General features: G+C 36.3%; 3 protein-coding genes across 3 annotated transcripts; 2 read left to right on the forward strand and 1 right to left on the reverse strand.

Annotated features, from left to right (window-relative positions):
- The first annotated feature begins 2,549 nt into the window (after positions 1–2,549).
- Positions 2,550–17,385, forward strand: LOC143599452 (putative RING-H2 finger protein ATL21B). The gene is made up of 3 exons (XM_077077406.1): positions 2,550–2,807; positions 3,383–3,785; positions 16,991–17,385. The coding sequence occupies exons 1-3, from the start codon at positions 2,550–2,552 to the stop codon at positions 17,383–17,385; spliced, it is 1,056 nt and encodes a 351-aa protein (XP_076933521.1).
- A 3,212-nt stretch (positions 17,386–20,597) lies between these two features.
- LOC143599453 (mitochondrial inner membrane protein OXA1-like) lies at positions 20,598–25,121 on the forward strand. Its single transcript, XM_077077407.1, has 9 exons — positions 20,598–21,055; positions 22,674–22,764; positions 22,838–22,885; positions 22,998–23,056; positions 23,142–23,217; positions 23,299–23,430; positions 23,515–23,622; positions 24,457–24,511; positions 24,646–25,121. The coding sequence occupies exons 1-9, from the start codon at positions 20,601–20,603 to the stop codon at positions 24,960–24,962; spliced, it is 1,341 nt and encodes a 446-aa protein (XP_076933522.1). The 5' UTR covers positions 20,598–20,600; the 3' UTR covers positions 24,963–25,121.
- A 926-nt stretch (positions 25,122–26,047) lies between these two features.
- On the reverse strand, positions 26,048–32,519 carry LOC143599454 (endoglucanase 6-like). The gene is made up of 9 exons (XM_077077408.1): positions 32,319–32,519; positions 31,434–31,646; positions 31,141–31,341; positions 29,012–29,101; positions 27,906–28,070; positions 27,545–27,829; positions 26,734–27,082; positions 26,576–26,638; positions 26,048–26,505 (listed from the first exon to the last, which is right to left on the reverse strand). The coding sequence occupies exons 1-9, from the start codon at positions 32,517–32,519 to the stop codon at positions 26,216–26,218; spliced, it is 1,857 nt and encodes a 618-aa protein (XP_076933523.1). The 3' UTR covers positions 26,048–26,215.
- Between the last annotated feature and the right edge of the window lie 35,681 nt (positions 32,520–68,200).

Genomic DNA, 68,200 nt, shown 5'->3' on the forward strand with positions numbered 1-68,200 from the left:
AGATTTATATTATACTAATAGTAATTAAAGTTTGCTTTACATTTTTCTTTTCATAAATTAGCTTATTTGTTTTGTAACACTTTCAGACACACCCTTGTAAACTAGCTTCCTACTCTGTCATCATGATTTCTTTTTTTTTTATATATGTATCGTTTACGCTTTCACGTGGCGGAGCGCGGATGAAATCATGAAATCTTACTAGTTAAAAGCTAAAAAATGTGTTAGTATTCATTATGAAAATTAAATAGACCAAGATTAATTTAAATACAAGTTTTATCAACGAGTACCACACTGACAGACTGCCACCCAAACATTATCTAATAGAGGGAATCTTTTAGTATCTTCTAAATGGATTTACATAAATCATCCCTAATCTATTAGTTAAGATACATTTTCCTCTTCCAAAATAAATGAACATCCATTTAAACTCTTGACCTTTTATTCTTTACCAATCGAGTCCACCTTTTTTTTTCCTTGCCAATTATCTGGTCACGCTGAGCATATCATTTTGCTTCAACGTCACTTGTGTTAAATATCCATTTTCTAAACATATTAACCCCTCCACTGTCCAACCCAACACCTACCGATAATACTCATTTACTCACGGTTCTTCCTTCTTTGGTCTTTTCATGTTCATAGGTATTGATATTTGAAAAATTGGAAATAAATAATCCTAAATTTTGTGTATTGGCTGATAATAATCCAAACTTTAAAAATCACTATCAGTGATCCTAACTTTCAACTATTTTTGTCTCAACGGTCCTCCGTTAAAAAACACTTAAAGCCGTTAACTTTTTTCCCGAGTTTCAAACCGGTGTTTTAGGGCTTTTGATCGGGAGAACGATACGATTCGAGGATGTAAAACTTATCTCGAAACTGTGATTCAAATGACTTGATTTTTGTTAATTGGAAATTCAAACACTCGAATTGAAACATTGTTTGCATGAATCACCGTTTTGAGATAACTTTTATATTGGTCGACTCGTATCATGCTTTCGATCAAAAGCCTTAAACATCGGTTTGAAACTCGAGAAAAAACTTAACGACGTTAAATGTTTTTTAACAGAGGTCCATTGGAACAAAAATAGTTGAAAGTTGGGACCACTAATTGTGATTTTTAAAGTTAGGATTATTATCGTCAAATACACAAAAGTTGGAATTATTTATTTTCAATTTTCCTTGATATTATTAGAACAAAGTATTGAAAAAACAACCATAAATAAACTGAAAATTAAGCTTTAAGTTAATATCAGTGTCCGAAAATCAAAATAGTAATGTTATGACTTTAGGATTAGCTAATAGCCAATGCAATTTTTAAAAGATTGGGATTTTACAATTCAAAATGGGGTAGCGACACAACTTATTATCTGCTTGCCTTCTGTTTTGATGTAATCATACTTTACTAGTTATTACTGATTTCCATTATTAAAAAAATGATATAAATACAAATTTTATCCTTTAAATATAGCTGATTTACGGATCAAATCCTTTAAAAAGTTTACTTTTAGGCGGTGTCATTTACGGAATATGTTTATTTGATTTTCGTCATTTTGATTAATGGTTATCTAAAAACCCAATTAAGTGGTATATATAATGTGTCAGGCATATGATGAGCATAATAGTAATTCCAGCTGCATAGTATAAATATATATTAAAAAACTAAAATTATATTTAAATAAAGGGTAAAATTAAAAAAACATAGAATATTTATTAATATTCTCTCTCTCCCACCGTCACCACACTATTACCGGTTGGCTAGACATCGACCTCTCTACCTCCACCACCACGTACCACTTTGGGTGTTATCTCCGGTCAAAATCCGAAATTTCGGTGATGTCTCCGACTATCAGAACATCCGACAAATGAAAAATATAAACTTTGGGTTAGGATTTCGTTGAAGAAGATGAACAGGGGTTGGGAGATAAGTCTTGAGTTTTTTTTATTAATCAATAATAGGGTAATTAAAATTTAAATGGAGTAAAATTACAATTATGCCAATCATGTGCTACTCAGTTAACGAAGGAACTAGATGGCCATTAACGAAAAGGACAAAAAAACGAGCTACTTTTCGTGTTAAAGGGCACCACCTGAAAGTAAACTTTTTAAACAACTTGATTCGTAAATCAGCTATGTTTAAATGACAAAATTTGTATTTTTGTCTAAACAATAAATATATAAATAACAAACAGAGTTTACAACTATAATGTCTTGGACCGAATCTTACATCACGCGTCTAGTAGTGAGATATTAGACTAAAAAATTATCGTACCTCAAATAAAACAAACGCATATTATGTACGTTGATTGTAGCCGAGACAATAACTTCAAAGTTAAATATGCTTAGAAGAAAGAAATTCAGGATAACGCAAGTTTTCACAAACTAAAGGATATAATATTTATCGTAACATGTTAATTCGTTTGATCACAACTAGCATGATGTTTTAAATCCAAGGACAACAAGTCAAAGGACGAATTATGTAACTAATATTTATTAAAAATTGTTTGAATCAAGTAAACAACTAGTGAACAGTATGATTCCCTCTCAACCACATGGAGAAGATAACCCTACGGCTCTTATTCTGTTGTTTCTTCTTCTTCAAATACATCTTTGGCACCAATGATTGCCGTCCGGCTTCTTGCAGTCCCACCGGACCGCAGGTACGGTTTCCATTTCGTATTCGCGGTCGCCAGCCACCCTACTGCGGGTATCCTGGCTTCGACCTCTCGTGTACCAAACGAAACCGAACGATTCTACACTTAACCTCCTCACGATCCTACATCGTTAACCGAATTTCATACCGCGAACAGGTATATTTGTTCAATATAATATTGGAATATAGTGTTTAGGGTTTTAGTATTGAGCTTGCGGCTTGGTTTATCTTAAAGAGACTGATATCATGTAACATGTTCGTATTCGTTCATTTAACTTTAAACAAACATAAACACTTAATCGGACAAATATTTTTGTTCGTGTTTGTTTATGTTCATTCATTTACGAACATATTTGAACAAAGATGAACGAGCATGATTGAATATATAAAAATACACGTAAGCAAACTTAAATGAACACAAACATTCATAAACAACATAAATGAACGAACTAAACATGTGTTCAGGTTTGTTCGTTTAATAAAAATGAACACAACCTTTTTGTTCATGTTTGTTTGTTTATTAAATGACCGGGCATATACGAACTTCCTGTTGAATGGTTCATGAACAGTTCACTGAACATTCGCGTCGTTTACAGATAAGCACGATAAAAGACTGATTGATCATTGCATTTAATAAATGATTACAGTATATAAAGATAAGCCGGGTAGTAAGCTCGATACTAAAACCTTAAATACTGTATTCCAATATTAAGGCTGGATTATGATTTGCAGAGCATTTATATTAATCCTGAGTTCTGCCGGCCTAATCGGATAGTCGATTTCAGTCTAACCGGCACACCTTTCGACTTCAACAGCATTAGGAGTCATACATTTTACAATTGTTCGTTGCGAAAGTCTGATTTCGATTATAAGTTTCCTGCAGTGCCGTTACGGTGCCTGGATAGTGTGAATTATTCAGTTATTGCTGTGAATGGATCGATTCAGGAAGGTGAGGTGCCGGAGAATTGCCAGGATATGGCGATGATCTCGGTGCCGATTAGGTGGTACGGTGACGTTAAGGTGGAACTGGAGTTGATATGGCTTACACCGTATTGTAGATTGTGTGAAATTGAAGGTAGAATATGTGGAATGAAAGGAAGTGATGGAGAAACAACTTGCTTTGGTTCTTCTGGTGGTAACTAATTTTACAACTAAGCTATTTCATATACAAGTAATAGTATGATTAGAAAAAGAATGACATACGTTTTATACGACTTTATATGCACCATATGACATGCAAAAAGGGTCATACAAGCTGTATGAGAGTCGTATGACATATAAATGACTGATGTGATTATTGACAAAGTCATATTGTCTGTACGTATGACCATTTTTTGTCGTATCATATCGGCTGTTGAAGAGGTAGGTCCCAGCAGAGCCCAGTTGGACCCGCAAGACTCACCTTGAAGAGGGACGTCTGCGCAAGGACCAACTGGTTCCGCAGGACCAACCATGCTCAGATATGAAGACCTTACGCGCAGTACGCCAGCTGTTCCCGCAGGAAAAGCCTCCCAATGGTGAAGTACCCCGCCTGTTCCCGCAGTTGCGGATACAAGCCATCAGGGAAGGCTACCTGCACTAATAGCAAGGCTACACGCACAAGGAACTAACTCTCAATAATTCAATGTCACCTGAAGGAATGAGCAAGGCGGGAATACTCCCGCCCAAATGAGCCAGTCCGTACACTTCTGGAAGATCTTTTGTACTATACCTGCCAAGGTATGGACAAAATAGACAAGATCTGACCAAAGCAGCCCATGAACCAATCACAGGGTGACAGCTCACCGAAAACAGTACGAGGAGCACGCTCTAGTACAAAATGTCACTATCAGCCGCTGCCTACTCACCAACCCTTGTCGTGGCACGTACATAGCCTGCAATTGGTGGAAAAGGAATAGTACATAGCCGGCGGAAAAGGAATAGTACACAGCCGGCCATGTCACTATCAGCCGCTGCCTACCCACCAACTACCAGCATGGCACGTGCGTAGCCCACAGTTGGTAGAAAAGGAATATTATACAGCTGGCTGTACCTGTTTGGAAACCTACCTTCGGCTATAAATACTCCAACACCTTGGAACGGTATCATTATCTTGTATCTTATCTTCACTAGCTATTTCTCTTAATATACACTTATATTCAGAGCAATCTAGTCTGATTCTCACGCCGGAGGGTGGTCACAAGGAGTAACCCCCCCCCCCCATTCTCAGTGACGATCTCACGGTGTCTGTTTTGCAGGTCATCTGAAGAATAACCATCTCTGCCGGAACTAACCCTCGTGGGAAACATCAATTTAACTCCCAGATTATCCGTAATCTGCCCGGAGTCACTTAGTGTTTCTTCATTAGCGCCTTCCGTGCATAAAAGCTAGAACTAATTTTCTCAGTTTTTTCAAAACCTCTGGAAAGATGGTTAAGGTTACTCCGGTGCCAAGGCTAGCGAGTGACCAAGAAACCCCGGTAACCACAACCCCAACTACTGGGGGGAACACCGGCGAGTACACAAATTTTACGAACACTACCCCGGTTACCCAAGCCGGGGCAAGTGCAGTAAATAATCATCCCCTAGGATTCATTGATACCCAGGTGGAAAGACAACAGACGAGGCTCCCCCGCCAAACACTTGATCAAGTTAAAGCTTGGCGGAAGCACGTCAGAAGGAATTCCAAGCTGAGTTGGATGAACGCATACGTTCACTCCAGCAGGCTGACGAATTCGGAAGCACTCGACAACAGCTCAACATGAGCAATGAGTGCGATTACTTGGACGATGATTGGGAGGAGTCCGACATGACGCAAACCCTCGCCATAGGGCGAAAGGGAAGCGCAAGGAAACGGACTTCCAACCAAGGAATTTTGGAGAAACCTTTAAACAAAGGAACGCGGGGGGAAACCCACGTGACTTCTCCAACACCTTTAGACCAACTGTTGCAAATGCGGGAACGTCCAAATTTGCAAGGGACATTGCAGAAGCAATCGCCCCGAAGAGTGCCAAACAGATGTCCAACATCGGCACTTATGATGGTATATCCGACCCAGACGATCACTTGAACAGATTCATAGCGGGGGCAACCGTCAGCAACTGGACGGAACCCACGTGGTGTTATATGTTCCAGATGACGCTGGTTGGAGCGGCCAGGGCATGGTTTGATCGTTTACCGGTCCATCACATCTATGATTGGGCGGACTTTCAACACAAGTTTAGCCAACACTTCAGTCAACAGAGGAAATATACTGAAGAGCAGTGGACGATCCTCAACTGTGTTAGAGAGGAGGATGAATCCTTACTAGACTTCATCACTCGTTTCAACTCGAAAAAGCTGAGTCTGGGCACAATAAGCGAAGATCTTGTTCGCGCCGCTTTCATCCAGGGCGCCGAATACCCAGAGCTTATCCGCACGTTGACGGGTAAGGACGGCATGCCATCCACATGGGATGCCATCATGACGGCGGCCAAGCGCTTTGCCGAAACGGAGAAGCAACTGGGTAGGGATCTTCCCCAGAATACACACCTCTACACGCAGAGGACTAGAGAAAACAACGTTCGGACCGCCCGACAAAACAAAAAGAGGAAGCTAGGTATTTGGCAGTCAAGGGTAAACTTTGACACCTCATCTAGCTCTCGCCCTCTAGTAGGCGGAAGGGATAACACGCACCCATCAAGCCGAAAACACCGGTGGACGCCACTCACCAAAAGCGTCACGGAGATATTTGCCAACGAAAAACTCCCATAGCCAAAAGCTCCAATGATCCGGCAGCGATCTAATGCGGATCAGAGCAAATCCTGTGACTTCCACGGGACAAATGGTCACAACACTGAGGAGTGTACATCCTTGAAGGATATTGTTGAAACATTCGTCAAGGATGGAAGACTTACACACCTTGTGGCATCAATCAAGAATGGAGGGAGGAATGATAACCGATACAAAGGCAACGGACGAAAACCCGTTAACATCAGCATCCACATGGTTCATAGTAACATCAGAGGAAGAAAAAGACGAACGACAGAACCATGCGCGTGGAAGGAAGCTGAGGTGCGCTTCCCACGAGTGCCAGGAGGACCCAGCAAAGAATGCCCAATCGTCATCAAAAGCCAGCTGGGGCACTACATCACTTCCCGCACTCTTGCTGACAACGGCGCCTCGTCAACGGTTATGTACAGGCAGTTCTTCGACAAGCTAGACGACGAAGACAAGGAACGCCTGGAAACGGTCTACGCCTCGATGGAAGGGTTCGACGGCACCACGAACACCCCCTGGGTATCCTATCTTTCCCCGTCATTCTCACGGACGGGAAACACTCCCGCACAGAAGACGTGGACTTCGTCGTGATTAGAAAGCCACACCACACATACGACATTCTCTTCGGGAGAGGCGGGATGGCAAGATTCAATGCCGTGGTATCTTCAGTCCACGGCATGATGGGATGGCCAACAGCTGAGGGTGTAGCGATGATCACCGGTATTCCCCAGGTATGCATCGCATCTGTCTCATCTAAACCCAAACCAAAGATGGCTAAACCAACCATCACCGAACCAGAAAAATGGGCCCTCAATGGCAAATACCCTGACTAGGCTGTGACCATTGGCCCAACAATCACTGATCCTACGCGCACCTTACTCAAACGCTTACTACAGAAAAACGCTGACATCTTCGCGTGGACACTAGCTGACATGACTGGTGTACCTCGAAGTAAGGCAGAGCATAAGCTCAAGTGTGACCCGGCTTTTACGCCAGTTATTCAAAAGCGCAGAGTAATGGGGGCGGAACAAGCTAACGCGTGTAGAACCCAAGTCAAGGAACTCCTTGACGCGGGCATCGTACGCGTTAGCAGATATCAAACATGGGTTGCAAATCCCGTTATGGTACCGAAGTCTAACAAACAATGGCGCATGTGCATAGATTTCAAAGACTTAAACAAAGCATGCCCCAAAGATTGTTATCCTTACCTGAAATTGATCTTAAGGTAGATTCGTTAGCACCGTTTCGCCTTAAATGCTTCCTTGATGCGTATAAGGGGTACCATCAAATCCACATGGCCATAGACGACCAGGACAAAACCGCATTTCGGACACCCGATGGCACATTTTGTTATCAAATGATGCTATTCGGACTTAAGAATGCAGGGTCCACATACCAACGCCTGATGGACAAAGAGTTTCATGCCCAAATTGGGAGGAACTTGGAAGTCTACATGGATGACTTGGTCGTCAAAAGCTCTGAGCCAGAAGCGATGTTGAAAGACATCGAAGAAACTTTCAACACACTCAGAAAGATAAACATGAAGCTCAATCCGAGCAAGTGTTCCTTTGGGATGGAAGAAGGGAAGTTCTTATGAGTCATCGTTACTAAAGATGGCTTCAGAGCGAACCCTGAAAAGGTCGAAGCCATTATCAAAATGGAATCACCTACTACCATCAAGCAAGCTCAGACACTGAATGGACGACTAGTTGCACTTAACCGCTTTTTGGCAAACCATGCGGATAGGTCGTTCCCATTCGTGTCCACATTGAGAAACTGTTTAAAGAAAACGCACTTCCGCTGGACACCAGAAGCGGAAGCAGCTTTTCAGGAAATTCGGTCACGCTTGATCGAACTCCCAACGCTCACAGCACCAGAAGCGGGGGAGGAATTAATCTTTTACCTCTCCGCCACAGATAGAGCAACCGGGGCAGTCCTGCTAGTAGAGCGAAAAGGCATCCAGATGCCAATCTACTATGTTAGCTGTGTCCTAACAGACGTAGAAACCCGGTACTCTACCCTGGAAAAATTAGTCCTAGCACTTGTACAGGCTTCACGCAGGCTAAGACGATATTTCCAAGGTCACCCAATCACCGTTCTCACCAACTTCAAACTTGCAAACGTTTTGGGCAAACCCGAATTGTCGGGACGCCTAGCCAAATGGGCAATAGAATTGGGAGAATACGCGATAAAGTACAAGCCGAGACCAGCCATAAAAGGCCAGGTCTTGGCCGACTTTATTGCGGAAGTCCCCGCTTCGCGGGAGAAAGAGTGCCAGGAGGAGGCTCAACCCTCCCCAGCACAGGACATCGATGATTTCTGGCGACTCTACACTGATGGAGCAGCCAGAAACGAGGGTTCAGGCGTAGGGTTGAAACTAACCAACCCAGCAGGCAAGAATACACTTACGCTATTCGACCGGATTTTCCAAGTACGAATAACGAAGCGGAGTATGAAGCATTCTTGGCCGGGCTGAGAATTGCGCGTAAGATGGGAGTGAAGAACTTAAAAGCCCACGTGGATTCCATGTTAGTAGCCAACCAAATAAACGGGACGTACACGGCCGTGAACGACACAATGGCCCTCTACCTCGCATAAGCAAAAACCCTTATGCGCGATTTTAACGATTGTAAAGTCATACACGTCAAGCGTAGCGAAAACAAATCTGCGGATGCGTTAAGCAAGCTTGCGTCATTAGCCTTCACCCACTTGGGAAAGGACATCCGCATTTAACTCCTTGGAGCACCATCAGTCCCGCACAAGGAAATCTGTGTCATCCAAACCGGCACAGAAACATGGATGACACCAATAATAAATTACCTTGAGGCGGGTATACTACCAGAGTCAAAAACACAGGCAAGAAAAATACGTTGTAAAGCACTGAACTATCAACTCATCGATGACATCCTTTACAGACGTAACTTTCTTGGCCCACTCCTAAGATGCGTAGACAACCAAGATGCTGGTTACCTCCTAAGGGAAGTGCACGAGGGCATCTGTGGAGTACACGTAGGTCCACGCGCTGTTGTAGCTAAGCTAAACAACGCGGGATACTTTTGGCCGGGGATGCATACGGATGCGCTGGCATACATCAGAAAGTGTAGGGCTTGCCAATTCTACGCACCCAACACGCATCGCCCGAAGAATGAACTTGTTCCAGTCACCTTTTCATGGCCATTTCAGAAGTGGGCCATCGATGTGACAGGCCCATTTCCCACAGCAGTAGGAAACGTTCAGTTTCTAGTGGTAGCCATTGACTACTTCACCAAGTGGATAGAAGCAAAACCCTTAGCCCAAACAACCGCAAAACATATTAAAAAATTTATTTGGGAATTTATTATTTGTCGTTTTGGACTTCCACAGACTTTGGTGAGCGATAACGGCACCAACTTTGCTGACAAGAAGCTACAAAAGTGGCTGGAAGAATTTCAAATCACCCACACCTTTACCTCAGTGGCGCACCCGCAGGGTAATGGTGAGGTGGAAAGAGCAAATAAGAGCATCGTCGACGGCATAAAGAAAAGACTCTTGGAACACAGATCCGCCTGGGTGGACGAAGTTGCACACGTCCTTTGGGCAAACAGAACGCTGAAGAAGGCCAGTATGGGAGAAACCCCGTTCAGCCTCATTTATGGTACTGAAGCCATGGTCCCGGTCGAAATTGGTTTACCCTCACCAAGGGTCTTGATTCAGCCAGAAGACAATGATGCGGAAAGACGGTTAGACCTTATGTTAACCGAGGAACGCAGAGACTTAGCCGGAGCGCGTGAAGAAAACTACAAGCGACAAATGCAAAAATACTACAAAACGCCGGTAAAACTCTGCAACTTCAATGTAGGAGACTACATATTGCGTAACAATGAGGCTTCGAACCAAGAGCGCCCAGGAAAGCTGGCCCCGGTCTGGGAAGGACCATACATTATCAAAGAAGTTTTGGGAAATGGCGCATACCGGCTCGAAAGGCTCGATGGCACTCCCATCCCAAGAACATGGAATGGAGCTCAATTACGCAAATGTTACATGTAGATCAATTCCAAATTTGTAAAGAAAAGGCCTAGAGCCACTTCTAATGGAAATGATTCTCCTTTATCACATTGTGTTGATAGCCTTACCTTTATACTTATGAACTTCCCACACTGATATGCCGGTATTCACCGCATAAATAAGTATGGGAAGAAGTAAGTCGTTGCGTGTGGAAGGCGGCAAAACCCGCATAAACACAAAAAACGGAAAAAATTTCTACGGAAAAGATTAGGAAAACCTTCACGCAGGTCAGTTATAGGTGAAGTTTGGTCATCCCACTAAATGAAAGTGACGGTCTTACCCGCACAATCATGATAGAGGAAACTGAACATTAACCTACCGACAACCGCGCGTCGAAAGGTTAACTTATTCAAAACACTTAGAAAATTTCTAAGGAAAAGATGAGGAAAACCTCCACGCAGGTCAGATATAGGTAAAGTTTAGCCATCCTACTAAGTGAAAGTGACGGTCTTACCCGCACAATCACGAAAGAGGAAGCAAAACTTTAACCTATCATCTGCCACATTGAAAGGTTAACTTACCCGAAGTACTTAAGAAATTGCTAAATTAAACCAGAATATGCATGAGCAAAACATATAAGGTTTACAAGGCAAGGCATTAACAAAAGATTTATATTCCATAAAAATTTAAGTATTACAAGAATGGCCAGGCACATACCCGCATACAAGAATATAAATCTATACAAAAATAAAAATCTATTCCAACGGTGGAGAGGGATCTAAAGGCTCAAGCTTCAGGACCACTCCCACTTGAACCCGCACCATCAGTTGAGTGTGGCAGTTCAAGGAAAGCCTTGAGAATAGCTAGCCCATCATCAGCAGCAGTAATCTCGTTCACCTTCTCCACCACCGGATGCGGGAAAGCAGCATACTGGTTCACTGCTTGGTCATAAGCAACTTCAGTATCTACGTCATATAGAGGGAAGTTGGAAGGCGGGATGCCCTTCTCAACAAACCCTAGACCAAGCAGGAAGCCAACCTTTTTCCCATCCTCATGAGAAGCGTTGAGGGCTGCGCTCATAGCATCGTCATAAGATGTGTTCGTAAGAACCCGATGCACAATCTACAAAACAGAAGTATATCAAAAACTCTTCTAAGTGTAAGGAAAAGCGTAAAGAAGTTATGAAGCTACACATACCTGCGACAACGCTTCTCGTAGAAGCCATTCCTTGGTAACCAGAGCTTCCCGGAGGGCAGCTTGAGCTTCATCACGGGCGCGTTCGGCTTCGTTTTTAGTAAGGTTGGCAAGCAACACATCTTTAGCTGCAGCCTCTTCAACGCCCTTCAGCTTACGCTCAGTGTGGTCAAGCATGCCCCTCTGGTCCAAGATCTCTTGGAGCTTCTTGGCGTCTTCCATGGCCAAGGCATCATGAGCCTGCTGGAGCCTCTCGAGATTGGCTTTAAGTTCCTCATTCTCAGTGCGTAGAGGCTCAGCAACAGCTTCAGCCTTGGTGGCCCTCTCAGTTGCGTTCCGTGCAGTTCCTTAGCCAACCGAAGCTGTTCGTTAACAGCTTGGGTAGCCTTGGAACGGGCCTCCAGCCGGACCTGAACTTCAACTTCGAGGGCCTTGAAGGCCTTCTCCTTTTCCACAGCAACGGCGGCGAGCCTCTTATTCTCCTTCCGGATAGCCCGCGCCTGAGCCACTTCCAGGCTACGCGCCGTCTTTAACTTGTCGTTTTCACGACAAAGCAGCTCGACGTGCGGCTGCATCCGGGCAAGGAGAATTCTAAGCTCATTGGTTAGCCTACCCTCCTGGTAGCTAGCCATTGCCTCCCCCAACGCACCGCTTGGGGCGGCGTGGCGCGCCCATTCGACGCAATCCGCAGCAGTCCGGAGGGTCGTTCCCCGGCGGATACTCCGCCGAGGAGCGTACACCTCGTTGGAATCACGAACTGCAATAAAACAAAAAACAGTTAAAGAGAAAAAAAAATGATAAAAGGGATATAAGGCCAAGATAACCCCACGCACCTGTAGGGTCGACAACAGGCCGATAGCCACCAAACCCATCACCTGAACCAAAGGGATATCCATCCAAAAGGTCAAGGAGACGGGAAGGAGGCAAAGATTGGCTAGACGCCCCAACCCCGAACATACCTGAAGGACCGGCCGCGGTCGCCGGCGTCGGAGCAGGCATGTTGGAGGCCGCCGCGGTAGAAACCAACGGTGGTGAACTCACCGGAGGTGAACTCACAACCGTGGCAGTCGCCGCGGAAGAACCCACAGAAGAAACCACCGCCGGCTCAGTGAAGGATTCCGTGAAGATGGCACTGACAGCCGGCGAGGATGATGTTACAGTTGGAACAGTTGCCTCAACAGGATGAGCAACGGAACCAATACTGCAAACAGGCGTAGCCGCCTGGGTCATCGCCTCGGGTAGGTTAACCAAACCTACCATCATGGGTCCAGAAACGCTCCTCCCCGCTCCACTCTGGAATGCGGTAGCATCCACGCCTGCACGAAGACAAGATATATAAGTATAATGGCGGAAAGATATGCAGTTAAAGCAAATGAAATTTATACTTACGAGGTCTCTTGAGCTTGAAGGTGCGAACAGGCGGGGACGAACCCGATGGAACTGGCCTCTTCACGCCAGTCACCGTCGTAGAACTTGGTCGCGCGGAGGTGGCGGCTGTCTCAACCTCCGAGACAGTTGTCTCACCACTACCAGGGTTCCCCGCCGCCTCCTCACTTTCGGTTTCCGAGTCAGACCGGTTCCCCTGATCGGCAGTGGAGGCAACCTTCGCCTTGCCCTTCACGCCGGCAGCTTTCTTCTTCCTCACGAAGAAAGAACCGTCTGCGGATTCCTCATCAGAAGATGACAAAATTAGAGAAACTCCGGCAGAGGTTTGAGCATGAAGAGGGCGAGGGTTAATGAAACCCTTACCTGGCCGCGTGGCGCTCAGAATTTCGTGGCCTGGCGGGTAGACCTCCACAAACCGATCTGCCGTTTGCTCCAAGATGGGCAACTCGTTCTCGTCGAGAGCACGAGTACCCAACCGAGCGGGACCACCGCTCTCACGCGGTTGCAGAAGCGACTGCAAATTGTTCCCCTCTGAAAATAAACAGAAGCAGTTAGAAGAAAACCCTAAATCAGCAAAAAGAGATGGAGCATACCATAGGGAATAGAATTCGAACCGAATTCAAGAACGATGGGAATCTGTGGCGCCTCTGCCCCAGCATCCTTCCATACCCGGCTCATCCCAAGCATCACCATCCCAGACTCCGCAAAGCGATAAACCGGAGTCTGGATCCGGGAGATCTTGGAAAACCATTCCGCCTCCTGGTAGTTGGAGGCGTGAAGGCTGGGGAGTGCTTTCCCGTTCTTGAATGTCATCGCAATAGGGACGACACGGGCAGAGATGTAGAAGAACTCCCGCTTCCAAGACCGAAGACTGCGCTCGGTAGCACAGATCTTCAAACCCTTGATCCGGGTGACCAAGGTGTACCAGCCTTGGATGCACCTCCAGGAGTAGAAGGTCATCAGGCGGTCGACATGGGGCTCCACACCAAGAATGAGGCACACCCATTCAAAATGGCGGGTCTTGGCGATCTCCATTGGGTGTACCTCCGTCAGGTGCACACCGTGTCTATCCAAAACACGGTATACAAACTTCATCAATGGGAACCTGAGATTCCCATAGACGAAGAATGCAGCATATACCCCTATCTTGCCTTTGGGGGCATCGTACACCGTCTGATGAGACGCAGGAAACTCAGGCTCGAAAGGCTCGAGCATGAACTTCCTGACGATGTACTGATAGAGGTCGACGGGAAGAGCACACTGGCACTCGCCAGCAGTACTCTTATCATCCTTGTCAGAAGTGGACGATGGGTTCTCGATATACACGTCGGACTCTTCGGCGGTGACTTCTGGATCATGAGTAGAAGACATGTTTTAGATGTAAAGAACGATTTCAGGAGAATGCTCGACGGAAAAGTTAGAGTATTCGCCGGAAATCGTTTAGAAGAAGAAGAGTGAAGTGAAGGTGTGGATTAAGATGCACCCTCTCCCCCTTTATATACTCATCGCAATGAATGCGATGAATTTAATACGGAGGAGAGAGAGAGCGCAGGTGCAATGAAACTATTACACGTGGAAAGAGCAAGCTGGCAACAGCTGTTGAAAGGACGCGTGCCGTAAAATTCGCGCCCACGCGCCTGAAAAAGCGTCTGGAATGACCATATACCGTCACGTCACCATAACTTCCTGCACGTCCTGAAACTGTCAGAAGAAACCGTCGGACGACGCTAACGTCCCTTCAACAGTTTGGACTGTTCTTATCCTTTCACCAACCCTTCGAATTTCAAAAAGATTCAAAAATAAGAGGGAATACACCCCCTTACCTTGGCAACCAAGTAACTATAAGACGGGTGCGGGTACAGTGTCAAGGCAAAACCCTTCACATACTTAGCACCCGCAGGGAATTGAAGCCAAGAATACCTTGGAAGTAAAGTAACTATAAGACGAGTGCGGGTACAGTGTCAAGGCGAAACCCTTCACATACTTAGCACTCGCAGGGAATTGAAACCAAGAAGGATCTTCTGGGCCATGCTTGTGGAAAGGGATATAACATCCCCGCATAGCGGGAACATTGAGAACTAGATTGTTTGATGCTCCAAGATGGAATTGGTTGTTTAAACATAATTGATCACTATGTCTAAAACTACCAAAACCTCGTGGAGAACCTATACAACTGAAACTCAACGCTCCTGACTTGCGAGGAGGTTACACACCTACCCGAATCATACCCAAAGATCAAGCAGAAAAGTGGGAAATTCTGCGTGACATTAGGAAAACCGCGGGAAGAATCCCCACGGAAAACCTTAAAACTAAAAACCCTTTTCAAAACCCCTTGCTTAAGTCCAAAAGTTCACCTCACTTATTAACAATTCATGAGAAGAACATTGGACTGGGGGGACTTGAAGAGGTAGGTCCCAGCAGAGCCCAGTTGGACCCGCAAGACTCACCTTGAAGAGGGACGTCTGCGCAAGGACCAACTGGTTCCGCAGGACCAACCATGCTCAGAGATGAAGACCTTACGCGCAGTACGCCAGCTGTTCCCGCAGGAAAAGCCTCCCAATGGTGAAGTACCCCGCCTGTTCCCGCAGTTGCGGATACAAGCCATCAGGGAAGGCTACCCGCACTAATAGCAAGGCTACACGCACAAGGCACTAACTCTCAATAATTCAGTGTCACCTGAAGGAATGAGCAAGGCGGGAATACTCCCGCCCAAATGAGCCAGTCCGTACGCTTCTGGAAGATCTTTTGTATTATACCTGCCAAGGTATGGACAAAATAGACAAGATCTGACCAAAGCAGCCCATGAACCAATCACAGGGTGACAGCTCACCGACAACAGTACGAGGAGCACGCTCTAGTACAAAATATCACTATCAGCCGCTGCCTACTCACCAACCCTTGTCGTGGCACGTACATAGCCTGCAGTTGGTGGAAAAGGAATAGTACACAGCCGGCGGAAAAGGAATAGTACACAGCCGGCCATGTCACTATCAGCCGCTGCCTACCCACCAACTACTAGCATGGCACGTGCGTAGCCCACAGTTGGTAGAAAAGGAATATTATACAGCTGGCTGTACCTGCTTGGAAACCTACATTCGGCTATAAATACTCCAACACCTTGGAACGGTATCATTATCTTGTATCTTATCTTCACTAGCTATTTCTCTTAATATACACTTATATTCAGAGCAATCTAGTCTGATTCTCACGCCGGAGGGTGGTCACAAGGAGGAACCCCCCCTTCTCAGTGACGAGCTCACGGTGTCTGTTTTGCAGGTCATCTGAAGAATAACCATCTTTGCCGAAACTAACCCTCGTGGGAAACATCTATTTAACCCCCAGATTATTCGTAATTTGCCCGGGGTCACTTAGTGTTTCTTCAGCTGTACAACCTTTTTTCATCATATCACATGGCTCGTGTGACATCACATGACCTGTATGGCTGTATGCGTGACAACATGCCTTATATACACTTTTTGGGGTGGTGTTTGTATAGCATCGCCTAAATAGCAAGATATGCATAGTATTTTTTATCATGTAAAGGACAGTAACACCCCTGAGATAACGTTGAATTTAGACTGAGTTAATAATTTGGACAAAATTGGCAACGGTTGGGAAAATTGAGGGTCTAATTGCGAAAAAAAATATTTTTGGACGAAATTCGCAAATGTAACCAAACCTCAGGGACGATTTGACACTTTACTCATATAATAAAAAAGAGTGAAAAGACATGTCTACCCATGACTTAACGTTTCAACTTAACGGAGTTAGTGATTTGGATGTAATTGGCAAGAATTTGGAAACGTGGATGGTCCATATGAAAAAAATAAACTTTTTGGACTAAATTCGCATTATTTATCAAATCACGAGGACGAAAATGACACTTTACTCTACATATATATTAGTAACCAATTAAACTTGAAGTTTCAAAAGGTGATGACAATCAACCCCTTAAAATTGATTTTGATTAGTTCATACAACATGCCCTAAACCACATGTTTTTAGTATACAAATGAATTGGTGATTTTTCTATGTTCAGGGATTCGAAAGAGCATGTATGGATTAATCTTAGCCATTCTTATTTCGATATTAATATGTATCATTGCGATTGTATGGTACATTGCTGACAAAAGAAGGGAATACAATCAAAGTCTACACCAAAACATTGATGTATTGTCTATCACAATTGCTCCACGACACCGTGCCTCGACAGGATTGGATATGTCCATAATCGAGTCTTACACGAAGACAGTTCTTGGAGAGAGTCGTAGGCTACCTAAAGACGATGACACTTGTCCGATATGTCTTTCTAAATATGAACCTAAAGACGCGTTAAGAAGGATCCCTGAATGTAATCACTATTTTCATGTAGGTTGTATAGACCAGTGGCTTAGGTTGAATGCAACTTGCCCTATATGTAGAAACTCACCATGAAGTTGGTTTTGGTTACACACACCTTATCTTCATTATCAACTTCATTGAATTCTTTAAAGACAAAAAGAAAAAAGTAGTCTTTATGCATATCAAACATAGGCATATATTGTTTAGGTGCTAGTAAGGTTGTTTTTCATGGGATTCAATATGGTCCTCAACTCCTCATGATTATCATAGCTAAGAAAATCCAAAAAAAAAGGTATATTGTTTATTGTCACACTAACTCAACATTTCTAGTTAATTATACTATAATTAAATCATTTTAGTTTAACTTAAATATTAGAAATTACTTTTATCAACATTAATTAAAAGCTTATGTTTACAAGTTAGGTTAAAAACCCCGAGTTACCAAGATAATACATTCTTATTTTTAACTTCACCACCATGTTCAACCTTTCCTAATAGTTTATAAACATCAAAGAAAATGTATTTACTTCTACTATATCATAATTTACTCATTCAATACATATTGACATATTGTAACACAAACCCATTTGCTAATTTAAAGAACTTATAACATGCAAGAATGCTTGAACCTCAACATGGTGTTTAGATGAATCTAACATGATTTTTCATGGACTCGTAAACAACTCAAATCCATAAATTCTAGGTTCGTGGTCACATACCATTTTTTTTAATTTTATTTTGATTTTGATTGTTTCTAAAGATTATTATGAGATTAGGCTTCTTGATTCTTAACTCAAATTTGACAATTATTATTCTTCAAAAATCGCCTTCCCATTTCTCCGGTTTGTTTTTCCTCCGACTCCGCATAACCATTTAACTTTGATCCCTTGTTATAAGTTATAACCCAAGGTTATTATCTAAACCATACAATTGTCTTATAATTTAACATATGATTAAACATACAAAATAAACTAACTTGGCAACCCAATATATATAAATAATACCCTTTTGAAAATTATAGAGCAATGTTACAAATGTTCAATATAAGGCTTCCCTTTGGTAAATCAAATTCAACTACATTTTTACTTATTTGCTTGCAAACAATTTAGGTGGAAGTCGAAAGGTGCTAGCTTAACCTAAGAGGATTGGATTAAATTAAAACCTTAACAGTATCTTTTCGGATTGTGGTGGTCGCGTTTGTTTTTCTTTCCTTTTTTTTGTTGGATTGATCGTTTGTTTGGGGTAGAGGTGTCGAGAAAGAGAAAGACAGGTTTGGGCCTACCAACCTGGGGCGGACCTAGCTTATAAGCAGGAGTAGCATCCGCTACCCCTTAACTTTTCGTCGATAGTGCAAATTTGTTAATCTTTTGGTCGGTTTTTGTATTTCGTTATTCCTGAAAAATATAGCGTTACTCCTATTTGTATAAAGTCCATCCAAATTAAAAGCTAAAATCAATTAAAGTCCAACCAAATTAATGCTCAAACCAAAAATTATTCGTTGTTCCTTGAGTCTTGGACGCTCGGTTTAGGTCGGACATCAACATTCAACAAAACAAAGTTTCATTCAACCCTGCTTCTACCCTACGCTTCCACGAGCATCTATTGCTCTCCTTTGGTCATCAGACCTCCACCCTACAGCCGAGTAGCCGATGTCCGATACTCCCTTAGTCCCTCTTCTACAGTTCGACTTCTACTTGTTCAATTTAAGTGTTATTCTACTCTTATCTAAAATTGTAATTGTTAGTTTGTTTATACAAATTGTTAATTTGAAATTGTTTATGGGCAATTGAATATTTGAATAATTGATTGTGGTTTATTGGAGATATTGATAATGTAAACTGGAAATTGAAACTGATTAGGAATTTGGGGTTTATATCTAAATTGAAATTAATTAGAGATTTAAAGTTTATGTTGTAAATTAAAATTGATTATGGGTTTATTGTTTAAATTTTGTTTCTTCTAAAATTAAGGAACTTGGAAGATGAAACGGCAAAATCTTATTAGCAATGTTTTTAAACGAACCAAGAAAACGATGATATTGGTCCAACACCAACTAAAAATAATTATTGAATGAAATACGATAAGAAAAAATTTTGGTTATCGTATGAAATACGGCAAAAAAATGATTTTATTTTATGAAATATGATTAAAAAAATCCGTTTATACTGCATGAAATACGGTAAAAAAAAATTTTGAACGTTACCATTGAGATTTTGGTCTAGATCCGCCATTCCTGCCAACCCGGGTTATAACCCGACCCACTACGCCAAAAAACCGTTTTGGCTCAAACCAGTTAGGACCCAACCTAACCCGTCTGTTCGTATACCTGTTCGTAGTCTGTTCCCTCAAACCGATTTGTACCCAACCCAATTTAAAAAACACACCAAATGAACTGTTTTTTAATCTCAAATTGGTTTCAACCCGATACAAACCAGTTTGATTAGGCTGCATGTTCTTGCATCCAAACTAGTTTCCAACCCAATTTAGCTTATCCCAAACTGGCTTTAACCAAGAGTTGACCAACCCAAGTCGGTTCTTAACCCGAACCGGTTGGAATATAAAAGTTATTTACACCAGAGGTGCAAAAAAACCTGTACCCGGAACCAAACACGAAAAAAAATCGAAACCGGGTTTTTTTATACCCGAGTTTTTACTACATGAACCTGTACCTGACCCTACTTGTAGGGAACGAATATGGTATGAATTTCAGTACCAAAACCCATTCCTGGAACCAAACCCGATTTGTACCGGTAATACTCGAAACCGAGTTTTTCAAATACTTGATTTATTCCTGAAAAATACTCAAAAAATGTGCAGCCCTTAAAAAAATCCAATTATACCCGAAAAATATACTCGGAATAAAAACTCGAAAATAGGGATTTCAATGCGGGTATTCAAATACCCGGTTTTATACCCGACTCGAACCTTTTGCATAGAGTATGATTTTCAGAGACAATACCGGACTCGAACCCAAACCCGAGCCAGGTATGGCCAATACCCAGTCATACCTGAACCCGGTTTCATACTTGGAACTGAGTATTTGAAAAACCCTACTTGTGCCTCCCTAATTTATACATGCCTAGTTTGGGGTCTGGGCTTAAAGCCTTGTTAGGCCCAGTTCTTTCTATAGTTTGAGGTCTGGGCTTAAAAGTTAAAACCGGGTTTTTTCATTGACCGTTAAAAAAAAAAAAAGAAAAAAAACCTTCACATGTATACTCACTCACTCAGCAGCCCATATATCCATCCATTAATTAATCAAACCCTAAAACCCCTTTTCAACACTTTGATCCGAATCCGGCATTCAATCGATGGCTTACCGGCGTAGTCTCACCACTCGGGCGAGACAATTCGCTCAACACCGATTCACCCCATCAATCTCACACCTTCACCATGACCAAGAAGACCGTAAACCCCAATACCCAGATCAAACCAGATCATACACTGTCTTCACTAACCCACTAGCCTTTAACGGTGGCGTTGGTGATGGGTTGAGTTTTAGAGACCCAAGATGGGCTCAGTTCGGTCATGTACCCATGACTGCAAGTGGGTTTTTGCTGGCTAGAGGTATTTCGACTGATGAAGCCAATAAGGTTAATTATATGTATGATATGGCCGATGTGTTGGCGGATAAGACTATGGAAGTTGTGGGTACTCAAGCTCCGGCTGTGAGTGAAGTTGCGGTTGCTGCTGCGGATTCGTGGGTGCCTGTTGCCGCTTTGCAGTATGCGATTGATGGGATTCATAATTTTACTGGACTTAATTGGTATGAATTGGTTTAAAGTTTACATTTTTATGGATATGTTTAGGTTGTTGTGATCATAGGTTTTTTTTTATGTTATTGGAGAGTGTGATTTGGTGTGAAACTGATTCTTGAGAGTGAAACCGATGCGCTTAAACGATCGATGCTTGATATAACGATTTAATAAAAAAGTGTTTACATTGCATATGGTTTTAATCAAATATAGAAATAAAACATACATCCTTTACTCCCCTTGAAACTAATGGCTTTAATATGCAGTGTGAGTTGTGATTCATGCTAAAAGTTGCGATCTTGATCATATTTTTAATTAGGGCTGTCGTAACATGTCGGACACGACACGATAACTAATCGTGTCATTTTTTTCAAACACGAGCACGAACCAGTTTAGTAACCAGTTAACCTGTTAAGACCTATTAATGGACCTGTTTAAAGGCACAATGAATAATACATGTGTAATGAAACAAAAATTTTCAAAACGAGCGTAAAAGTCATAATTAATACATAATCCATAGCATATTTGAAACAAAAAACCACAAATCAATAACATACTTGAAGCAAAAAACCACAAATCAATAACATACTTAAAAACCACAAATCTATAACATACTTGAAACAAAAACCATAGAAGAAAACCATAACATACATTAAAAATATAATATCCGGTTTTGATGGGTATGAGTGAAATGTTGTAAGTATGACTTTAGGTTTAGGGCTTTAGGAGTATATATTATTTATTTTTTAAATTAAAAATCTACACAGGTTACTAATAGGCTAACAGATAACCTGTTAAGACACAAATTTAAAGATGTCTTAAACAGGTTGACCTGTTTAAGACATGAAGCCTGTTAAGCTCAAACCCAAACCTGTTAAAACCCAATTGACAGGTCCATGTCATAAATTGACAGCGCTATTTCTAATGTGCTCTTTTGTTATGTGCTATGTTTCTTTTAAGCCAATACGAGTTGTGTATCTAGTGTACACAGCAATTTTATCAAATTTCACCCGATGCTAAAAGTTGGGACTTTGATCAAGTTTTACAGAGAGAAAATCTTTAGTTTTTATAGTAGCTATTTGTGTTAGCTTCAAAATAGATAAAAATCAAAAGCAGTTTGTAACAAGCAAGGGCGAAGGATAGTTAGGGCCAGGGGTGGCCCCGCCCCCCTTCATTTTTTGCGCAATGGTGTAAATTTACCTGTTTTTGTCTGAAAACTTTTATACGCAGTGTAAATATGCTCTTTCTGTCCGAAAATGTGAGCTCGGCCACCTCTGTTTAAGTTTTTTAATACGTATTTTCGGCCCCCCCCTCCCTGACGTTTTCGTTCAAGCTTCACCAGTGGTAACAACTAACAAGTAACTTTGGAATCTGTAGGAAAGATGGTTGTAGTCATTTTTTTTGTTTATTTAGAAGAGTAAAATCACCAAAAAGTATGCCTTTTGTTACTGTGTTTCGTATATCTCTTTTGATGCTTACATATTTGCCTTGTTATCTACGATATAAAAAACAACTGTCATGATGCCAAGTCGTTTATGTGGGAATATTATACTACATAGCATATGATTTCGATACTTGGACTTTTTTTCTTACGTTAGACGTGAACAACATTGTTCTGGCATGTGTCAGGTGGGCAAGCATAGTAATAACAACTCTCTTTATTAGAACCTTGACACTTCCAATCATGATCAATCAGCTGAAGGCTACCTCAAAGTTAACTGTAAGTTATCTTTTTATTTAATAGTGGGTTCTCAAGTCGCACAACTTATTCACATTTTACATTTTTTAAACAGATACTGAGACCAAGGTTGGAGGAAATTAAGCAAGAGATGCAAGATAGGGTATGCACATTAAACATCTTTGATGCTAATATATCTTTTCTTTATGATTAATTAATTATTAAAAAATTGATTGCTTGACTTATTTATGTTATTACTAAATTACCCTTTTCAGGGCATGAGTCCATCGGCTGTGGCTGAAGGTCAAGAAAAAATGAAAAGGCTATTTTCAGAGTAAGCACCTTTTCATGTTGCTTTTACATGATTATATAAATCTTTAAAATTATTTTAATGTTATAGAAATTTATTGTTTGTACAGGCACGGTGTTAGTACGTTTACACCTTTAAAGGGTCTCCTAATTCAAGGCCCTCTCTTTGTCAGCTTCTTTCTTGCTGTAAGTTATAAATATCATATCCATAGACACATTATATTCAGTTTACATTTTTTTTGAATCTTTTACACGTTTTATTTGCAGATTCGGAATATGGTGGAAAAGGTTCCATCTTTTAAAACTGGCGGGACCTCTTGGTTCCTTGATCTCACAACCGCTGATCCGTTCTATTTACTTCCTTGTTTAACTGCTTTTTCATTCTGGATAACTGTAGAGGTGAGTATTTTTTTTCTCCTTAAAGTTAATAAAATCAATATCAATTTATTTTTAACATAAAGATTAATTAGCTGTGTCATTCAGCTTAACATGCAAGAAGGTTTGGAAGGTAATCCTGCTGCTGGCACAATGAAAAATGTTTCAAGGGCTTTTGCTGCTCTTACTGTTCCCCTTACTGCGTCTTTCCCGAAGGTACATATCACAATTTTTTAAAAATCTAATTTTTAACTAAATTGGACATTACTATACTTTTTATTTCATTATATTGCTTTCCGCTCAATGAAAATTGCAACATTTTCATTTCTTGAATGTTTTTTAGTCGCGCTTACTTAGTTTTTCTTCTGTTTTATAAATTGAATATCATGGTTTGTTTTAGGTGTTTAAACAAACTAAACGTTCTGTGAACCGTTGGCGGGAACCTCACATATCTTTGTTTGTTTAGTTAACTAACGTACATGATTTCTTGTTGTTCATTTAGTTAAATGAACACGTCTCATTCGTACATTTATGTTCGCGAACATAAATAATTATATTTGTTTATGCTGGTTTAGTTTATGTTTGTTTTGGTTCTCCGTCTACGTTCGTTTACTTATTTATTTAAAATAACTATGCTCGTTACAATTTAGTCTAATTCTAGAAATTAAAATATCACGTCTTACTATTAAGTTTAGTTTATGTTCACAATTACTTTTAATTGATGCTCGGTTATGTCAGTTCATTTATACACATTCGTTTGTGTTGGTTTACGTTTCTGAGCTGTTTGTTTATACTATTACCAAATGAACACAAACATGCTCATGTTCTTAATGAACGAACACGAACAAGAAAACGCCGTTCGTTTAAAGTTAAACGAAGAAACACGAACATGCCACGATAGTTTCGTTGTGTTTGTTTACAGGCATAGTTGGTTTCAAGAGTTGGTAGCTTAATATGTGGAACATATCTGGATTCTTTGTATATAATTATCAGTAAGTTTATTTTATGTGGAAAATTTGAGTTACATACAAGATACTTTTGCTTATGCAGGCTCTCTTTTGTTATTGGATCACCTCTAACTTGTTCTCCCTTGTATACGGATATAGTAAGTTCTGTTATTTATATATTGAACTCATTGTTGTAAACTTACATGATTTTATTTTTTTATTTAAATGGACTTTGAGAACATTATATGCACACACATCTTCATTTAACATAATATTATTTACTTGCTCTCAGTAATTAAAAAACCGAATGTGAAGAAGATGTTAAACATTCCCATAATAGTACCTCCACCGCCATCTCCCACTAGTGGATCACAACCAGCTTTCTCATTCTTTGAAGCATTGAAAAAGTACGCAGCCGCGCAAGCTCATAAACAACATCAAGAAAGCACAAATCAAAGTGCCGGTCCATTGTCACTTTCAAACAAGAAGCCAGCCTCAGAAGACCAGAAATCTTCAAATCAAAGAGAAACACGAGCATTGGTTTTGAGCCAGAGGATCAAAAGACTAGAGAAAGAAGTCAAAGGAAGAAAGAAGAACCACAAGAGGTGAGTATATGAGGTATTGAACGGATCTTTTGATATGATGGGCGTCTGCTTTAGTATGCCTATAGAATAAATGTAATAAATATTCTTTTTGACGTTATATATTTACTCGTTAAGAGGGAAAAGAGGGAATCCTTGTTTTGGCGTAGGAGATTAGAAACTTGTAGCCAGTTATGCTTGTATTTCGTGTGGTGGGTTGATTATTCGACTTCTGTTTCTTGGCTTCACATAAACATCTTTTTGGGTTATATTTTTATGATATATTTTCATATTTGACGTTCTAATTCGATTTTTTTTTGGGTTATCTACTGTTGATTTCAATGGTGTGATATGATTCTAGTTATCAATACAAAAACCTGAATGTCAACGTTTCTATTTAGAGTTTTTCGACACTCTTTTTTCTCACCTCCTTTTGCTCGCATAAATTCGTTTGAAGGTGTTCTTCCTAAAAACCGTCTCTGCTCTCTCGTTCACATCCAAGATCTCCTCTACATCACACTATCTTCAATGACACCTCAAAATCAACGGGCGTTCTTTGTAAAAAGATGCAAAAAAATGTGTTTGGAGCTATCTTCGAGAGTAGTCATACTGCTTGCTCTAATGTTTGCGCGTTAGATTTTAGTAAATTCTCTTGTTTGTGCGTTATGTGAATTCCATGCATTAGACCAATTCGAATTCGCAACTGATGAAAAACAAAGAAATATTAATGACCTCATCCGAAAAACGTACACCATGTGTTGCAAACAACTTGTTTCAACCTGAACTCATTTTGGCTCGAACATAATTAATATCTTTTAGCCCCGTTGGCCTGAAACTTTAATAACTTGATACGCAAGCCGACCCGTTTTGTGCCAGACTTTAAATCTTGAATCTGGCAGTAACAAGAGCAGAAAATACTAGAATCCAAACAGAAGTGTTGCCAAATCTATACTCGTATCTCAAGATAAGAAAAAGTTGCCAATTTACACACAAACAAAAACAGATAAAACACTTCAAACCTTTTGAAATACAACAAAAAAAAAAAAGGAAAAAGAAAAGGATACTTCTAATCTCTTTAGATTTAGAAGTATGCCATTTTCTTGTATTTGCTTTCAAATTGTCTTAAAAGACCTAATGAAGGAGGAGGATGAGCACTTTCTTAAAACTCTCTTCACTCCGTTCTTCAGACCTTATTAATAACTTCTTGAAGAAAAATCGCAAAAAACGGACTTTCCTCGAAACCTTCTATATTTCCACAATCTTTTGGTCTTCTTTGACCTTTTAAGTCAACGTGTAGCTTGAAACCGACACCTCAGCCGGAGAAGCAGTGTGAATGTACACAAACTCTATGCTTTTTCCTTCTGGCAATGAGCTAGCCCATTTTGGGAGCCCGTATGAACCGCTTGTGGTCTTGGTGAGACCCCAAAGAGGCCCGTATAGCTTAGAAACCGAAATGTTAACTTTCTTGATAGTCTTGTTTGATTTGTTAGTCAGTGTAACCGAGTATCTATAGTATTTTTTACCATTAGCGATCCATGAACTTGTAGTCTTCTGTGTAATGCCAATCAAACCTAACAAAAGGAAATCTTTAGTAATAAAGTCATTATTTTTAAACAAAAACAAAATTATTATCAATTTTACCCGAATATGGAGTCACTTTCGGCTTTGGTTGAACAACGCTTGGTTTAAGAAGAGGGACTTCAACTGAAAAAAGATTCAAACAAAGCTTGAGAAATGACACCAAAAAAAAAAAAAAAAAACACTCGGAACAAATTTATCAGATTAATCGGTTAACATACCTTGAAGGAGTTGGTTATAACCAGTATGGCCAGCATGTAATCTAGCCAATACTCCAAGAAGAGGTGCATTGTTATATGTAGCAGGCTCAGTCTGCTGATAATTATCTCTTTGGTCAGCAAAGTTGTCATACGCATCGGGCCCACCAACAATCGCACCTGTTAGGAGATTCGGGTCACTTGCTTTTCGGGTATACCATGTAGCATAACCGCCTCTGCAGCTAACGAATGCTGGATTAACCTTAATCGACACAATCGATGAACCTCTATGGTGCACTAATTGCGGGTAACTCTTCCCATATCCAACCATATAACTTGTTGCTCTCGGGTTGTCCCCAAGTATATAATCCACCTACAAAAAGAATAACAAACAATCCAAAATTTCAGATTTTGTACTACCATATAATCATTTTAAGTTTTTAACATGTTTCTTGAAAAAACTACTAGGCTTGTAAACGAACTAAACGAATATGCACGGGGCATGCTCATGTTTGCTTGTTTCACTTTAATCGAACAAACAATCGAACATGAACATTTAAATGGACATACTTTTCTTGTTCGTGTTCATTTATTAAAAAAATGAACATGTCCGTGTTCGTTTATGTCCTTTACTTCGTTTGTTAACATATAAACAAATAATTCACGAGCGTAAACAAATGAACATAGAAAAACGAACATAACTAAGCTAATACCAGTTAAAAGAAAGTTTTTAAAACTGGACTAAGTTTTAGTGGGCCTAAAAGTTTTAAATGAATATATTAACAAACTTAAATGAATGAATGTAAACTAACGAACATAAACAAATTTTGTTTACCTGAGATTTGGCAAAAGCAAGAAGCTCAGGCGGGGTGACGGTGCCAGAAGAACACCTTAAGTTTCCCCGGGCAGAAGTCAAATAGTCAGAGTAAACGGTAAGGAGGAAAGACGCACTTGTGACAAACTGTAAATTATTCCATCTTTGTCGGAATATTAATCCTCCGGGCGTCTTTTGAACATTTCGGCCATTTTTACCTAGACACGCACACATGAAATTCTCGGCCTTTTGTTGGTACTTCCCGAACACTGCTCCATGCCCATGGGACTTTCCTCCCATCAAAAACTATGTAACAAGTATACACATACATTTAGCTAAAGTTCTTTTATAGTTATAAATGTTATAAACCTATAAAATGTACCTTAGCTACAAGGGTCTGAACACCGGCGTACTTAACGTCCCAACCGAACTCCGTCATAGACCAGCCGGTTCCACCGAGTGCGTCACCATTTCTACCTAGGTAATCCAAGTAGTACCGGTTACTTGTTGCCTTGTACATCCATGCAGCTGCCCATAGCAACTCATCCTAAAAGATGAAAATAAATAAATAACAATATAAATATGTAAACTAAGTAATTAAATTTGGAGATTGTGATAACCTAAAAAATGGCTGTTTTGAAAAAAAGTAACTTAATGCTTTCATGATTCGTTTTAAAAAAAAAATGGTTGTTTTAATGTCAACTGCTTTCCCGGTTCATTGATTGGACCGGTTTTAAAAGCCAGGGCCCGGTGATGTTTTAAATAATTTAGAAGTACGCGTATAATTAATTCAAAACAAAATATAAAAGTGGTTTATATTTTAATGTGGCTTTACAATGCTAATAAAGCATATATAAAATCTTGAACAAGCAAAGACTAATTAAATACGAAATTTCAATTAATCCAAATTAAAACCAGTTGGGTGATAGTAATTCATATAGGCAAATGAAAATGTGACTTAACGATACTTAAAACTTCGATTTCCGTTCGCATGCCAATACTATAGTGACATATAACGTCAGAATATGTCATACTGATATAATTTACAACATTTCGATCTAGATTAATTGTTTGTTATGAACAAACTTAGTTACTTTGTTAGATTATGATTGTTTTTACAACGAAAGTGAACTGCCGGTAAATATAATCAACATGGATTATAAATTATAGGGAAAGTTAACGTAAAAATTAAATTAACGTCATAATTGTGTAAATCAAGTAGCGTAATTATATATGCAACTAGTGTGATTATATAATTGCGTCGTAGTGTAACTACATTATGCTGTAATTACACTATACTATAATTACACTATATTGTATATATAATTGTACTCTTTGATTCGCACAGTTAGCACGTTAATTTAATTTGTATTTGATGTAAATCCATCAATTATAATCCGCCAATATATTTTAGTTTATTAAAATTCAGTTTTTAAAAATATGAAAAGTATAAATAATGAAACAAGTGATTGTTAGATGATCACATACCGCGTATCCACTAACAGACCGATAGTACTTCTGTGCCACCGTAATGCTACTGTCGTATTTACCCCTGTATTTATCCGCAAAATCAAATAGCTGCAAATGATGACAATGGTAAATTAGCCAAAGCAACAGGGGCAGAATTGGAATTTAATGTTAAAAGTATGCAACTATGTATGAGTAGGTGTCATGGACCACGTGTGTTCACCGACAGTCAACTCGACGGATGAGATCTGTGATCCCATAATATTTCAACGGTGGATGCACATTATCCGTGATCCAACATGTGTCCCAGCATATCTATCTTTTTAGATCAAACAGACATACCAAACCAAACTCCTTTGCTTTAAACGTTTGTATTCAATGCATTGTTCATTGTACATCCTAAAGCTATATATATCTTTTATTTTTTTTTATATAAAGTTATATGGTCTTTATTGCTTCTATAATATATGATTGTTTATTGGATTACATCGAAACAGAAGGCAAGCGGCCAACAAGCTGCGCCGCTACCCCTTTTTGAATCGCAAAAACGTGAGTTTGTGTTTTGGCATATGTTTTGTTAGGAAGATATCCCAATTGACTGCACTTAATGAATTGTTAATTGTACCTTAGTATAAGACAAATTAACAACACAACAATGCCTACTTGTGAATAGAGGTGGACAAATAAAACGGTAACGACCCGACCCGAAAATCAAACCGGAACCGAACTGGTTTGAAACCAATTATGTAGAAACTGGTTTGGAACCGATTGAAACCGTAGGTTTACAATCGGTTTGTAATTTTCTCCACCAAAACTGGTTCCAAACCGGTTAAGGTTAACCGAACGAAAACCGGCCAAAACCAGTCAAAACCAAACCGAAATCGACCATAAACTAGTTAAGAAACCGATTTCAACCAGAACCGAAACCGATCATAAACCAATTTTAACAATCACACTAGAGGTGGGCAAACAAACCGGTTAACCGAACCGACCCGAAAATCAAACCAAAACCGAACCGCTTTGAAACCGATTATGTATAACCCGGTTTGGAACCGACTGATACTGTAGGTTTGGAATCGTTTTGTAATTTTCTCCACCAAAATGGGTTTTAAACCGGTTAACCGAACCGAAACCGGGTAAAATCCGGTCAAAATCCGAACCGAAACCGATGGTAACATGATCAATAAACAAGTTTCAACCCGAACCGAAACCAATCATGAACATGTTTTGACTTTTGTTAACTAAACCGAACCTGTTTCAACCCAAACCAATTTTGGATTTTAAACCGGTTTGTTCCCCTCTAAATCACACCAAATATAATAAGTTTATGTACCTCTACATGTGAAGTTAATATTTAATAAGTAACGGAAGGAAATAAGTAATCAGTATTCCATGATATGCGCATCATTAATGCGGTTATCTAACTTACACCTGACAGTAACCAGCCTGACACTAAAGCCATGAAAAGACTAACTCTAGATATCTTAGGCTTATTTATGTGTACTGCAGTCTCCGGTGGGGATATTTATATTCAGATTTATTTAATAAGATTTTATTGTTGCCTAAATAAAGGTGATATAGTGACATGTTAGCGGTGCCTTAAAAGATCCTAACTGTATTTACTTCAACTACTTCGCTAAAATACGCATGTACTTGCTAACATGCACCGTATTACCCTAAGACATGGTTTTTTTTGGGTTTTCTAGGTACCCAGGCGCCCTCCTATATGCCCTGTATACTTGTCTATACGTCTCTTTATAGCTCTATACATGACGTATAACCCTCTGTATAGCCTTATACAGAATGTATAAGAGGCGTTCTTAATAAGACCTTTTTTTCAATGACAAAGGACTAATGTGCAACTTTTCATTAAAGAAATAAAAATCTCTTAGCTTCTTTTTTTCTTTTCTTTCTTTTTTTTTTTTCATTTGGGTTGTGCTAAACATATAGTTGCTATTGTACTTGTTGCATCCCTTTAATTTGTCACGATCGTAACAATATTCCCTTATTTTCACACTATAAGACAAAAACAAGGACCATATGATCTGATATTTTTAGGGTGGTTGCAATAAAAATTTACTCGGCACGCTTAGCCAATTCCTTAATAATATACTATCGAGTCGGTAGAGATTAGTGAATAATCAACTGACCTGGGAAGCATGAGAGAGGAGCAATTTAGAGTAAGCGGGGTTGTAGCGTCGGAACACGACGGCGGCGGCGGCCATAGCAGCCGCCGTCTCTCCGGCAAGGTCCGACCCAGGGTTATTTTGGTCAATTCCATAAGCTTTTCTTGAAGTGGTCATGTCTTCTGGCCTTTGCCAACAATAATGGTCAGTATTTCCATCTCCAACCTATAACAAACCACACCATTCAATCAACATCCTTAAAAGACAATCCATATTTTGTTTTAAAACATTAAAAGTTTAAAACCAATCAAATGTACCTCTCCATAAAGAACATTTGGTTGAGGATGAGCTTTTATGAGATAATCAGTACCCCATTTAACAGCTTCCATAGCATGACCAAGCTCACCACTTATGGCCATTTGTTTCCCATATTCTATTATGCTCCAAGACATCATTGTTACTGTAAATGCCATTGGTAACCCAAACTTAACGTTGTCTCCTGCATCATAGTAGCCTCCAACAAGATCCACCTTCATACCAACATTTAACCATCAAGATTCCATATTTTTTCAAAACAATTAAAGGGTTTGATTTAAATTTAAGTTTAAGTAAATACCCAAATAAGGTTTTGGAAAATAAAAGCCAAACTGGATTTTAATAACCCAAACTGTGACTCATTTGCCGACAATAAAGTTACACTCAAAACTTTATTTTCGTAATCTCAATCACGTAATCATAATTGAGTTACACTTGATTTTCACTCGATTTTGCTAACAAAAATTATTATGAATAAAAACGTGGAAGCACATCTTTCTTGCGGTTAAGTGACTGAAAATCAAATGTAAATCGAGTGTATATCTATAACGCTAAGATGAATTAATTTCTCTTGAAGATTATTATTATTATTATTATTAATTCTTTTTGAACATAAAATGATTATTATCAGGTAATGAATTATAGTTTAAATTATTATGAATAAAAATATGGAAGGACATCTTCTTGCGGTAAAGTAAGTGAAAACCAAGTGCAAATCTATAATGGTAAGATGGGTTAATTGCCCTTGAAAATGATTATTATTATTAATTATTTTTGAACACCAAATGATTACTATATACCAGTGAATATTGGTAGTTATAATTTAAATTACTAAAATCCAATTTGACTAAATAAAACAAAATTAAACACTAGAAACAAAATTTTACCCCATTGACTTTGCCATCCATGAGACCAGAATGGCCTCTCCATTTGACTCTTTGATTACCAGGAAGATAACCAGATCTCTGAGCTTCAAAGAACAGAATGCTCTTGGTAAGAGCTTGCTTGTAGTCATGTGCACCTGCTAAAGCCAAAGGTACAATCCCAACAAGCAGAAACAGAGAACAAAGTCTCATAACAACCTCCATTAGAAACCAAACAAGTTGGATGTCTGAAATCACAATGTTGGTCTGGTTGGTTTGGTTATCAGTTAAATTCCTGATAAGCCAACTTTAGAGATAGAGAGAGGACGGAGAAAGAGGCTATGCAATGGATGGTATATATGGAGATGAAGAGAAGGTGACAAAGGCTCAGAAATGGGGAGAGTGTAATAAATGCTGGTTTGTGCATTAATGTTGTCATATTTACGCTATATTATTATTATTATTATTATTATAGTCAGTTAGAATAAAATGTTTTCGTTTTTTAACTTGGAGGCTGAGAGGTGAGTGTCGAGAGTGCACTTGTGAATTGCTTGGAAGGATCCTAGTGTGGGGATGGGACTTCTTTTTCTTGTAAAATTTAAAGGCACTAAATGTTAAGTTATATAATATCACTAGGATAATAACCCGTGTTACACACGGGTGGAAAACATATTAAGAAACAATATAAAATGTAAAAAACATATTTAATCAGCACAAATATTTGACATACATTTTTTACCAGCAGATATTACAAAAGATGTTAAACTATGTCTATAACATAAAAAGAAAATACTTTATAAATAAATAATTCAGTAAATAAGGAATAATATAACATAAATGAACCATTATATCTGAAAAAAATAAAAAACCACATTAGTAACAGATTTTGTAATATTATTTGAAAACCAAGCTTACAAATATATACCAGGTTTAAACTTATATTTTCATCCGTATAGAGTTTTCGTTCAAAAACCTTTTGAAACAAAAAATGTCGGGTTTAAAAACCGTAGCTTGCATTTGATCCTCCTGTCATGAAATAATAATAATAATAATAATAATAATAATAATAAACATGTGTAGATAATTAATGAAAAGTGTAGTATAAAGAAAGAAAAATATAAAACAATAAAAAACTTACAGATTGATCCATAAGAACCATCTCTATCAAGAAGTCCTCGTTTGGAGTGTTTGTTATCGTTGACTGTCGATACTCTCAAAACTCTAACCTTAACTGTGGATGTAGATGTTTTGAGAACATCAATTTCATCCAACATTGTAAAGCTTTGAGCCTCTATTGTAATCTGTCTTAAATCAAACGATAAAAGACTTTACTGAAATAATTCGTTTAAATATAAAATTTATAATTAACAGTTGAAGAACTTACTTTGTAAAAATTTCAAAGGCAGAAGATTGTTTTAATGTAGAGAATGCATCTATGAGCGGATGTTATATACTACATATGGAGATGTTTATAGTTCAGAAACCGTTTTAATTAAATAATAAAGACAATAAATCGAATTCAATGAAATGCAATATACATCTATAAATAAAACCTCATAAATAAGCCTATAAATGCAACATATAATTTATAGTAAAAATCCAGGGCTTGATTTTTGGAACTACAAAAAATTAGACATCTAACTATAATAGTAAACCAATTTGACCTGTTGACTAATTCAGAAACCGTTTTAATTAACCCATTTTCTTTTCTTTTACTTTTATTGTAATGTTTGCCGGCAATCCATCCCCTTTAAAAAAAAATTCCTGGTGTGTATTTTGTAAGTTTGTTTAATTGTTTTTTTGTAAGATTGTTGTTGCAGGATTGTTTAATTAAAAATAACAATTTTTGTAAGATTGTAAATTTCTAGTCAATATATAACTAATTTATCAACTATATTAAAAAAGATTTTAGTTTCCAAAAAATAACAGTTTAATGTTACCACAAATTTATTGTGAATATGTGAAAAATAATTATATGAAAATGTGGTGATGTGGAGTCATATGTGAGCATCCTAGATTAATGACACGTGTATAGAATTGAGTTGTTTTATTATATTAGTTAGATTAGGTATTTACAATATATATGTAATATTTTCTTTTATTATAATAAATGTATAAGAGCATTCTCATCCAACCCCTCATATTATGTGAGAGATGTTTTTATAATTTAGAGAGTGATTTAGGGTGTTGTGAGTGAAGAGTTTTTTTATATTTTAGAAAAAGTAGTGATTTGAAAAGTTACTGTTCATCCTCTATAATTTTTTAATATATTTTGAAAGTAGTTGTGAGTGAAGGAAAAAGAAAATGTAATGATAAAAGGTACAAAAAGTATTATTTAATTGAAATGAAGAGAAAAAATAAAGTGAGTTTTAGTATAATTTTTAGTTTGAAAATAAAGTGTGGGATGAGAATGCTCTAATATTACTATTAATTGTAGTTTTGAATAACTGACTAACGTGTCCTTTTTTTTGGATTGAAAAGAGAGTATAGTTGACGGTTTTTTAAGAGCATTTATATTGGAACATCACTAATCACATTTTTTATATAATATAGAGAAGAGGATAGAGAAAACAATTAAAACAATGTTACATTACAATATACATATTAGAGAAAACTAAAGTACACTTTAAATTTTTATTCAATCCTTTATATATTTTTTTAGTGTATAAGAAAGAATAAAAGTTTATATAATAAGTATTTGCGAGTAAGATGTAGATAGAAATAGAGAGTTGAATATGGAAGGTTTTTAAAAAAAATAAACAAAATTTAGAGAGAAATATGATTTTTAGCTAAATTAAAAAGATGAAGATTTAGTTTCCAATGTAGATGCTCTAACCACTTTATACACGACAAATATACACGAAAGTCGAACGTACAAGTGTTGACGATCTTTATTTAAATTGAGTGATATGAAACGTACCTCTATAATATATAGCTAGTTTAAAAACATACATAAAATGCTTGGTGATTATGGGTTATATGTTTTGCTTGGTTGATGTTCATGTAAAAAAAACATGTTTAGAGCTTATATGATCCTTAAAGCTTTTATAGACACTAATGATCTTTTTCAAAATGTTCATTTAGTTGGATACATTCTTTTTTTATACATAGTTTTTTTTAATGTTTACATGATTAATACATTTTCTAAGCATATCAAAACATTAATGCCAATAAATCTTAATATTCCATGTATTATTTTGAAAATATCAATATAAAATTTAGTATGTCTGTAATAAAAATATTTTTGTCACATAATGTACTATATCATTTACCCCACGTATCACCATCCACACATTCACACATAGTGACAAAATTCTCTTTATAACAATAACGTGCAAATACACTTTTTTTTTTATGTTTATTAACTTTACATGAGGACAAATTTATTAATTAAAAATAAAAAATAAATTCATTAGTTACGTGATATTTGTCGTTTCAAGTACGTGGCAACGGACGGTGAAAAAAAAAACATTAGGGGTGTATTTAGCAAGGAGTTTTTAGGGGCTTTAAGCTTTTTAAAAAAAACTCATACCTAACAAAAAAACTTGTTTGGTTCAATGGACTTGAAGTTTTTATATTAGAAGAAAAAGTTTTTTTTTCTAAATGAGAAAAAGCTACAGGCTTTTACAATTGAATTTACAATTTTGGTACTTGAACTTTCATCAACTTTTGTTAATTTATATAATAATTAATTATTTTACTCTTATTCAAAACTAACTACCCCCATGACTTTTTAAAAGTCCATAATTTTTTCACACGTTAATATTTTTTAAACACATTACATCATAAAAAAAGAATATTTTATTCTCTTTAATTTGAGTATGATATTAATATACTTCTTTACCGGTTATGATTGGCAACAAGTCGAGTCAGACGAGCTCGAGTCATGTGTAAGACCAAATTAGGGTCGGAACGAGTCGATAAAAAAGGGTTAATTTAGTTCGGTTCGTGTCAGTACGGTTTTGGGTCGAAAGGGGCCAGGTCAGAATATGTTTCAGATTAAAACGGTGTCGGGTCGGAAAATGTTTCAAATCAAAAGATGTTGGTTTAAAAAACTATTTATTTGAAATTACTGTATATTTTAGCTTTGTTTCTTGATTTTCGTCACGATTACACGCTTGCTGCCTTTGCACGAAGTACACGTCTGCATTCAGGTTATGCATGCACTAATATCAAGTGAATCACGTACCGACACTGATTATGCAGTTGATCTCAAGTTGCGCGCGCACTCTGCTGCACCGCGCTGACACACAATTAGTTTTATTAAAAGCTCCAGCTACTCTGCCAAATACCTAAATATATCTAAAAAGCTCCAGCTACTATGCTAAACACCTAAATATATTTAAAAAGCTACAGCTAACAGTTAACAGCTAACAGCTACCAGCTTCCAGCTTCTAGCTAACAGCTACCAGCTAGTTTTGCCAAACATACCCTAGGTTTTACGACCTTTCATCGAGAAATAGTAAAACGTAAACTTGACGCCAACACCCTGACAATTCTCCCCACCGTCCATTTATTTACTATTTTAACCCACAAGCTTTTCCTTTCTTTTCATTTTCACCCTGACACTTTGACCATCCGATATATACTCTTTATATATTTACCATTTACTCTCTTTTGTTTCATGTTGTCACACCCCGACCAAAGGCGGCGGAACATGCCGAGGTGTAACGATTGTCCATAAGCACATGACACTAATTAAAGTGACAGTATTTAATAAACTCATTTCATTTCACAACATCGAAAATGTCACATAACAATTATCCATAAAATAACCATAAACAAGATATCACAAAATATGGCAAATTTGATATTGTTCATTTTTACTAATATCCTAAGGTCTTTGATGTCGTTTTCTTCACAATCATAAATCAACCAAGATGCAAACCTGCAACATTTCATAAAATAAAGTTTGTCAACACAAAGGTTGGTGAGCAATTCATAAGTTTAATCATATTAGTATATAATAAAGATAGCCACAAAACTTGCATACGAAACGATAAATAAAAGTGGTAATTTGGATAAATAGATATCGCTAAACACATTAGCGACACCTAGCTATAAGGGGATGCCAAATAGTCTAGGATTTTATAGTTATCGTTAATTGCATTACGTTAACGACACCTTGCTATAAGGGGATGCCAAATAGTCTAGGATTTTATAGTTCCACAAACCAAAAGCGATAAACACATAGGCATATAAGCATAGAACACCAAATCGAGCAATTATTTAGGTAAAGTATACAACTACATTTGTGGTTTAAGATTCAAATATAAAACATTTTGTTGAATAAGTATGAAATGTCACCCCTAAAATAAAAGATGGAAAATGGGGTATGAAGTACTCACCTTCAAGTAGTAAACTTGAAAGATGATAATTTGGAGATTTGTCGGAACGACAAGTTTAACGCACAATGCCTAAAAAGAAAAGAAGTCTTGAATTTAGAAATGTTGTCTTGAAGGTCTTTAAACAAAATAAATGTTGAGAAATGTAAATAATTAAAGTTCAAGGTTTAAAATGTAACTATTTAATAATTTATAATAATAACCCTTTAAAAATGTAAGTTTGCTCGAAACCGGGTTAAAGTATCTAACCTTAATATTTACTCAACCTATGTTAAGTAATAAGGTGGGTAAAATGCAAGAATGCAAATCCCTTTGGAATAAAGATACTAAAACTGTTTTTTTTTATCGAGTGTTCGGGTTGTCGGTTCGGGTCTTGATAATTGGTCAAACCCAAAGTCAACTTTCCAAAATATTGAATGTTATGAGATAACTTAATAAAATTTAATAAGACTTAACCAAGTATGTAGTTCCATTGTTTTAGAACTAACAACGCACGTTAAGCGAGTGTTCGGTTTTGTCGGTCCAAACTTTGTTATGAGATCAAGTTGGATCCAACATTTCCAAGTACTTAAGAAAATATTTAAAAATCAATTTGTAACTATTTTTAAAGAAATATACAAGTCTTGATGGCTAAAAAAAACACACTTGTGTGTCTTAAGCGAGTAAGAATCGGTTTGGTTTTCACATGTCCAAACACTAAAGAACTTGTATAATAATGTACAAATAAAAAAAATACTTTAAGTTTTACAACCAAAAGCTAACAATAAAGTCTTTAAACAAAAGTTCGGTTTTAGGTTCGGATCGTGTTTCGGGTTAAGACTGAGGTAAGATTCTACAAACCCATAACCATAGAATTTGTAAAAATGATTTTAGAAACTTAGATCTAACAATAAGTATGTTTAAGCAATTATTTAACAAAACTAGTAACAAAGTTCGGTTTAGAACTATTTACGGTTAAACCGAAGCATAGACTCTTAAAAACCCATAACCATGGAACCTGTAAACATGACCAACAAACTAAATTAAGCAAGATTAATATGTATGAATAAGTTATATAGATGTATATATATCAAGGACACGAAGTCCTCCATGAAGCCTTGCCTTATGAGGTCCGAAACCTCACCGACCGGAATCGGAGAAGTAACTACCAAAGTTAAACAAGGGGTGTATATTATATATATGTTGCACAACCATAAACAAGTATTAATAAGGCTACATAAACTAATTAAGATGAAAGACTAAAAACCTTCAAGAACACTTAAGAAGATAACCTTGAATCTTTGATGTTTAAGAGAGTTTTTTTTTTTTTTGAGTTGTAGCAAGGGAAAATGAAGAGGAAATGTGGTGTATATATAGGGTAATGTTGGTGGTCAAATATGGGTGTGAGACACAAGAGTTTTCATGCAAAATGGATCAAGACAAAAAATACAAAACAACAAAAAAAAAATAAAAAATAAATAAATAAATAAAAATAAAAATAAAGGTAGGAAGTTTTCAGGACCCAACAAGTGTGAAACAATATTGTAACATAAATCCATCATTTTGATTATAACATAAGCTTCGGTTTACAAATCGGGTCGGTTTACGTAATAAACAAATACAAACAAGACCCGAAATTGACGAATGTCACACATGTCATCATGTTACGTGTCTAAGTTTTATCTACAGTATATAGCGGTACAAAACTAGACCTTACTAAAACGACAAATATGAATATATGTATGCGTCGGTTTAGAATCAGTCTCTGTCACATTAGAATGTGTTACGGATCGGGAATCATACTCTGAGAGTCCGAGCTAGTCATATATGTTGGTATTCTGGTTCATACTCACAAGTCGGTTAATATAAAAGGACCTAAGTTGGTCAAGTTGGTTTAGTTTCATAATTGTATTTGGATTGGTATGGTAATACTTTGGTCTCCAAGTTAGGGTAAGACCGATACATATTGGGTTTGGGTGGAGGCTTTGAAGGGGGTGAATGATGATCAATAGAGAACTATTCTCAAGCTTTTTTGAATCAGTTTTCTCTTACAATAATAAATTGTTTTAACAATCATGTGCTTGAATATAAGTTTAATTTTGGTTTCGTTAGATCAAAGTACAAGAAATAATACATTTGGACCGAATGATGCATGTACGGAAATGTTCACATGCGAATTGCACCATACCAATAATCGGTATTGTTATAACTGGTAGAGTATTGTGTTATCTGTATCTACATACAACACTGACTATACCAACACACTTTTGGTTTCTTTAATTGGTTAACATTAGAGTTAACACTAAAAAGATATGTATACTTCTTGAACTAACTAATACCTAAGTTAACTAAAGATAATTTCTGTAAAAAAAGTATTAAATAGTATTCATAGTTACTTTTGTCCATAGTTTCTGTTCTTATGCTTTTATGCTAGCGTGCCAACAATAATAATTACTAGATTGTAAATGGTTTCATCAATATTCAATACATATATTTTTAATCCAGAAATGTTATGATTTATATTTTATGAACTTAGAAAATATAAATAATCAAAGATGGGACTAAAGTAGACTATTGTCAAAATTGTGGACCACTTTGAAGATTTTATTCTAACTGCAGTTAACCGTTCCCCACGAAAAGAACAAAGTTAAAGGGCCTCAATACGCATTCTTTATTATATTTAACACTTTACTAAAGGTTAAAACTTAAAACTCTTAAAAGTTAAAGCATAAGACAATCCACCCTTTAAGTCTTATGATGTTTGTTTGCGAATTAATTAGCTTAATAAGATGTAGATCTTAACAATTTTTTTAACATCACAAGAAATTTATTAAATATATATAATGCATATGCCAAAGCATATATACAGTACAAACATCAAAATGTAGACCTCGGTATTTTTTTTGAACGGTCAATGAATCCTCCAAATGGGTTACTGTCTAAATTCAACGCATCGAGATAGACTCGTCTTTCGATCCGGGAAAAACCCTTAAGGCCAACGTCTTTGAACGCTCGCCCGAAGGTATGATAGTGCGAAGAGATAAAATATTATGAAATGTTATGAAGTTAAAGTTATACCAAGATTTCCATTTCAGTATATTCTATTTTGCCAGGTTCTTCATACAAGGGTACGGACTCGACTTGAATTTCTCCTCTGCACTTTGTAAATTGCTTGACTTGTTGAAATTTTTTGTCGTTTCGTGCTTTCTAAACACACTAGCAAATTGCCATGTATATTGCTTAAGTCACTTTTGTTACTGCGGGACATTGATGTTTTTTTGTTCTAACCGATTGATGTTTGTTTAAAGAAGCTTACAAGAAGTATAGATATGTAACCATAATTCCATGCAAGTAATGGATCAGTTACGAGTACGAAATGCTTTTCGCATACAAGTCGGATAGCGCATTTAACAAAATCATGAGAGGCTAACAAATCATCACTTGTCGCATGTATGCGTTGCAATGAACACCTTCTAATCCATCAATAACCATTGATGATGCCTTGAAAAGTGAGAGCTACAATACCGGTGCTCGAACTAGTACTTGTTATATATATATAAAACTAGAAAGATTCCTGGCGCGTTGCGCCTGGTTGATGTTATTGGCAACATGTCAAATCGGGCAGTGCATCTGCAAGTCAAGGTGAATTTGATCTGTGCCGGGTTACGAACCGATAGCACTTCGGTGGGTATCTGGTTACAGCGCAAAAGATAAAGCAAACCATAAATCCATCCACACCCAAATACAACAATTTGACATAATTAAAAAAAAATGTGTTGAACAAAGAAAGCACGTGCGTTGCAGTTATGAACTGATACGAATTCGTTGATTCTGAAATAGAAGGGAAAAAAGTGATAAAAACCCCGCGCGTTGCATTCGCGAACTAACACGAATTCAGTCAGAATCGACGTTGTCGACACTAAATCATGCAAAAAAAAAACCATGTGTTGTGGTGAACCGACACGAGTTCGGTTGGTATCAAGTTACGACACCGAAATTAAAATATCACACCCCGACTTAGGGCCTAGGCATGTGACTATCAGTTGGTACCTGTTTTGAAAATATATCAGAGTTGCGGGTTATTAGCGGAAGTCTTTGATTATAAAATAATAATTTAATTTGAAAATCTCTTGGATAATAAATATCCAAGTATTTAGTTTCCATACCTTGTTTATTTTTGTTTTAATTATTTGAAACTGAGTCATCTCCATTTGCGAGCATCTAACTCCATAAATAACTCTTATGCCTTGTTATATGTACTATGCTTGCTTTTCCTTTAATATGGGGAAAAATACGTCAGCGATATGCTGGTGAATCGTTGACTCTAAAAGCTTTTAAATAACAATTATAATACAAATATAGATTGTAAAACATATCCTAGCAGATATATTGCTATACCCGGTATTTGTAACACTGCCCTACACACATACAAGTCTTCGAGCCACGTAGCCTATTCCGGAGGACAAGACATGACCGTTAGCCCACGGCCACGTAGCCTTTGATTGTTTAGGCTGAACAGTTATGTTTGGATCCAGACACATGCGCATTCGGTATGAGTTGTTCTGTTCTCTAATTTGTATTATAACGTTTTAGAGATCACGTAATCTTATGCAAGTATTTGACTGACCCAATAAGATAAACAACCTGTCTATCTTATAAAGTATAAATATGTTTGACTGTTTATAAAGGTTTAGCGTATTCACGTTATAAAAAGGTTGAACGTATTCACCTGTGATTGTGATTGCCTGTCTGAATGATGTGGTGATCTCGTTTGAAAAACCTTTACGAATGAATGATGGTTGGACCTATTATAAAATAGGCTTATATAAATACTTGGACCGTTTCTTGATCCAGCTACAGACCTTTAGTCTGGTTTTGATAGCTTTAAACCTTGACTGATCATTTGTTTGAATAAAATATTTAGACCCGTAGTTTTTTCATTTGTTTACAAATCATGTGTTGGGTTTCTTCTTCATGAAGAAACATTGAATAACTATAACCCTGATATGTAAATCTTACGTTTCTTAATCACGAAGAAACATAAATTTTAATTATATCTTTTGCATATAATGTTTCTTAATTGTGAAGAAACTATTTCTGACTTATATCTTCTTGTATGTAAAAGCTTATGTTTCTTAATCATGAAGAAACATTATCTTAACTATAACCTGTGAATGTTATATTTCTTAATCATAAAGAAATATTATTTTTGACTATATACTTTGTATGTGAATGCTTACGTTTCTTAGGCATGAAGAAACATTAATTTGATCATCACTTTCTATTCATGAAACGTTATATTATTGCTTAAGTATGATCAAGGTTTGGCTATAGCCCCGACTATGGTCTAAGCCAAATATAATAATAAAATAATATTTAAACAGAACCCCTACCTTACGCGGGTATACGGAGTTTATATGCCTAAGCTTGTACGGGCAGTACTTCTATTCTCTATAGCGTATCGAGGCTCAAATCGTCGGAACTTCGAGGCTTGGAACGCACTACGAGGTTCGGCACGCAAAACGTGTGAGAAGTGAAGTGGTTGGTGTGAGTTGTGATGTGCCGAACACCCCTCTATTTATAGCCGAAATTCTGCATCTTCGAGTATCGCGAAGATGCAAGCTGTGTCGGTTCACGTATCGCGAAGGTGCTCTAGGTTTGCTGAGTCAGCAGTAGGGTTGCCACGTGTCACCAGGTGCTGCCACGTGTCCCCACGTGTCACACATGCAGACGTGCAACTTTGCGTATCGCGAAGATGCTTTGAGGTCGGTTCAAGTCTTTTATCTTTCGCGTATCGCGAAGATGCCTGCTTTGCAACTTAGCGTATCGCGAAGATGCAAGTTTCAAATTTCCATTTTCAGTCCTTGTACTATCCAAAAATACTAAAAGGGCCCTTATGCGGCTCGCGGCGATGCGAGCGTGTGAAGTGCCAAGTACGCCACATTACGCCCATCGCCCGAGTCCGAGTCCGTGCGCGTCGGGTGCTTCGCACCCTCCGCTAGGACTATGGAAAGTGGTTAGCCACATTAAAACATTTATATGGAAACTTACTTCCTTATAAAGAGCTTCCATTTCTTTGTTTGTTTCCATGTGGGATAAAAAATTTTCTTATTTCTTTGAGATAAAATGCTTTCTTTTTCTTAACTTATTTTTCTCATTACTTGTCTTTGTAATTATTTTTAATCCTTCAACTTTCAAAGTTGGCAACTTTAGCCCAAAATAAGTATGGGTTTTTCCTAGATGTTACATCCTTCCCACCTTGGAATGAATCTCGTCCTCGAGATTTGCTGTCTTTGGTTTGGATAATTAGATTCTCTTTAATCTGACTCTCGAATTTAATTCTGAGTTAATAAATATTTGAAATACTTGAATCGTTGCATCTTAATTGATATTATCAGTCAATGATTCAGAATATCATAAGTAATTATAAATTGCTAAACACAGTGGCCAGTTGTGTTTAATTATTTATCTTACCTTTTGTATTCTAAATATTTACTAATGTTAACTCTGTTTGTTCCTTGAATTCAATCTGTTGAATCTACTCCATCTTTGATTGCTGTGACATTCGTCATTTTTCAAACCCGAAACCCACACCATTTTAAAATTGTAATAAATCCGGATCCGTTTTTATTAATAGAGTTGGATTTGCTTATTTTATTTACGATGTTAAAATTCATTATTTTAATCCAATTAATTACAAGTTTCATTTCATAGCTTTATATCTTTTATGCATTTTATATCTTTATTTCTCTTAATCTATTATATGTTCCATATTACAAACGTTAATCATGTTTTGTTATTTATTCAAGTCATGCATTCAATCCAATTGATGGCCCAATTTATTAGTTTTATGTTTTAATTAACATTTTTATGATCACATTAATCTTCTTTAATCAAAATTCATATGTTACAAGTCTATATTTATGATTATTGTTCAACATTTTAAAGACTATTTAACACAATTAAATTCTTTAACCAACTTAATCAAATTGAAACACCCTTGACTATTTTTTTTCTTATAAATTGAGCTCATTTCTCTTCTTTCACTTTGTCACATCCACAATTACTAAATTTCCTTCTTCTAAAGCTCTCTTTGGTGTTTTGCAAAACTTTGACTTATAAAGTCAAACCGATCAAGTTCAAGACTTTTTTCTTATTATTTTTTATGTTCTTTCCTCAGGTATGTTTTTGTTATTTTATGCATGTCTCTATCATTTAGAAACTTAATGCTATGTTAAACTTAACTTAACATTAGTATTAGTTCATAAAAAAAAACAAACAAACTTGATTCGCTTACGTATTTATTCGGTTCGGTTTAGTTATTTTATATATCCAACATCTAAAAACTAATTCTCGTCATCACATCAACTAAAAATATATACTTTTTAACAAGTTGGAAAATAATGTGACTAACAGAAATAAATTTGACCAATAAAATTTGTATCCCATAAATATTAAAGTTTTCTTATTAATATTAAATTATTAATTAAATAGTATTAAAATACTTCAAACCGTTAAAGTTAGCTTATATTTCATTAACCTTTAATGTGTTATCATAATTATTATTTTCGAGATAAGATCACTACTTGAAATCCGTACTCCATAATTCCCTTATTATTTATTAGCATTAGTTACATTATTAAATTAATATTAATTCGTTAAAAACTTAAAAAAAATTATATTATAGTATTATATTGCCATAAAATACTAATAACATATACTAAAATAATGCATTGTCCCGTTAACCAAATATATATAACTTTTTCAATCCCGATAGATTAGTCTTTAAATTTCATATTTATTTTTATAGTTCGTGTGGATTGTTCGTCTCGGTTTCTTTGACGCATTTTTGGATTTCGTTTTCTCGTTTATCATCAATTGCGAAGGTGAGTTATTCATAACCCCATTTTTAACGCTTTGTAATGTTTTGGAGTGTAGCACGTCACAAGTTTTTCTTTCGTTAGTTATGCGCTTGTTTATAAACCGATTCACTTATATCGTACATGTTAATATTATTCGTGCATATTGTTTATGATTATACTTGAACTTGCTTGCAACGTGTTTATTGTTTCATTGGTGGAAGTTATGCAAACGCATACGCATACACATAGTGGGAGGGTCCGACGGGACGTACCCGCACCGTCTAACGTTACGACTTCGGTTATTTACGTAAGGTGGTTCTCATTTCCCCGACTTCAACGGCTTCGGCTAAATGAACGGGAGGACGACACTATTTTGATTTCATTTACTTTACGTTTGAATACTTATTGCATGATGATTGTTGAATTGCGAGTTTTCTATATATATGTATACGCAAAAACTTATGAAAACTCACCAACATGTGTTGTTGACAAAATATATTATTTTAAATGTGTTGCAGGTTGATACGATGAAGTGCTAAGGATGAAGATCATTAGTATACCTTAGGTTATTTAAATAAAGAACTTATTTGTGATGTGATGAAGTGTTTATTGTTCCTTTTACTCTTATAAACAATTTGTGTACTTGCTATGCTATGAAATGAAATAAATATAATTATTGTCGCTTTAATAGCGTTACGAGCTTATGAGTGATCTGTACGTTACACCCAGGCGTATTCCGCTTAAAGCCGGGGTGTTACAATTGCGATCATTGGTTTTCTTGTATTCTGACAGTGATGTTGCGTTAATGATCAATCATGTTTAAATTTCAAATTCATTGAATATTTTTTTTACTTTTTGATCAACCATAGCTGATATCCTATCAGTTGTATTTCCTGCAGATCTTGTAGATAAAAATTTATCTCAATGGTATACTGTCCTGTCATATTTGATGTCTCCTGACATTTAATTTGTCTTTTCCTTTCTCGTTATGAAGAATTAATTCAATATGATATCTGTTCTGGGTGTCAGAAATACTTTCCATTTTGATTGTCTTCCTTTAGGGATAAATATGAGCATTCTTGGGTATCACAATGATCTTTATACTAATATCTTTCTTTATTTACATTAGGGAATTAAAAACCCTGTTATGGTTTCAAAACTTCTCGTTTTAAAACGAGTTTACAAGCAATTCATAAGAGTTTAACTAAACTATTGGTTATTTCAAATGCCTTGGATTCTTGAACATTCCCTTTGGCATACTCTTATCATTCTTTATTTTTTATTGCCATATTTTTCTTATGTGTAACATAATTACTCTACCATTCTTTTCTTAACACCACTTTTACTTGCGTGACTCGTCTTTTTTGGATATTCTGTGCTGAAATGTCCCTTTTCACCACAACTGAAACATGTAACAGTTTTCTTTCTACAGTCGTCCTCAAAATGACCAACTTTATTACAGTAGGTACATATGACTGATGCATTGCTTTTGTTTTGTTTTCAACATTTTCCAAAGTGTTGTTTACCATAATTCTCACAAGTTGGTCTTTCCTTGTTCGTTTTCATTTGTTTTACTGTTGCTGTTTCTTTCTTCTTTGCATTATTTTCCTCTTTAACTTCCGTGTCCTTTGACATATTATTGATCAAGTATTCAACTAATCTCATGGCCAAATATACTGTTGGTGGCATATGGGTTCTTACTATGTTTCCTATTTCCTCGGGTAACCCGTATATGTATTGAATAACATTGTTGTATTCTGAATTATCAAGCCGTGAATTTGATTAACAATATTCAAGGAACTCGGCATTATAGTCCTTGAAATTTGTGCCTTCCATTTTGTGGTCTTAAAACTTGATCTGAATATGATTGATTTCATTAATGGGGCAAAACTGCTGTAACACCTGTTCTTTGAATGCTTCCCAATTCATTTGATATACGATTTCTCTGCCCTTTAGCATGACTAAATTGTTCCACCATTTTAGGGCTTCACATTTAAATTTCAGAGATGCGTACTGAATCTTTTAAATCTCAGTACATTGACTAATAATGACAATGGTCTCGATCTCATCAAGCCATCGTAAAGCTGGTATGACACCTTGGTCTCCATAGAATTCTTTTGGCTTAAAGGCTTCGAATTCCTCAAAACTACAACCTTGGGCTACTAAATTGTCTTTGGTGATTTTACTATGACGAGAAGGATTTCGGTATGGATGATTTCTAATTGTCTTATTTGAATGTTGAATCTTATGTATCTCTTCTCTCATTGTGTCTATGTATGGAGTTATTGTGTTGTGGATCATTTCCTTCATTTTAACGAAATACTGTTCATGAATCTCCTAGGTAGATTCTATTATGTTTCTGTTGCTTGAAGCTTCATCATTATTCCTTTGATTGTTAGGAATCGACATTCTGTGAAATGGAATTGATTTAGTATGACAAAGATACTGAAACAACGATACAATACGAAAGATCTGAAACGTTTAATATTTAATGAGGATTTCTTTTTGATGTTTCCTATTTCTTTTCTTTGATCTCAACTAATTCTCTATTGTGGTTATCTATTTCATATAAGGCACGATCCAAATGTTTGTTTCTTTGATTGAGGAATGATATTAGAGTAATGGTATAAGACAATCGATTCATATGTCTCATAATCGTTTTCCAGGTATAATGAGGGTTAACGAGTATTCTTAAAAGATATCGATAATTCCTTTGTCATATGCTCTTAAAGTAGCTAGTCCATCTCTTGTGTATAAACAGACTATGAGAATTTCCCTAATTCTCTTTCTGGGTCCATTTATGTTTTTCCTTAAATATTTTTATCTAGTGTTGACTCGAAGCAATCTTTCTTTAAAATCTGTCCACTTGGACCCTATACTTTATCTTATTTCTTATTTCCAGATTTTCCAGAGGAATTACTTTGGGAATTTGTACCATCTTTTCTTGACATAAATCTTTAAAGATAAGTTTAATAAAGCATATCTTTTGTTTATTTTGCACAAAATCACTCATAACTGTTGGTATCCTTATGATAAATTTCTTATCCTTGTCATCCTTTGTCTATTTCTTTCTCTTTTTGACTTTCTTTAGTATTCCTTCCTTAATTAAACATTGCTTCTTGCGTATGAACAAGTATAGATCTTGAATTGCCGGATGATTAAAATATTCTTGTCCCTAAGGATATTTTTCTGAATATGTCATTACTTCTTTTCCTTTTGGTATCGTTGGTTTCTTGGATCGACTTGATCGTAATCCATGTATATTATGGTTTTGTATTCTTTGGGTTTAGCGGGGCCTTGATGTCGGATGAGTCTAACTTTTCCTTCATTGTTGTCTAATAGAAATTCTCATCACTAGATGTAGAAATTGGGAATATATCTGTTTCTATATATCCTTTATCTTTATCGAATGGAAGCTTCATTGATCCTCGACTAGAGTAGTGTTAAGACATATGTGATGATTTATTGTTTCTTTTCCTTTTGACATTATTGATTTAAGCACCATACAGGTGTGGGCACTGTTAGAAAAAGATAGACTGTTTCTCTTTGAGTATAAATATAGCACTACGAGGTTCGGCACGCAAAACGATGCAAAACGTGTGAGAAGTGAGGTGATTGGTGTGAGTTATGATGTGTCGAACACCCCTCTATTTATAGCCGAAATTCTGCATCTTCTCGCTGTGTCGGTTCGCGTATCGCGAAGGTGCTCTAGGTTTGCTGAGTCAGCAGTAGGGTTGCCACGTGTCACCAGGTGCTGCCACGTGTCCCCACGCGTCACACATGCAGACGTGCAACTTCGCGTATCGCGAAGATGTCTGATCTGCAACTTCGCGTATCGCGAAGATGCTTTGAGGTCGGTTCAAGTCTTTTGTCTTTCGCGTATCGCGAAGATGCCTGCTTTGCAACTTCGCGTATCGCGAAGATGCAAGTTTCATTTCCATTTTCAGTCATTGTACTATCCAAAAATACTAAAGGGGCCCTTATGCTGCTCGCGGCGATGCGCCATCAAAATGTCACATTACACCTGAGTCCGAGTCCGAGTCCGTGCGCGTCGGGTGCTTCGCACCCTCCGCTAGGACTATGGAAAGTGGTTAGCCACATTAAAACATTTCTGTGGAAACTTACTTCCTTATAAAGAGCTTCCATTTTTTTGTTTGTTTCCATGTGGGATGAAAATTTTTCTTATTTCTTTGAGATAAAATGCTTTCTTTTTTTTTATCTTATTTTTCTCATTACCTGTCTTTGTAATTATTTTTAATCCTTCAACTTTCAAAGTTGGCAACTTTAGCCCAAAATAAGTATGGGGTTTTTCTAGATGTTACATAAAACAATAAGTTAATTCGTCCACACTCAAAATACAACAAATTAACATATTTACATGAAAAAAACCGTGGCGAAAACCAAAAATATACGCGAATTGTGGCCGTGACCTGACGTGAATTCCTCCAAAATCGATGGACAAAAAAAAACTCGCGGGGAAAAAAACCTTAGGTTGCGACCGCGAGCTGACGTGAATTTTGCCGAAATCATTTGACGGTATCAACGGTAAAAAAAACATGTATTTTACGGCGACGAACCAACGCGAGTTTACATACAAAAAACAAATTAAAAGCTGACCAAATACAACAATTTGACATAAAGCAATCACGTGGTTGCGTCGCCAAACTTCTTCATTATTATATATATAATAATTGTTTTAAAACGGTTTAAGTAAGCTATCAGTAGGTTATTAAGGATGATTTCGTCTATGCTAAACCATCAGTATTCAACATGATATCGATTAGGTAGTAGAATCATCTATTAATATAAATATCTTAGTAAACACTTAGCACACCCAATAAACTTCAAATTATCATTTCACTTGTTTTAATAGTAAAACGTACCCATATAACAATTTATAAACTTTAAGCTACTAATTTTTCAAATTTTTTAGGCTAGTTGTGCAAAAGTAAAAGGCATTGCTTAAGTTGGGAGAAAGTAGACAATGCCCAAATGGTTGACTAAAAAGTTTGACTCCAATATGGGTTTGCTAATCTAGGTACAACATTTGATTCCAAAAGCACAAATTTAGAAATCAAGAACATATGATGCCAGTTGTGCAAACTGAAACAGCATTAAATCGGTCTTGTAGTTGAAGTTATATTCACAACCTGTGAATATAATTCTTAAAAAAAAACCCTGTGAATATAATTCTGAAATATAGGTATAAATGTAATTTGGTAGTGCTGGCAAATTAAAACCAAACCACCGCCAACACGTCTTGCAGGTGATGTGTTTTCACTCAAATTTAACTTTATAAGCTATATATAAATGAATAATTACCATATATTATAAATAAAACAATATATTAAAATGATGTTCTGTTATTTTAACTAACATGATAAAGCACATTTACGTATTTAACAAGTAGTGTTTATAAACCACTTTCTAATAAATACTTATAGTAATTATGGAATGCTATTTAAAAAAAATTATAAAAGTACTTGTAAAGTTGTAATAAAATGATTATAACAAGTTAATTTTAATAGTTCTGTTTTTCCTTGAAAGCAATTTTAATAGTTCTAGTTAACCCATTCTCATAAATGTTTATAATTTTTACAGTTAAAATAGATTGATTAACGTCCATTCCATACAAAAGTGTTTTGGTTTTCTTTATCATTAATTTATAATGCTTCAACAAAGGGTGAGAATAGACGATATGTTACTCTATAGTAGTATTTGTGACGCCTCAAACTCAAAACAGTGACGAAACACATTGAGCTCGGGGTTCTTTCGTATTCAATATTGTCATTTTCTTTTAATTTAGTCCTTTTCATTAACAAATGAGTAGATGAATGGATGAAAAATCATTTATATTCTCATTTGAAGGTTCTTGTTTAAAGCAAAAACTGATTTCAATATTATCGATTATATTAGTCGTATCTCACAGCTCAATGTTTATTTATTTATTTATTTTTGAACGACATAGCTCAATGTTTATCATACACCGTTTACAATTTGTGCAAAATATGATGGTTAGTAAACAAGTTAAAATGTATTCTTAAACAATGTTTTTTTTTTCTTTTTTCTTTTAACGAGCAACAAAGAAAATTATATTAAAACAAGCAAGGTGTTAGGAATACAAACATCAATCACCAAGTAAGACGACAACCACCAAAAACCAGGCTACCCAACTACAAGCTTTACAATCTAAACCGACACAAATCCTCTCAAGTAAAACTCCTCTTCTTTTCCCTATTTTTAATCCAAAGGAAGCCCAATACTTTTATTTCGTCAACCAAGCCCGAGAGTTGAATCAGCACCCTACTATAAACAAGAGAATTCCACATTTTTCCACAAGTATCACTTCACAATTAAACAAATCGCTTGAAAAATGTTGGCTTTGTCTGTTGAAGACGTTGTGAACTTGAAAAGTTCCAACAAATACCGAAAAGCAAACAAGAAAAATGTGGGTACATTACATTTGGGAAATCACACTCTACAAGGATTGTTTAAGGATTTAAAACATTAGAATAAGAAAAATAAATTGTCATGGGCGAGAAATTGGTAACATGTAGTAGGGGTGTGCTGAAAACCGAATTAACCGAGTCGAAACCGAATTAACTGAAAAAACCGAACCGAAGCATTAACCGACGGTTAATTTTTTGTATTTTTGAAACACCGAATTTTCGGTTTCGGTTTTCCATTTTTAAAAAAACCGAAAAAAACGAACTGAACCGATTGGTGGTGATGAAGATTATGAAGATGATAAAGACTGAGACTAAACTTTGAAGACGAACAAGATTATAAATGAAGATTAGGACTAAACTTTTAGCGTTTTTTTATTAAAAACTTTATGGAATTTTAAACTCTACTACTCTAGCAACTTTTTATTCGTATGATTCCACGTAGCATGTGTCTATTTTTGGTTTTTGTATTTAATATATTTGTGGTACTCAAATAGATTCTTACAAGCTTAAAGTCATCCTCTTTATTTTTAAAATTTTTGCAATGTCTACACATAATTGGAAAAAAAAAACCCGACTATAACCGAACCGAAACCGTAAAAACGAAAACCGAAGACGAACGATTTGTATATTAAAAAAATCGAGGACTTCGGTTTCGGTTTTACCTAAAAACCAAACCGAACTGAACCGTGTTCAGCCTTAACATGTGAAAGGAATTAAAAGGTGCAAATGTAATCTTATCTCCTGTGTTATCTTAGAACTAAACGCCATATGTCTTGATACCCCAATCTCTTCATATCAGAAATTCAGAATTACCCTGTAAACTATTAACATTTTATTTGAGTGCAAAATATGAGAAACAAATCCTAAATCTTTATCAAAGTTAATACTTAACATGAGTTTCTTTTGTATTTGTCATTGACCTTTCTCTTTCACTAATAAGAGATTGATGTGCTTGATATCTTATGGTCTCAGATTTAAAACCTGGTCTAAGTAGGTTTTCTTACAATGATAAGTTTCCTCATTGATTGTATTCTTAAAATCCTAGATGAGTTGAGCCTAGAGTGTCAAAATCAGTATGGACGGTTGACATGATACTTCTGAAATCCTTGCTCAGGTATTGAAGATAATTCCAAACACTACTAAAAATAGTTTTTTTTATCTCAAGTTATTGTTGAATTAATATTGCTCTTGCTCACCATATTGCCTTTTGATTTAATCATTTCTTGCTTGCCATGTTGTTTCTTTTTTGAATTGGTACTCAAAGCATGTTTGGGATTGAGCTTGAAAACGACTTATTGGCTTATTGTGTTTTTTTTAAAAAAGCAGACAACACAAAAGTCCTTATTTTACTTTTTTTGAAGGGTTAAAAAGTTGTTTTTTAAAAGCCACAACTCCTAGCTTTTTAAAATGGTTTTTCTAAAAAAGCTAATAAGACAATAAGTTGTTTTGAAACTCTATCCCAAACATGCTCTCAGCCGATCAAACCATGGTTTGGTCGGATCTTTTTTGTTTCTTTTCGATCTATGGATCTCACTATTTCTCTCTATATATTGTAACGTTTATTGAATGAAATGATCAATTAGTTTTACCATCTTACAATAACATTTGGAATACCCTTCTTTCATCGTGTTGAAGTTAGCCATAGACGTTTACACCAACCGTTAGTCTATGATCAGCTTTGTTTTGCAAAAGGGTAGGCTGTTAGCGGATGGTTTGTTGATTCTTGTTCCAAATCACAACACGCACGTACATATCAACAAGTCATGGTTCAAACTCCTTTTATTTAACATCATCTTGGTTGGGATTTGTTTATAACCGCTCTTACAATGAAATGTAAATATAATCTGACATTTTTACCCTCTCACTTGTTGAAGACAAATTCAATCAAGTGAAATATAAAACGAACATTTACAATGATGGATGTAAATTGACATGTGATATTTTTAAACGAAGCTTTATGAAACAAAGTCTAAATTTAAGTTGCAAACTATAAATGCGAAAAATAAAATATATATTTAAGAAGTTAAACATTTTTATAAACTACAAATTGTTATATATGAAATTAAAGACTATTAGAAGAATCTTTTAAAAGGAAGTCACCCAAAAGGATTTTGAAAACACAGCACAAATTTGTCTGACTATATAAAAAAAATTGAATCTTATTCCATTAAAGAGGGTCAATCCAACTAGAGGAACCGGTTGAAATTGATAGGATGTGTAAATGATTTGCTATTTTCAAGTCATTATCAGTATTATTGCCTTCAACTGGAATCACATTCGTTTGCCTTTCCCTTCATAAAATCATTTCTTTTTTATTTTCCTTTTCATATACATGTATATATTTTGTATAGTAATTTTTATTTTATTTTTTTATCATTTGTAAGATTTGAACCCAAACCTTCTCAACTCAAGATGTTAAAGACTTTACCTTTACTAATGAGCCACCAACCCGATTGGCTATAAACATATATGAATTAACTATGCTATCTTAAAGTTTTTGTTTCTTGATTCAACACGTATAAATGATCTCACATAGAAAAATAAATAAAAACCGGATTTCTCACAAAAACTTTATTGGTGGTTAGGCAAACATAATCCATTCTTCAGCCTAACAAAAGTAAAGACAACGAAGCTAAACTTGAATACTTTCATGCTACTTTGGATCAAAAGTTATTTGGTCGGACTAGCTTGATAAATGGTGAAAACATCACGTGTTAAATGCATACATTTTCATGACGAAGATGGTTTGCATGCAAATTTTGTTGTTTATTTTTTCTTATTTTCTTACTATTAAAAAAAATATATACCATTAAAACAATCGTATACTTTGTATACATTGAGTATGTCTTTCAAGTACTTTTAAGTCACATCCCATTATATTATAAATAAATAACTATTCATATCCTTGTAATCTACATTCACACACAACATATATAGGGATGGCAAAATTCCCCGAATCCGACGGGGAAACCCGAAAACCGGCTTATTTTGGGTCGGGTCGGGTTTTGTTTTTTCGGTTTCGGGTCGGGTTTCGGAGATTGTTTCGGGGATTGTTTCGGGTTCGGGTTCGGGTTCGGGTTCGGGTACCCCCGCCCCGACCCGCCCCGATATAATATATAAATATAAATATAAATAATATATATATATATATATATATATATTAAAAACCTACATCCAGACATCTTAATTCTTACATGTTAATTTTGACTAAAATAGCTTGAGGTCAACCAAATCCAACACCAATGGTGAAGCGATAACTTGCACCGCCGCAATCCAAGCACCGCCACACCACCTTGCGTCACTGCCTCCACACCACCTTGTGTCGCCGCCTCCACCCGCCATCGCACCAGCTAGCACCGATACCGCACATCCACCACTGGTTGTTGCCGCTGCTACATAATCAATATGTAAGTTTTGTGATGGATTCTTGAACAGTTGACCATAGACTTCATAAGCATATTACTAAGGTTTTGGTCAAAATTACCCAGAATAGTCAATTTCGGGTCGGGTCGGATCGGTTTCGGGTTTTCGGGTTCGGGGACGGGGCGGGTCGGGGGGGTACAAAAAACCAAACGGGGAATCCCCGAATTAAACCCGACGGGTAATGGGGCGGGTACGGGGATGGTTTTTGGTTTCGGGTTCGGGTTCGGGTTAAGCAAAACCCGCCCCAAACCCGCCCCGTTGCCATTCCTAAACATATACACATCAACACCAATGATCGATGATGAATAGAAGAACTTGCATGTGGATATAGCCGTGGGATAACGATTGATGCACCGATGAATTGTGTATGTATACTCATTGTGGCATCAATAGCGTGACACCAAGTCACCAACCACGCCAATAGTTTGTGATCATGACGTCCGTACGTATTGGGGGCTCGAAGAGTATAGCAACCACATTATACTATTGTGGGCGGTATATTGATTTGTTTTATGGTATTTCATATTTTATAAAAAGAGAACTGCGATTTTGGTCCTTGTGGTTTGGCCAAATCCATAGTTTTAGTCCAATAGTTTTAATTTTACGGTTTTCATCCAAGTTTTGTTTTCACTTGCAATTAAACACGACCTAACTAACCCCGTTAACTTTGGTCGTTAAACCAATCAGCATGCCCCTCAAGTTAGGGGCAGATTTGTTCTTTTTCTCTCTAAATAAACCCCTGTTCCCAAATCCCATTTTCATCTTCGTCGTTTTTTCCTTCGTCTTCCACAAACCCTACACGAACAAACAAGGATTACAATTCATCTCTGGTGGCTTCGATCATGACACATTTGGTTGATAAATGGGCTAAACGATCGCATAACCAATTAAGGACCAAATTGCCACTCATGTGAGGGACATGCTGATGGGTTTAACGACCGGAGTTAGTGGGGTTATTAAGTTCGAGTTTAATTACAAGTAAAAATAAAACTATTAGACGAAAACCATAAATTCAAAACTATTAAACTAAAATTGCATTAGTCAAACCACTCGACAAAAACTACAATTCTCTCTTTTATAAATTTGAAGAGAAATGGATAATGTATTTACATGGATACTATAACTTATCATATATGATTTTATAAGACTAGCTAAATATGCAATATGCCATGGTGAAAATTGAGCGTGAATGTAGGGAACAAGACTAACGTGCGAGTGGGGTTGTCGACGGCGAACGTTGCAACGTGTTGTGTGGGCATGTGTTGGCACGTGCCTCTTCTGACAACTTAACAACCAAAGTATGTGGTGTTGTGCATGTGATTCCACCATCAAATAGGAAGAAGCCACGATGCACCTTCTCCTTCATTTATTACTCGTGGGCCCACATCAAATCCTCCTAAGATGCAAAACACCCCAAAATACAAATTAAGATGCTTACGTGTGTTTAAGACAGATTAAATGCTACGTGTTATTGATCCAATTCATTGAATTAAGACGGTAATCATACCACAATTAAGAAAAACAAGAATGTTTAATTTGATTATTTAACAACATAAAGAATATTGAGTAATGGCATTGGAAAGATAATCGAGTAAGTATTGAAGAGGAATGAAACAATAAACATGGCCATCTTGTGTCATTATACATTCTGCTTGTGTTTCTCAACTAAACAATTAGACTTTGATTTCTCATGAATTGGTTTTTATTTACTCCTAAGAGTTATACCCGGCGTGTTGCGCCGAACAGGTTGGTAAAACCGGGCGATGATAAACCCAAGCGTTGTCGGTCCCAGACGTTGATGCGGTAAGTCGACGTAAATTCGGTCAGATTCGGTTAAGTGCATTATGATACCAGAACTAAAAACCAAAAATAAAACAAAAACATATAACATTTGAGGTTATAAATCAATTGAGTGACATCTATCGGTAGTACTCGTGCGTTGGGAAGATCCGAGCATTGCCGATCCCGGAAGTTGAGGAGGCGAGTCTACACAAATTTTGCTGGTTTCCATCACATCGGTTACGGTACCGAAGTTAAAACAAAATGCAGCGAGTCTACGCGAATTCGTCCGGTTTCCGTTATATTTATCACGGTACCGGAATTAAAAAAACAAAATTCAATGACCAATACGGTGCCGCCAAGTGGCCCAATCGACACTTAGCGGCACCAAAGCTTATAACTATTATATATAATAATTAGGTGCTCATAAAAAACAAGAATTAATGTTTTAATGTCCTAATCCAAGAATACATCACTGTGGAGTTCTCTTTTCCATAGCTATATATACGTTGTAAGGTAAAACGTTTTGATGATATTTGAGGTCAACATTTCTTTATGACATCTCTCGTAATAATGAGACATTGCAAAATTGTCCAAGTTGTTATATAGGAAACGTAAAAGTTGTTATGACCGCAAAAGCGATAAAAGGGCGTACATGAGGAACTAGGCTTTTGTGTTTGCGCAAGGGTTGGGGAGGGGCCGAAACGCTTTGTGATCTGATGTACGCGGTCTTACCCTACCAGTTGTTCAAAGGTCATAAAGCAACAACCTTACCAGTTGCTCCAAGGTCCGCCCTAAAAAAGCGATAAAAGGTTGCATCAAATCAATGAAGTTAATCAAACAATCCAAGATTTACCAATGGATTAGATTAAAAGAAAATCGATAAGTTTTAATAATATACACATCTTGTAGTTTATTCATTGAAAAACAAACTTCAATATCGCCACCTTTTACATTTGTTTCTAATTACCAATATTATAATAAAATATTTATTATTCAAGTTCATAACAAAATTAAACAAAGTAATGATAGTACAAAATTTAAAAAGTATTGTTTATTGATTATTTTAAAGTTACACAATTGAAAAAACAAAATAAGTAACTCAACTGTTCTAAGGGGCTGTTTGACAGTTGCTGAATCATTAAGTGCTGAACCATAAAGAGGTCTGAATGGTTAAGAGAGTCTGAGCCAGTAAGATCTGAACAAGCTAAAGTCTGTTTGGTTAGACATATGAATAACTGTACAAAATGACTATCTTACCCTCTAAACCAATTTATACTGAATGAAATGTATCTGTTTGTTTAGAACCTCGAATGATAAATAAGTATAAAAAGAAAATACAACACATAATAGAAAATCCAAATTACACATTATTACTTCAAAATCCATGAAAATCCAAATAGAAGTTAATACTTCACATACAAAATTAATTTTATTAATTTGAAATTAGTTGAGTAGCAATCTCGTCACGCAAGTAGTCATATACTGAAATTACCTGGTGGAACATTCTTCACGAGAACCTACAGAAAATCAGTTTCATTCATCTTTAGTGTTATATAACAAATTATATAAACGTTGTTGCTCACGTGCATGCGCTTTTGGTTTGATGATTTCACTTACTGTAAACTTTAAACTGATCAAGGCGACGTTTTTCTGATTGAATAAAATGTAACCTCATATTTGCAATTGTCTCATATTCCTTCTTCAAAGCATAGCATGTCCAAAATGTAATAGCATATGCCATTACTACATGGGTATAAAACCTGCAATCATAAAATGTTTTGCACCAACTCATTATACCATACACCCAAAATAATCAAAATGTTTTGCACTAATCAAAATAACTAGATTCACATGTGTATAGGGTGTAAGATCTACTTACGAATACATGGTAAGTTAACTCACTTGTAACGGGTCTAAAATAGTTCGTTCTCCCTTTACAAAGCTAAAATATCCCATAGACTTTTTAACTAGGTTGAAACAACCCGTGACCCATATCTGAAGCTATACTTAGTGAGATATTCTTTAGATGAGTCGGAACGATCCACTTCCATCATATGAAGTTACGTTACTCAGTTACTTCAAAAACACATAATTTGCAATTTTTCTAACGGTTATATGATATTAACCAACTACTAAATGAATGTAAATGTAAGTTTAACTTACCTTTGCTTGTAGGAGTTTGAATACACTTCGTTCGTTTGACCCCTTGACTTCCAAGCTATCCCGCTACCTAGCTTGTTAACAAGTCACCTTTTAACTATTTAGAATGCATAATGTGAATATTTTAATCACCCTACATTAGTATTCTATCTCAAGACATACCACATACACAGCTCAACAAAACTCAATATATACCATTAAAAAAACAATATTCCAAGTTTAACCCAAATGCATACAACCTTTCATCATTAATTAATATTCTATAGTGTAGCTCGCTTCTGCGCAGCTACCGAAAACGGTTGATTTGACTCACTTAACATCCATATATTTCTTTGTTCTAAATTTACGTAGAAAGTAGACACATAGGGCTTTCCAACAATATAAAATAGACCTTTATCAGAGCTACGGTTGATTTTATACAATATTTCTAAAACCTAGACAGAATACAAAAATCCACACAACTCACTTTTTACTCAGCACATATAGTCTGTATAAAACTGCATTTTTGACCCATTTTCGGACCATGTTTGCTTTTGTTCTAAAACTATGTAAAAAGTAGACACGTAGGGCTTTCCGTTCGTATAAAGAACTCCTCAAACGGACAACCGGTTGATTTTATATGATATTTCAAAGTCCGATAAAAATCTGAATTAAAAGCTGCGAAAACCATGTTTAGAGTTCTCCCCACTTCGGCTCAATGACATAAACAACCTCATATTCTTGGTTTCGACTCAACTCATAAGTGTATAATAGTTTAGAAACATCCAATACAATGATTATGGGCTAAGAGATGTCAAAACACTAATATATCTATCAATGATTTAGTTGAGGCATTTTATCAAACAACATGAGTGCACAATAAATCTTTCATAAAAAAATCAATAACTTGATATTCATTTTCCCATAAACTAACCTAATCCTTGATTGATTATAATTAATCATGTTCATGCATCAAGATAATGTATTTTGCTACTATACAATTACCAAACATTATAAAATAAAGAATTAGCCATAAACAACGTTTACAAATCAAGCAAGCTAATTAACAACTGGTTGTTACAGACTTTCAATTACCACAAAGAAAGCATTTGTCAATACAAATAAGAGAAGAAATCAAATTATTAGGTATAGTGATCTTCCAAAATCAAAGAAATCAAAAACAACTTAGAATGAAATCAGTGTGATGTGCCTGATTGAACATAAATCAAATAAATAGAAATCAGAAATCGATTGAGAATGGGATAATCGATTGAATCCGAAATAAAGATTTGAACCTGGGTAGCGACGGCGGCGGGGTGTTGATCGACGACGATGATGTGTTGATCGGCAGTGGCGGCGTTGTTGATCGACATGGTGTTCAGGTTCGGCGGTGGTGTTGATCGACGGCGTGAGGTGAAGAGCGGTGATGAAGATTAGTGGAGAAGAAGTGATATGGCGAAGGTGGAGAAGGCCAGAAGGGTATATATGTCTGCTGAATGATTCAGCGATAGTTTGAAGCTGAATGATTAACAGGTTCTATCTTAACGAATCAAACATATCCATATCTGACCAATTATCCCATCCAGGCTCAAACGCTAAGACTATGTGGTATGGTTACTTCTTAATTCATGATGCATATCAGCGCCATATCATACCCAATTTCAATCCATTCTCTTTCACAATATAAGGAAACGATTACCATCTCATCACTTCCCATTTTCAAATAAAATATTAATATTATCTATTATTATAATAAACAAAAACAATTGTTGTGTCACGTAACACCTGATTGTCCCATTTTTTTGTCAAGTGGCATCATTATTGTTCAAATTTGAAAGTCAAAACTATCTAACTAAAAAAACTAATAAATATTTTAAATATTTCATATGAATGATATATCTATAATTTTTAGTAATAAATAAAGTAAAAAAATAGAAATAAAAGAACGTATGTAGAACTTTTGAAACTCATTTTAGTGCGTATAAATTTATGGGGTATATTTTTAGTTTATTAGTGACCGGTTCAGAAGGTGCACGATTCGTCTTTAATCTAAGCAATACGAAAATGGTTCATCTCATTTGATTATTTTTTACTATTAAATTTATATAATAAGCTTTTTATATATGTATTGATAACTTTTGTTAAAGTGACATAATTTAGCACTCATGGAGAATAGTAGATTGATGATGGTGCATATCAGTACTCTTTCATTCAGATCTAATAATTATGTGTATTTTTTTGTCACGTGTTAATTGATAGTGAAATTCATTATGCTTATTCATTGTCACAAACTTGTATTAACTAGAGTTTCGGGCCAAGCTGATATAAAAAATGAGTTGTTTTGATCCATAAAATAGAGTGGTGTTGTGATGAGTTTTATTTCCTTGATGATATGTTTATATCCATTTAGAGATTGTGTTGTTTGTTATAGGCACAACACTTATTTTTTTTTAATTTCAAATCTTGCAAGTTACGACCATAAAGTATACTTGACTATTATAAATGATAAGAAAATGGTTGTAATTATGGGTATTGCAATCTGATTTTATACATATTTTTGTAAGAAGTAAGATCATGAGCAGGATGTTCTAAATACTAATTTACTTCTTTTAAATTGGTTGTTTATTATTATGATTTGTTTGTGTTCTATCTTCTATGCAAGTATCTCAAAATTGTTTGATATATGGGAGGAATGATGGTTTGGTTTTCAGTGAGATACTTAATTGTTGTAAATAAAACCGTTCCAATAGTTTTTCACTCTGATTTACATAATGGGTCACAACAAGTTCCACTTGAAACAGGCCCACTTTTAGCATGACTTGGAACATTTCGGACAAGTTCAACTTGTATTCGACCCTTTAAGTAAACGGGTTAAATTTGCTACTTGTCTTCTCTTATAACTGGCAAAACGGATGGGTTGTGTTAATCGGCGCAACGCGTAAGAACCCGTTTGGTTGGTACACGTTAGGGTTTAAACTAGTATTCGACCCTTTAAGTAAACGGGTTAAATTTGCTACTTGTGTTCTCTTATAACTGGCAAAACGGATGGGTTGTGTTAATCGGCACAACGCATAAGAACCCGTTTGGTTGGTACACGTTAGGGTTTAAACTAGCTATTTTAAGAAAAAATATTACTTTTGGTTCGAAACATGTTTTCTTTACAACTTTTTTGTTTTTACTTTTACACAAAAATATAAAACTCACTATAACTATTTAGTTTCTTGTATGTTATGGTTGAGTAAAATGTGTCAAGATTGTCTAAAATTAAAAGTTTAGTAAGATGGCATGTTTGAAACAAAAAAAAAATGTGGTAAAATGCCTATAATTTATTGGTATTACACTTTCTTTGCCGATATTATCAAATATGCAGCTGTCATTGCTTCTAATTTTATAATCTAAGGCATTAATTAGAAAAAAAAAAGACATGAAGTAGGCCACACAAGTTTATTTTTGTTGGTTATGGATGGTTAATAATTTAATATCATTTAATATCATTTAACTCCCAATTTGAATCATTTGATAAATTTTTTCTACGATAGAAACTATTGCAGTTGCTTGTTCAACAACAAGATATATTGAAACTAACATAACAATATACTTAGAAGCAGTATGTTTACATTTTTTGCAGCTCTTATGATTTTTCAAGAGTTTTGATGTGCGTTTTGTATATGATTATTGCAACTTGAAGAACAAAAATCATATATAATAAGATAATGAATGAGATTTAATTTTTCAAACCCGGGTAATACACGGGTTTAGAACCTAGTTAATTAATATAAGTAAAACTAAAACTTCAAGTACATATGTAAAGCTAAAAAAAAATATTAAATTTCTAGTACCCATCGTTGTCGGGTATTAGGGTAGTTGAAAATGTAAATATATTTCGCCAAACTTATCGGTCCAAACGCATGTCAAAATCGTTTACGACTTAAAAAAAATATTTTTTTTTTCCAAAACAAATCTGTTTTCGTTAAAATTTATACCGATATGTTAAAAAAAAGGAAAATTCTCAAAATGGCCCTTTTTAGAGAGAGAATTCCCAAAGTAGCCCTTTTTTCCTCAAATTTTTTTAAGATTTGGACTGTCAAGACCATTGGAAAAAGATAAAAATAATGAGGGAGCAGTCCAAATTTTGAAGGAAAGTCAGGTAGGAGACGGGATTTGGGGAAATAATTAAGGTAAAATCCAAATTATTTTGTAATCTTGGAGTAAAAGTTCATATTTTTTCCAAAATTTTTTTTTTCAAAAAACCGTCTTGGGAGACTGTTTTTTTATGTTTCCTACATTTCCCGTCCATATTTTCAAATTCTTGGAAAAAGAGATTTTGAAATCTCGTCTTGAGAGACGCATTTAGGATGAATTTGTTCTTAACAGACGAGATTTCTTACTTTCCTACATTTCACGTCCAAATTATATAATTCAATATGGGTTTTCTTTCTTATCAATCATTAACATTTCTTCATCAATCTTCTTCATCGGATATCTTGTAGCCGGCCAAATGACGAGGTTTAAGAGGGGAGATCGTGTGGAAGTTAAGGATTTGGGTTCCGGGTTCATTGGTTCCTACTACGACGGCAAGATATCCGATGGTTCATTGGTTCCTTAACTTGGGTTACGGGTTCATCGTGTGGAAGTTAAGGATTTGGGTTCCGGGTTCATTGGTTCCTACTACGACGGCAAGATATCCGATGGTTCATTGGTTCCTTAACTTGGGTTCCGGGTTCATCGTGTGGAAGTTAAGGATTTGGGTTCCGAGTTCATTGGTTCATTGGTTCCTTAACTTCCACATGATCTCCCCTCTTAAACCTCGTCATTAGCCAACTACAAGATATCCGATGAAGAAGATTGATGAATAAATGTTAATGAGATAAGAAAGAAAACCCATATTAAATTATATAATTTGGACGTGAAAGGTAGGAAAGTAAGAAACATCATCTGTTAAGAACAAATTCATCTTAAATGCGTCTCTTAATACGAGATTTCAAAATCTTATTTTTCAAGAATTTGAAAATATGGACGGGAAATGTAGGAAACATAAAAAAACAGTCTCCCAAAACGGTGTTTTGAAAAAAAAAGTTTTGGAAAAATATGAACTTTTACTCAAAGATTACAAAATAATTTGGACTTTATCTTCATTATTTCCTCAAATCGCGTCTCCTACCTAACTTTACTTTAAAATTTTGGTTGCTCCCTCATTATTTTTATCTTTTTCCAATGCGTCTTGGCAGTCCAAATCTTAAATAATTTTGAGGAAAAAAGAGTTATTTTGAGAATTATATTGTAAAAAAATTATACAGCCCTATATACTTAGATTTTTTTAAGAAAATTAACAATAACAAGTTTTAACTAAAAACTATTAACTTACTTAAATAATTATGAAAAGTAAAAAAAATACATTACAATTAAATATTAAATTAAAAAACATTATAGTTGAAAAGGTCCCCCTTCTTTCACTTTCTTCTCCTCCCGTCACATCTGCAACTCTCTCAACGCCATTCTTACTTTCTTAGTTTCCATCTTCTTTTCTATATGATTCAACAAATTAACACATCCATTATATTGTAAAATATATAGAATAGAAAATAAAAGGGGAAGATGTTTGAGCGGCGTTTTGATCGGTGAATTCTCCACAACAACTTTACCGCTAGGCAGCACCAACACCATGGGGGCGGTGTTCGCCGCCGGCACCGCCTGCCACCTCACACGTTCATTTTGGCATCGATCCCTTATAGATACCTTTGTGCTTGTATCTAGACCATGTGTAGTCATAATGTTTCTCTTTTTTTGACATTTTATGTCCAATCATCTTTTTCAATTTTCTGCAAAAATGTGATAGTAGTCAAAATGCTCCTCCTCTAGGCATTTTGCACCATATGGTCCCCAGTCAGTTTTTCCACCATATGTTTTTTTTATATTTTTAATAATTAAAATTTAATAAAAAACTACATTAAATAAAACAAAAAACATAAAATTACTTAAAACAAATAAAAATAAGGTTGTATTTTTTGTAATTTCATTTTTTCTTTTTTTGGCTAGGCGTTGGATTCTCGGGTTAGATTAGGGGAGGTATCTCCTAAAAACCTCGAGGTCGGTGTCAATTTGCCTCACTTAAATAATATCGACGACCTTTTTATTGACTTGAAGACGTTCATAAACAAGGTCGTGCATATCTTAGAGTCGACAGTTCATTTCTTCGAACTGTCCTGCCATTTTGGCACCAACACTCGCCGACGATGACCCGACCCTTTTTCCCTTTGCCTTGCTTCTCCTACCCCGGTTGAGGAATCTTGAAGACATTCTTAAATACACGCTCGACATCAACATCATCGTTTAAGTTGAAGTTACGAGCATCGAACCTTGGTGTCTCTGGATTAACCGAAGACGAGGTTTTTGATGGCCTTTAACTTCCGGAGGCGGCGGTTACGAAGCACCACATAGGGTGAAACTTCAGACGATTCCAACAACCCATGTAGTGGAAGGTCCCCGACTTGCTTTGAAACTCTATCAACGACTTTAATTTCAATGATCTCCGCATCACTGACCCCACCATCCCACGCCTCGCCATTCTAGCCGTAAACCGAATGAAAAGGTTGTCATCTCGAGTTTATGTCGGTCCATTTTGTATTGAATCTTTTTTTCCAGTGCAAGTCTCCTCCAATTTCTTTGAAGATCTCCAAAATATTTTTCCAAAAAACGCTGGATGCTTGATAGTTGGCTACAAAATATAGTTAAATAAATATGAATACAAACTTAATATTATTTTTCAATAAAAAATAATAAAATAAAACAATAAGAATAATATTAATCACTTACAACATTCAGGATCTTCCGATATCGCTAGCCACGCCTGTGCAAGGCATTCACACTCGTCCGATGACCATGCTATAGTTTCACTTTTAGCCCAAGGTTCGTGGGGGGGGGGGGGGGTTCTTTGTGTGTTTGCTCTCACGTGAGCCTTCGCCTTTTTTACGTTGGCTCGACCGGGAACGAGTCTTTGGATCCGTTTGTGTCTCTGGCACCGTCTATTCTTCACCTTGTTCGAAACCGGCCATCATCCTCGAATTTTGGAAACCGGCCATCATGCTCGAATTTTGAAAACCAGCCATCATGCTTGGATTTTGGAAACCGACCATCGTGTTCGGTGATGGAATACCGGAACCAAGCAGTTGCATGTATTCCCTCATGCCCGGGTCGTAATTAACACCGACCGGGTACGTATATTTAGGGGCCGTTGGGTTGTGTTCGGTTGCGGATTATTTGGGTCGGGATTGTTTGAGTCTGCTTGTTGGGAGTATTGACTGGAACCGAGTATATAATAGTTTAATGGATTCATATTTGTGGGTAGAAAATAAAGGTGGAAGAGAAACTGAAAGATGATGAAGATGGTAAAGTTGTGGTTTATATTAATAAATAAAATGTTTTTTTTTTAAATACTACCATTGTTCAACGGTAGGATTTTTTTAAAAGTGTGCCAAACTAACGTTATGAGGGAAATGCCGATTCAAAAATCAAACCCAAACGCGGGGGGCGTTTTGACCTAAAACGCCGTAACAAATCCTCGACTACGGACACTAGATTTTTAATGAAAAACGCCCTCTCCTTTTAGCTAGTTGTCTACGGGCATAAAAAAAAACCACCATCATTGAGGGAGAATAATGTGTGATGCTTCACCTGCCATTCGATCCATTAAGGTCCAATAGATCGAGTTTTTCACAAGAGATATGTAAAAGTCTAGCTGCGACATTCAGTTTGACTTTTTCCTAGGGTTATGCACAATTGCACATGTGTAAGAAATTCCATAAACATGTGACAAATTCCAGTTTCTTATGTTAAAACATGGATATAAAACTGAACAGCCCAAAGCAGCCTAACTTTTTTCATGATCTTGTGAAAGTTTCAGCTTCCTATCAGAACGGTCTAATATTTTTAGAGGCGCTAAGCGAACTAAAAGGTCACAGGCCCTTTAAAAAACTTTATGCTATAAACCCTTCTACTTTGCTCCGAGCGTAGGATCGACAATAATAACAAGAATTAGCAATGACAAATTAGTTTAATGCAAAAACTTAATAACAAGCGTAATGCATTTTCTATAATCATTATCATTCAAGTGAATAACAAGTATAAGAATGAAAATAGCAAGTAAATTACCTAGTTTGTATTATGTGATACTTAAGAGAAATGATAAATGGAAACTGAAATTAGTTAAATACCTAACGCCGTAAAAATGATATATAGCAATTTAGCAATGCATGATTTCTTGTCTGAATGTGGGTCATGGCCGTTATTTCTATAATCGATTCAGATTCATTTGTTTTTAGGTTTTTATGCATCCAAGATGAAGATTTCTTTCGATCCAAATCTAATACACATATATAACTTTTGTTTAAAAGACTAGGCCCTAAGCCCTTATTTAGTCTTCTAAGCCTATAGATCCGATCCTGCCTCCTATTATTAGGTGGAGATTGTAACACAGGGTGTCAGCTGCTACAAAGAATTAGATAATAATGAGAGATAATAAATGGTTTAATGTTGTAAAGAACACAGTTTATTAGTTCATATTTTATAGCTTATTAAGAAAGTATCCTATGTAGTAGTTATATCCATAGTCACAGAAATCGCTCAGTATGCCACGAATTTCGTATTGGTACGAATGTACCGGGTCGGAATTGGATTCCGTCCAATTCGCCGGTTCGTCGATCCCCAAAACGTTTATCAGAATCGCTGGTACATTGATTCAATTGAACCCTAATGCGCGCATTAGCAACCGATTGTACAACGCCCCAATTCGAATTGGTGGATTTTTGGAAATCGATCCTGAATTGTGTTCATATTTGGCTCCGATGACCAAAACCCTAAAACTGAATCTGATGCTTTTCTTTTCAGTTTGTTCCTCCATAAAACTACATTTTTCACCCTCAAGTTTGTAT

The sequence above is a fragment of the Bidens hawaiensis genome, unplaced genomic scaffold (assembly GCF_021521415.1).
Source record: "Bidens hawaiensis isolate Kalapana, Puna unplaced genomic scaffold, B.hawaiensis_p1.1 tig00052214_1, whole genome shotgun sequence".
In the NCBI taxonomy this organism is placed as follows: Eukaryota; Viridiplantae; Streptophyta; class Magnoliopsida; order Asterales; family Asteraceae; genus Bidens; species Bidens hawaiensis.

What these genes read in the sequence shown, in the direction of transcription:
- LOC143599452 (XM_077077406.1), top strand. Translation starts at nt 2,550, where the DNA reads ATGGAGAAGATAACCCTACGGCTCTTATTCTGTTGTTTCTTCTTCTTC. An exon ending in GAATTTCATACCGCGAACAG is followed by an intron (nt 2,808 to 3,382) that starts GTATATTTGTTC and finishes TATGATTTGCAG; the next exon opens with AGCATTTATATTAATCCTGA. An exon ending in TTGCTTTGGTTCTTCTGGTG is followed by an intron (nt 3,786 to 16,990) that starts GTAACTAATTTT and finishes TTCTATGTTCAG; the next exon opens with GGATTCGAAAGAGCATGTAT.
- LOC143599453 (XM_077077407.1), top strand. Translation starts at nt 20,601, where the DNA reads ATGGCTTACCGGCGTAGTCTCACCACTCGGGCGAGACAATTCGCTCAA. An exon ending in TTGTCAGCTTCTTTCTTGCT is followed by an intron (nt 23,218 to 23,298) that starts GTAAGTTATAAA and finishes TTTTATTTGCAG; the next exon opens with ATTCGGAATATGGTGGAAAA. An exon ending in TTACTGCGTCTTTCCCGAAG is followed by an intron (nt 23,623 to 24,456) that starts GTACATATCACA and finishes TTGCTTATGCAG; the next exon opens with GCTCTCTTTTGTTATTGGAT.
- LOC143599454 (XM_077077408.1), bottom strand. Translation starts at nt 32,519, where the DNA reads ATGGAGGTTGTTATGAGACTTTGTTCTCTGTTTCTGCTTGTTGGGATT. An exon ending in CAAATGTTCTTTATGGAGAG is followed by an intron (nt 31,342 to 31,433) that starts GTACATTTGATT and finishes GGTTTGTTATAG; the next exon opens with GTTGGAGATGGAAATACTGA. An exon ending in GAAAGTGACTCCATATTCGG is followed by an intron (nt 26,506 to 26,575) that starts GTAAAATTGATA and finishes TCCTTTTGTTAG; the next exon opens with GTTTGATTGGCATTACACAG.